Source organism: Ovis aries, chromosome X, assembly GCF_016772045.2.
Source record: "Ovis aries strain OAR_USU_Benz2616 breed Rambouillet chromosome X, ARS-UI_Ramb_v3.0, whole genome shotgun sequence".
Classification (NCBI taxonomy): domain Eukaryota; kingdom Metazoa; phylum Chordata; class Mammalia; order Artiodactyla; family Bovidae; genus Ovis; species Ovis aries.
Genome location: NC_056080.1, coordinates 123,465,034 through 123,537,122, shown reverse-complemented (window position 1 = coordinate 123,537,122; position 72,089 = coordinate 123,465,034). Strand labels below are relative to the sequence as shown.

At 39.3% G+C, this 72,089-nt stretch overlaps 1 protein-coding gene and 1 pseudogene across 1 annotated transcript; both read left to right on the top strand.

Moving 5' to 3' along the window:
- Positions 1-40,621: 40,621 nt before the first annotated feature.
- Positions 40,622-41,268, top strand: LOC105601962 (GTP-binding nuclear protein Ran-like; annotated as a pseudogene).
- Positions 41,269-53,600: 12,332 nt separating this feature from the next.
- On the top strand, positions 53,601-54,105 carry SERTM2 (serine rich and transmembrane domain containing 2). Its single transcript, XM_060408109.1, has one exon. It carries the CDS (start codon positions 53,719-53,721, stop codon positions 53,989-53,991), a length of 273 nt encoding a protein of 90 aa, XP_060264092.1. The 5' UTR covers positions 53,601-53,718; the 3' UTR covers positions 53,992-54,105.
- Positions 54,106-72,089: the final 17,984 nt, after the last annotated feature.

Genomic DNA, 72,089 nt, shown 5'->3' with positions numbered 1-72,089 from the left:
CTGAACCACCAGGGAAGCCCAAATAATGCCTTATCAATGTCCTTATACCTAAATTGCTGATCACGTTCCTGATCTTTTCAAAGAGCAGTATTATGTGTGTATGAAAATATATTTGATTTCCTGATACCTATAATCTATCATTCAGACTTTCAGATGAGCTCTCTGGATACTTTTCTATCAAATTCATAATGTAGGTTCTGAAAGATAAATGAATAAACCATGGCTTTCAATTCTTAAATAGCTCCCCTGTAAACTATAGAATAAAGCTTCAATTTTTTAGCAGACCTTCTAAGCCCCATCTTTTTGACATCATGCCTGGAACTGTATACTTTAGTAATTCAGACTGCTTCTAGTTACTTGCACACTTCATGGTGTGTAATACATTGTTCCCTCTGCCTAGAAGGCTTCTCTCATCTTTTCCCCTCCCTAATCCTACTCATGTCTTCAAGGTTCAGTTCATGTGTCATCTCCTTCAGGAGATCTTTCTTGAGTCCCCAAGGTGGGCTTAAGTGCACCTCCAACGGGAACCTGTGGCACCTAATGTGTATTTCTAATATATTAAAATCTGGTTTTGTTCCTACTTCTGCCAATAAACCTTTACCATCCTGAGGACAGGGATTATGTCTAACTCATCCCTCAATGGGTAGTAGAGCCACTAACTTATGGTAGGTGTACTGTTGAACAAAACTGAGTACCTCTTTGTGTTCATACCTGTAATTGATGCTGGTAATTTAGGAAAAATTGTTGAATGAAGTATCAAAATCATAATCTAGTAGAGGAGATTAGTTACAGAAATATGTAGTTACATAATAACTACAATTCAATTCTTCTAATTACTCTGGGTTGATGGAGGAAGGAGCAACTGATTCCGCCTGGAGTTGGACTATGGTCTGGTCCATATGTTTCTCGTTTACTGCCTGTTAAGCATAGGAATCTCAGAAAGTCCCAGTGACTCTTGATTAGTTGATATCTGTTTTCTTAAATACCACAACTTTTTAATTTTAGTGTGATTTCTACTGTTGCCCTTGAAGTTTTCCTACCTATAATCAACCCAATATGGCACTATTTTGCCTCCCTGGAAATGTCTTCTGGAATGTGGAACTAGCAGAAGAAAATGCAGACGAGACACAAGTATCTCTAGTTGGAATGAATCACTTTAATGTTTCTGAGAAATCCTCTACATCCTATATTTCTCCTCTGAGTCACCCGTGTCAGAAGAAGAATGGCTATAAAAGTAAAGCCCTGGTTCAGCCACATGGGGACCAGTGTTGCTTCCTTATTCAGCGTTAGTGTGATTCCCATTGCCACTTAATTTTCAATTAGCTCCTGTCAATTAATGGCACAAAATGCTAATGTTCAGGGGGAAGGGCATGGAGTTGGCACTCCATGGCAGAGGCACTTGCCAGGTAGCTAACTGACAAGGCAGGACTAGAGCAAACTGGGGGTTGCCAGTAATAGGACATTATGAAGACATTCCCTCCATCAGGGTACAGAGGAGTTCTGAATGGGTGCTAAATGCTCAGTATGTTCCCAGGCCTACAGAGTGGCAGCTAAGCCAAAGCAGCCCTCTACCAACTGACTTTTCTGGAGAGAAGGTGGTAGCTAGCGGCCTGAGGTAAGAGGCAATTACTGACCCACAGGCCTCCTTCTAGGTGGGAACCTAGGGGCTATGACTGAAGCAGTTAACACCTGTTTTAAGTGAATTGCCATGAGCCCTTCAAGAGCTGTGGATGACCAGAGCCCTTAATCAAGGGACTGGCAGATGGACTGTCAACCAGCTGATTAAACTGATACTGGAGCCTCCACGTGGAGAACAGTTTTTTCCTGGGTGCTTTAAGTACCGTCTAGCTTTTTAGAATGGTTGAATGCAGTGGAACAAGATTATAACCATGACTTTAATACAGGCAGTCCCCAGCATACAAATGAGATATATTCCAAAGGTTTAATGACTTGGAACTCAAAACACATTTTTCCTACAGAATTAATGTTGCACATTAATTCTCAGGTTCTCATCCATCCGAATTAAAAAACTTATTAATCCTCCAGTATACCTGAATTATAATATAGTGTTGTAGTCATGCCTTCCGGGAAACAAACTCACTCAGAAGGACAATGCAGATAGTGGAGTGCAGTTTATTACACTGGCGGGCCCAAGGCAGAGTCTCCTCTTAGCCAAAGACCCCGACCAGCATTTGTGAAAATCTTTTATACCCCATGTGTATGTGTCCGAACCCACCACCCCAAATTCCTTGAGATTTACATAAACCAAGAAAAATACAATCCCAATAACCCCATCATTCACGTGCTATGTGCTCATGTGCTCAAACAGTCAAACAATTAGCCAATAATCAATAAACCTGAGGTTACACTCCGATTGATACAGAAAAACTTATGGCCTGTCTGGAGGAAGGGGTGATTAGGGTATGTTTTCTCTTAGGCGATGAGTAACCTAGATATGATCTTCAAGGTTCCCCTGTCTGGAGGGGGTCTTATCCCTCTGTTGTTTTCATAGGCACTAAACACAGAGTTCAGAGTCCATTGGAAAGGTGGCCGAGCATGATCAGCATGAACAGGCCTAAGATGGAGTCCAGGCCCTATGAATTCCATCTTCAATAGTATTAGTTGGAATGCTATAGTCTTATTCTATGTTAGTTGCTGGGGGCCATGTAATATAGACGTAAAGAGGGCAAGAAAGAGGAACAGAATTCTACAACCCTTGCTTCTCTCTTGGAAATAGTCCTGTCCTGCTTGAGGCAAATTTTGAAATGTGCCAACTTGTTTCTGAAAAGCACTCACCTTCTTTTGGCACCTTTCCAAGGCAGGGTTCTAGTGCCTTACTCAGTTCAGTTCAGTCACTCAGTCGTGCCCAACTCTTTGCAACCCCATGGACTGCAGCACTCCAGGCTTCCCTGTCCATCACCAACTCCCAGAGCTAGCTCAAAGTCCTAGGCTTTGCTAAATTCTCAACTTGATAGCTCCCCAAACTGTCTTAGGATCTGCAGTCCCCTCCATGACCTCCAAATCTCTATTTTCCCTTACTCTCCACAAAATTACTATTTCCTCACAGAAGACCAAAATTTAGCTCATCCACTCCTGTGCCAAACCTATGCTGCTTCCTGACCTTCCAGACTCTGCCAATAGCTATAAAATTCCTCTTCAGTTAAGTTTAAAAGCCCAGAGTCCTCTTTCTCACCCTTTTTCCTCATCAGTTAAGCATCTTGTTGACTCCACTTTCAGAAGGTCTTTGGTTATCACCATTCTTATTTGAGATCTCATCTGTGTAAGGGATCCTTTGACAGCTGCAGTTTTGGAACCACCACACGTGATCTCTTGCTTGAATGACAGAAGCAGCCTCCTGACTGCTTTGATTACCTAGCTCTTCCCTCTTCCCTTTTGTGATAGATGAGCTTTTCTCAAGCATAGCTTTAATCACCTCCTCTATCCTTACCCCTAAATCTACAAATGGTTCTCCTAACATATAACATCTTACTATATTTGTTTTTGTACAACCAAGATGAGGTAGATCTCTTTATTCCTATTTTTAAAATTAGCAAAAATAATTTACTGAAAGTCACTGACCTGATCAGCGATGCAGCCAAGGTTTGAACTCAGGTTTGTATCCAAAGCCCATGGTCTTTTCATTTTCACACCACATCCTAGTGTAGTCCAAATACCTTTTGTTGGCAATCAATGTCTTCCATGATCTGGCTCCATTTTATTTCTCATCCTCTCTCATACCACTTCTGTTTCTATTCACTTTGTTCCCAGATAACCAGACTACTTGCTGCTTTCCAAGCTTGCCCTGGATTCTACTACTTTTGTCTATACTGGATGGTGAGTCTTTTCCTTGTAAAGGCCCAATTCAACTGCTACTTCTTCAACAAAGCCTTCCCTTTTACTGTCCGCTTCAGATGCAAATATACTCAAACACTAGCCAGAAGTTTTCTCCCTTTTCTGAGTTACCACAACACTAATTGTAGCCTGTATTATAGTTATTTGAGTGTGTATGGGGGCGGTTATCATCCCAACTACTTCTTTAAATCTTTGAGGACAGGTACCCAAATTTTCTATACTCAGTCCTAGTAAGTGGAGGTGTCCATAGTAAGGATTCACTTAATGTTTAAGGAAAAATTATTAGTGGAAATGAAAATTGCAAGGTAAAGCTAAGTTGAATGTTATAGCGAGGAGTTTCTATTTAATCAGGAAGCCCTCAGAGGATTTTGATCAGAGAAAGGCCATCACAAAAGTTGTGTATTTTGAGGAACTAATGAAGATTCCAAGTACAAGTTAGAGGAGAACTGTGCTGAATGAAAGTCTTAGCTCTGTTATGCATTAGCTCTGTGACTCTGGGTAAGTCACTTCCTTAATAACAGCTTTATTAAGGTATAATTTACAAACCACAAAAATCACCCTGTTAATGTGTAAAATTCAACATTTTAAAATATATTCACAGTGTCATGCAACCATCCCTACTATCTAATTCCAGAGTATTTTCATTACCCTGAAAATAAACTCCATATTCATTAGCACTCACTCCCTCTTTTCCCATAAACCTGCCAGCCCTTGGCAACCACAAATCTACTTTCCATCTCTGTGAATTTGCCTGTTTTGGACATTTCATATAAAAGATCATATAATACTCATTCCTTTGTGACTGGTTTCTTGCACTTAGCACAGTGTTTTCAAGGTTTGTCCATGTTATAGCATCTATGCGTATTTCATTTGTTTTATTCATTCCACTGAATGAAGTGGAAATACTTATCTTGTTTATCCATTCGTCAGTGGATGGACTTTTGGATTTTTTCCATTTTTTGACTAGTATGAATAATGCTGCTATGACCATGAATGTACAATTATTTTTGTGATCGTATGTTTTCAAGTCTCTTGAAGAGAAAGGAGTGGAATGGCTGGGTCATATGTTAACTTTTTGAGGAAATGATGAACTACTTTATAATTCCCACCAGCAATATGTGAGGTTTCAAATTTCTCTAAGTCCTCACCAATACTTGTTATTTTCTATTTTTGTTTTTTTAAATTATAACTACCCTAGTGTTAGTTACTCAGCCGTGTCGGCTCTTTGTGACCCTATGGACTATAGCCCACCAGGCTCCTCTGTTCATGGAATTCTACAGGCAAAAATACTGGAGTGCATAGCCATTCCCTCCTCCAGGATAACTACTCTAGTGAGTGTGAAATGGTATCTTGTGGCCTTCATTTGCATTTCCCTAATGACTAATATTGTTGAGCACGTTTTCATGTGCTATTTGTACAACTTCTTTGGTCAAATGTCTGTTCAGATTCTTTGCCCATTAAAAAATTAGATTATTTGTATTTTTATTGTTGAATTGTAATTGTTATTTATATATTCTGGATAAAAATTCCATATCAGATATATGATTTGCAAATATTTTCTCCCATCCTGTAGGTTGTCTTTCTTCATGGTGCCCTTTGAAGAACAATTTTTTTTTTTTTTAATTTTAGTGAAGTCCAATTTAGCTGTTTTTGAGTTTTTTGTGCTTTTGGTATCATATCTCAAAAAATTTCTAATCCAAGTTTACAAAGATTACCATCTCTGTTGTCTTCTAAGAGTTTTATAGTTTTAGCCCTTACATTTAGGTCTGTGAACCATTTTGATTTAATTTTTATATGATGACAGTTAAGGGTCCAAATTCATTCTTTTTCATGTCAATACCCAGTTGCAGGGGATGCAGTTTCGATCCTTGATCCAATAAGATTCCCTGGAGAAGGAAATGGCAACCCACTCCAGTATTCTTGCCTGGAGGATCCCATGGACCGAGTAGCCTGGTGAGCTGCAGTCCACAGGGTTGCAAAGAGTTGGACAGGACTGAAGTAACTGACCACAGACATCCAGTTGTCCTAGAACCTTCATTGAAAAGACTACTCTTTCCCCACTGAATTATTTTGGCACCCTTGACAAAAACCAATTAGCCATAAACATAAGGTTTTATTTCTAGATTCTAAATTCTGTTCCATTGATCTATGTGTCTATATCTATATTCTTTGCCAGACCACACTGTCTTGATTACTATTACTTTATAGTAGTTAATTTTTAAATAATAAAGAAGTATGAATCCTCTGACTTTATTCTTTTTCAAGACTATTTTGGTTTCCTTGAATTCCATTATGAATTCTATGATCAGCTTTTTAACTTCTACAAAAAAAAAAGCAGCTAGGATTTTGATAGGGCTTATATTAAATCTGTAGATCAATTTGGGGAGCATTGCCTTCTTAACCATATTAAGTTTTATAATCTTTGAAGGTTAGATGCTGAAGCAAGTGATTTAACCTCCTTGAGGGTCATCAGCCTATGTCTCAATTGGGAATAATAACAGCCATTCTATCTATCTCACCAGGTTATAGTGAAGATTGCCTAAGAAAATTCTTCTTAAAGGGATTAATTTTTATAGCGTTACAGGAATCAGTATAGCTTCTTGAGGTCATAACTCAGAAACACTAAAAACACCAGTTCATGTTCATCTTAAAACCAGCTGGAATTTTTTACAGCCACTTTTTTTTTTTTTTCTAAAATGCCTATTGTGTGGTTGGTAGTAGTCTCCATGGAGTAGTATTAAAAAATGCAGGCTCTAGAGCCAGACTGCCTGCTTTCAGTTCCCAGCTCTACAACCCCATTTGACCTTAGAAAAGTTACGTGCCTCAGTCATTCACTCTTCTCATTTGTAAAATGAGGACAATAATAGTACCTAGTTCATAGGGTTCTTCTAAAAGTTGAGTGATTAATTCATGCAAAGTGCTTGGAAACATGCCTGACACAGAGCATTCAATAAATGTAAGCCATCATTACAGCATCTCATAGAAGCACATTAGGGCCCCACAGCCAGTGGCATTTATAATCAAATGCATATGACATTGCCTTCAGACCCTAGGTTTGCATGATTTGAGTAAGTCAAGCATTTATTTGGAGCTGGAGTGAGTATCCTCCATAAACCAGAGTGAAATGGAAATTCTCACATAATAATCTGAAGTCTACAATTTCCCTGTGTGGATATATGAATAAATAATTGCTTTTAAAATGCGTTTTACATTGGGAAAATTAAAACCCTTCTTAGTTAAACAGAAAACATGTAGATTGCTTAGGATGATGTTTTGTGGGAAACCAGTGCAATGACATTGCATCATTTTTTTTTTTCTCCTTAGGAGTCTATTTTTCTCTGCTCCTAGGTTTAGTTTATTAGAAACAACTAGGGGACAGAGTCAGAGCTATATATGCACATCTATGCCATGCCTGTCTCCAGTCTCCCCAGATATAGTCTGATCCCTGATGGCATCTGGTTCTAGGGAGCTTGCTTTGGGTTGATTGCTAGTACAGCGCCCTTCCTGCTGCCAGTCTTCTAGGAGCTAGAGCTCAGAGAAATCATTACCGAAACTGCTGCAGGTAGGGGCAGATTGGGAATCAGGGCATCCAGTCTCATAAGGACAACCTGAAAAAGAAACAGAGCAATTTCTTTTGGAACCAAAGCATCAAGGAGCCTTGTAGGGACTCTCGACAGGCCATCCTAGTTCATTCCCTAGCCTCTAGGAAGACCTTTATGAAACCATTTAGGAAACACTGATGTATAGTCCCCACCCCTGCACATGCTGCTATTTAGTCCATTTCTTAATGGGGAGGTGGACCTTAGGACACTCGAGCATTTAAATGGAGTTTAAGGGATAAAGTCCTAAATGGGAAATCTTCCCTCCTCAAATCCCTCATTCCCCAGCAAGGAAAACCTAAGAAACAAAACAGCAGGGGAGAAAAAGCCAAACAGCAACAGATCCCTTGTGCCAGCGAAGTGTTGCTAAGCAGAGTAACCTGGGCATTGGATGTGGGCACAGCCACGAGGAAGCAGAAGTGTGAGTCAGCCAAAGGCAACGAAAAGTAGTAGGAGCCTTGTAGTCTCAACTTAGAGGAAGGCTCTGCTGCTCTTATGACTTTGAGACATTCTGATTAAAAAAAAAAAAATTTCCTCTGTTTCCCGCTGACAATAATTAAAAACTATTTATGGAGCCAAAGGCTGGTAAGTACTGGTGAAGAGTTCAGCGTGAACCTGAAAAGAAGTGTATTCATTTATTTTAAAACCTAGGATTGTGCACTCAACCCTCTTGTTTTCCTCTCCCCAGTTCTCTTCTCTAGTTGGCCACTATTTGATTTCTCTCCACCAAAGAGCTCTTCCATCACCCATGTTTACAAATTAGGCTCCCATTCTCCCTGCCTATTCCTGGTCTCTATAGTGAAGATCTGACACCGGTGGGAAGCCACCTGACTCAACTAATTCAGGCGAAGGCAGGGATGATTGAGAGCTTCTGAAGGATCTCAGGACTGCATTTTAAAAGAAGAACGGATTCACGGAAATTAACTTCTGATCCAGGAGAAATCTAAAACTAAATGACGTGACGAATTTTTGCGGAGGGAAGATTTTGGGAAAGAAAGGGCTTCTCGGTGCCCTTTGGATCACATACTCCTTTGCTTTTAGTGCTTTGCCTGTATTCTAAGTGTAAAGTCTTCATCACAGGGAATATCGTCACAACTTCAAAATGTCCACCTTCTCAGAAGCATAATGCCTTGAAACATTAGACTCTAAATGAAAGTAAGAATCAGATTTTGGAGGCTGTCTATTGCATCTCTGTAAAATTGCCCAGCTGGTATCTCCCTTGGGGAAGGAAGCCTTCTCTCAGCTAATGATTGCCTTGTCGTGGTAATTCTTTGCTGAGAGGACAGTAGATAAGAGATGAATAAAATAAGCAACAAGATGGAGTTTGAAATTTGGGATGCTCTAAGCTAATTAATGGAGAAAAAGAGCCCCTTGATATAGGTCAGCCTCAGTCAACTGAGTGTGTGTGTGTGTTTGTGCACGCCCATGCTCTGTCATATCCAACCCTTTGTGACCCTGTGGACTGTAGCCTGCCAAGCTTCTCTATCGTGGGATTTCCCAGGCAAGAATACTGGAGTGGGTTGCCATTTCCTTCGCCAGGGGATCTTCCCCACCCAGAGATGGAACCTGTCTTTCTTGCTCTTTAAATTTGAAAGTGGGTGAAATTCAGTCTTGGGTCAACACACACAGTTGTAAGATGGGCATGCATTGATCCACAAGCAAACCCACTGTAAACAAGTGACAGGTTCTGCAGTGAAATTCCACCTGGCTGGCCTGTAACTGATTTGCAGGTGCATGGCTCTGCTGGAGCTTTCAGAAACACACTCCTTATTCTAAGCTTTTTCCTTTAGTGTTTCCCTCCCATCATCAGCAGCACCACTCTCCTCCATCCTTCCCCACAAAGACACACTATACAGGTTGCAGCGGTGGTAACTATCCCTCCTGGTAAGTATCAGCATCACTCTGAATGATGGAACAGCCAAACATGACCCAAGAGAAAGGGAAAGTTAATGAGCTGAAAGACTGCAAAACTTCTAAAGCAGGCTGCCTGAAAACATCGAAAAGGTCTTTAATGCTGATGGATTTAGCTGTTTAATATCTTCAACAGAAGCAGTGATGTCTATTGTTTATTAATAATTGCTGTTTTTATCTCTTCATTGACATCTACCTTGCTCTTTAATCTGCCCTGAATACCTGCCTAAGTGGTTTTGAATTATGTTGTGAATCAGAATTACTAAAGGAATGTATTTTTTAATCTAAGAGGCCCAGCTTCACCCCCAGAGCTACTGAATAAGAATCTCTAGAAATGAGGCACACGTATTCACATAAAAAAAAAAAAGATTTCCATGTGATTTTTGAGGTATAGCCAAGGTTGCAGACCACTTCCTTAGTCTCCTCTGGACTAATTTTGTCTTTACAACAATTTTGTTGATGTATGTATTAGTATCCCCATTTTATAGATTAGGAAACTGAAGCTTATAAAAGTTTGATGACAGGTCAGGCTCACACAGCTAGAGATGTGTGGAGCTAAGATTCAAAGCCAAGCCCATGGCTCCAAATGACATGCTCTTTCACTTCATGACATTGAAGTGAAATTACACATAATGAGCAGCCATGTATAAATTTCTTCAGTACCCTGATGGAGATCTCATGTAAACTAGATATATTTACCTTATTTAGAGTAGCTAGTTCTTCCACAGAACTCTTTCTCTAAGCAAACTTTTGTTCAGAATTCCAATAAGTAAAACAAACATCAGGGACTTCCCTGGTGGGCCAGTAGACCAATAAAGAAGAACTACTTCCTCCATCTTTTTGGACTTCGAAGCAGCCAATTTGAAAAACACAATTCTAGTGAACTCCCTGATTCTACTGATGAGGAAATAAAGAAAAGGAGATCAACTTGCCCAAGGTCACACAGCATATAGGAAATCAAGATCTAAAATTCAAGTTTACTTTAAAGATTAATTACATTAATTACATTTAAAGATTAATGCTCTTTCTAACACACTTGATATGATAAAGATGGAAACCAGCAACGAATCCAGAAAGTTCTGGAGAAAATCTCATTTACAGGAAAAAGTAAAAATATTAACCATTAATATATCTTGAGCACTTACTATACAGCAAGAACTCTTATTTTTTACTTATGGGTATACTCTGTTTCCAAGTACCTTCACCTGAATTAAACCTGCTTCATTCACAGGTCGATGAGCTTCTTTTGAACACATTCACCATCTTTTTCTCTTTACTCCTACTACTAATACCTTAATTCTGGCTCACATTATCTCTCTTTTCAAACAACTAAAAGTTTTACTGAGATGAAATTCACCCATTTAAATAGTACACAATACAATGCTTTTTCATACATTCATAGAGTTCTACAGCCAGCCTCAAAATTTAATTTTAGAATGTTTTCATCACTCCTAAAAGAAACCCCATATCAGGGAAAATCATCCCGATTTGCCCCTTGCTGAAGACCTGGCTACCACTAATCTACTTTCTGTCTTTATGAATTTGCCTATTCTGGACATTTCATATAAATGGAATCGTATAATATGTTGTCTTTTATGACTGACTTCTTTCACTTAGCATAATTTTTTCAAGGCTAATCCATGTTGTAGCATAAATTAATGCTTCATTCTTCTCTATTGCTGCTGAATAGTATTCCAGTGCATGGATACACCACATTTCATTTACCCATTCATCAATTGATGGACTCTGTTCTTGTTTGAACCACTGAAATAGCATTCTGACTGATGTTCTGACCTCCATTTTCCTCTCCACTCTTCTCAGTGCGATTTGAAATGTATTTTTTAAAATTTTAAATTGAAGGATAATTGCTTTGCAGAATTTTGTGGTTTTCTGTCACACATCAACAAGAATCAGCCATAGGTACACCCATGTCCCCTCCCTCCCAGACTTCCCTCCCATCTCCCTCCCCATCCCACCCTTCAGCCTGTCACAGAGTCCCTGTTTGAATTCCCTGAGTCACACAGCAAATTCCCATTGGCTATCTATTTAACAAACGGTATTGTAAATTTCTATGTTACTCTTTCCATACATCTCCCTTTCTCCCTCCTCTCCTCCCATTGTGTCCATATGTCTGTTCTCTATGCCTGTTTATCCATTGCTTCCCTGAAAATAAATTCATCAGTGCCATTTCTTCAGATTCCATATATATGTGTGGGACCTAATTAAACTTAAAAGCTTTTGCACAGCAGAGGAAACTATAAACAAGGTGAAAAGACAACCCTCAGAATGAGAGAAAATAATAGCAAAGGAAACAAATAATAGCAAAGAATAAAGAATTACTTTCAAAAATATACAAGCAGCTCATACAACTCAATACTAGAAAAGCAAACAACCCAATCAAAAAGTAGGAAAGGGACACAAAGAGACATGTCTCCAAAGAAGACATACAGATGGCTAACAAGCACATAATAAGATGCTCAACATCACTCATTATTAGAGAAATGCAAATCAAAATTACAATGACATACCACCTCACACCAGTCGGAATGGCCATCATCAAAAAGTCTACAAAGAACAAATGCTGAAGAGGGTGTGGAGAAAAGCGAACACTCTTGCATTGCTGGTGGGAATGTAAACTGATACAGCCACTATGAAATATTTTTTAAAAGTATCCATTTGCCATCATGACCTCAGGGGTTCCCCATTCTAAGTAGGAAGTCACAAATTTAATGTCTGCTAGTGGCAAGACAGGCCATGCAAAAGTGTGAAACTGTGAAATGCAAGACAATTTTGAGTGGTCATTCAGTAGTTGGTAGAAGAGTGCAAGCCCTGCTTAAAGATATTCGAATTTGAATTTAAAGAAAAAACAACCATATACTCATTTAACAAATAATCAGACTGCTTTTCTCCATGCATGGTCTACAGGAGAAAAGCCAAATCACTTAGTGAAGGAAAGTTACATGGCTCAAAATAGCCTGGAGTTAAAACTCCCCTCCAGGTCCTCCTCACCATTCTATGCAAAACAAAAAACTCTCTCACTCGAAGGAAAAAAAATGGACATTAAGGTTGATTGTCCAGCTCCTAGCCTGTCCAGCCTCTGGCCGATCTTCAGAATTCCTTGCCCTAGCCGTTTAAGAGATAACTACTCCGAACAACCTTGGAGAAGAACAGGCCCCCTTAAGACAGTAGATTTCCACATATATGCCTATATATATTTAATCTTTTCTTGGGTTAGTGCAGCAGCTCACTAATCTGACTGCTGCCCCTTCTCGCCTCATTAAAGGTGATCTGTTCCTGTAAAGTGCCGGTCTCATTCTTTTTCCTAACCTCGCCTTCTCTAACTCCCTTACCCTACACTTAGCAAGGCTCGATATCATTCCTTGACCTTATCTCCTGGTTCCTTTTCCACTTCTTTTCTTCCTCTGACCTCCTTTTCCCTCCTACTCCACAAGCTCCCACCACAGAGCATTGGAAGGGCCCAAATGAACTTTCTGTACTCTGTGGCCTTGTGCATTTTTGTTCTATCTAGAATGCCCTCCTACCTCTCTTTCTAGAGAGTTAATTCTCCATCCTTCAAGATCCTGCTTGATTGTCACCTACTCGATCACCCTTTGAAGTATACCTCTATTCCCATGCCTACCAAATTGCAATGGAACATTCTGTGCACAGGTCAACCTCCCCTATCATGCTGAGAGCTCCTCCAAGGTAACAATGTTGTGATTGCTGTATTTTTAGAAACCTATCAAAATGCCAGTGAAACTCTTATGGTAGGTTGTTGGTTTTCTTGTCCCACAGAGCAAGTGTTTTTCAGCTAGCAGTGTTCTCCAGCTAATTACTATCTGGGCATAGCAACTCCTCTCTGTCCAATTGTCCAAAAAGATGCAGCTCCTACTACCATAGCTGGCCAAGAAGGAAGGAGGTACTACATTCCTTGCCTTCCCTTGGAGCAATTATTCACAGAACTCCAGGGGAAGTTCTCCAATTCTCGGTCCAAAATCATCTGAAGTTAGTATATTGAGATCTGAAATAAGACACGGTGATCCTGGCCTTGAAACTTCAGTGTTTCATACAATGTGCATGCCAAGTCGCTTCAGTCGTGTCCAAGTCTGTGCAACCCTATGGACTGTAGCCAGCCAGGCTCCTCTGTCCATGGGATTCTCCAGGCAAAATACTGGAGTCGGTTGCCATGACCTCCTCCAGGGGATCTTCCCAACCCAGGGATCGAACCCAAGTCTCTTAAGTCTCCTGCATTGGCAGGCAGGTTCTTTACCACTAGCGCAAACTGAGAAGCCCATTTTCTTACTACACAAGGGATAAATCTTATTATCTAGGTGGTCTCAACTGGATGATCCCTGGGACTTTGGAGAGTTTTCCATATGAATTTACCTCATTCTTCAATTCTCCCATTTCTCCTCCTCCCTTCCCACAGTCTTTAGCTCTTTCTCTCTCCCAGCTTCTTCCACCTCACTTACCTCTTCTCTGTTATCTCTCCCTAAAGCAATAATCAAACCTCAAGACCTATCAGCTTTCTCTCTGACTTGCAAAATTTGCATCTTCAGGGATCAACTGAATGTCAATATATTTTCTCCTTTTGTAAGTTGATCTGCAGAGGTCAGGGTAGGCTGTCTCAGAGGTGAGCATTAGTCACAAAAGAGATGAGGTACACTCATGATTTTCTACTCAAGTCTGTGGGCTTGTTCACCAACCCCCCAAAATGTCTGTGATTAAATAGACCCTTCTTTGATTCTGAGAAATTCATTTCTCCCCTTGACATAACTAGGACTCTATTTCTTGTTAACAAGTACCCCTGCCTTATCCTGCTTAAAAAATTAGCCATCTCATAGCCCAAAGCCTTTCATTCTTTTTCTTAAATTAGTTTTTATTGGAGTATAATTCCTTTACAATATTGTGTTAGTTTTTACTATACAGCAAAGTGAATCAGCTGTACATATACATATATCTCCTCTTTTTTACAAATTTCCTTCCCATTTAAGTTACCCCAGAGCACTGAGTAGGGTTCCCTGGCCCTTATAGTGGGTTCTCATTAGGTATCTATTTGGTATGTAGTATCAGTAATGTATATGTGTCAATCCCAATCTCCTAATTCATTCCACCCTGCCTTTCCCCCCTTGGTGGCCATCCATTTGTTCTCTTCATCTGTATCAGTCTTTCATTCTTTTCCATCTCTCCTTCCTTCCTTCTTTCCTCCCTCTCTCCCTCCTTCTCTCTTTTTCTTTCTTTTCAGAAGCAGTGAGAAGGGGAGGATAGGAAGATAATTAAACTGAGGTTGTTATACATTTTATTATCTCAACAAGGATAGTCTCCATTACTGAAATACAATGCCACGTATTTATTGAATGATTTTTACGTGTCAGCAGTAAGTATCTTGGTAGTGATTTGTTTCAATGGGCTAGTAGTATGAAATTTCTCCAGAACTGGCCAGATCAAGGAACTCAAACTTTAATGCCAGAAGCCAGGATTTGCTACAGTGAATAAGTTTTTATACAAGGTGAATGGCATTTGACACAGCCAAAAAATTGGTTATTTTGGTAGCCAGCTAGAAAATTCTGCTCCCAGTGCTTTCTGCAACAGTCTTTAATCCAATCAACCAGTTTGAATTGATCACCTACTATGTTCCAGGCACTATATTAATCATTGTGGCTACTATAATAAAAAGATGTTCATGTCTCATGGAGGAGGCAAATATATATACTACTAAATGCATTACAGTGTGTGGAGTGATGTAATCAAAGTATGAACAAGGTGATTTTGTGCAGAGGTTTGCAAACTGCTCACCACCAGTTTTTGTGAATGAAGTTATACTGACATATAGACACACCCTTTCATTCACATTGTTTATAAATAATTTTGTGCTATACTGGCAGATGTGTTGCAATAGAGACCATGGTCTGCAAAGTCAAAAATATTTCCTACCTGGCCTTTAACAGAAAAAGTTTATCAACTCCTGCCTTAGAGAAGCTAAATCTTTTTGGGGTAACCTGAAAAAGTATCAAAGAGATGTCATTTAAGCTGGAAGTTTTAGAATTAGTCTTACAAATGGACAAGAAAGGAAAGGAGATTATAGGCAGAAAGACCATAGGCAGAAGTTGAGCAGAGACATGGAGGTGCAAAAAGAGCAAGGCCCTTACTAAAATCCAATGAATGTATGAATGTATGAATGAATGAATGTATGAATGAATGAATGTATGAATGTATCCATATAATGTATGAATTATATACATAGTATATGAATATATACATATAATAAATTTTTTTTTAATGGTACCTTCTTGGGAACTGGTTCAGTGTGCTAATGGAACACTCCTTTGAGTAGGACAATTCTATGCTGTACATTACAAGTTGTTTAACCCCTCAAGTTCCCATCCGTAAATGCTAGTAGTCTTCCAGGCTCTATGACAACCACAATCACAAACATATTCCCAAACATCCCAATGTGGCTTGTGTACATGGTACATGGAAGAAGCAGTAGGAAATGGCAGGCTAGGAATTTTACATGTTATCCAGCAGTCAGGCCGCCCCTGCATCTATAGTTTATGGCCTTTCTGCAATATGCCAAGGTCAGTCTAGGGCAGGAGGCCCAGAAAAGTAGATAGCTTTCAAAATTCCATCCCTTGCCATTCCCCATCCAGCCGAACACTGACCATCTCACCAAGACAGTTAATTGAAGTGAACAAATCTGCTACAGCAATACAGACAGCTGAAGTATGCAGCTCCATATTGAACAAACTGGGCCATTAAGCACACATTACCAGTGGGGAATCTGCCCTTTAAAATTGCTATTAGAATGCTGATAAAACATTTTAAATAACCCAATAAATAAAAGGCACCTTAAGAATAATGTGAATGTATTTCTATGTTTCAAAGCCCCACAAATTGAGAGAGATTTATTTTCATCATTGCTGTCAATCCTTGCAACTCCTTGCTTTTCCATATTTATTCAGCATGCATTTGAGGGAAGGCAGGAAGAGGCATTCTCAGGAGGGAGTGGGTTAAGAGTGTTCAAATAATAGCATTTCAACATGCTAAGGGGATTGGGAGGTAGAAATAAAGATCTTTCTCTCCCCAGCTCTCAAGGTCAGCCAACCCTAAGCAGCAGTAATATTCCCTGGGCCTTGATGAGAAAGAAATATGGTGATTTTGAACAAAATGACAGGCACACTGTTATACTAGTTAGGTTGTGTGTCCATGTCCGAGAGCACTTAAGGACAAAGTTCATTTCCCCAGCATATTGAAGAGGGAGGATTAGTGAGGGTTTTAGCTGTTTCAGTTCTTAAGACCCTTTCCTGAATATGTTGCAGATTAGATTCCAATCAGCCTACCTTCTCTTTGTGCCTCCATCTCATTCACAAATTAAAACAACATTTTATGGGGTCCAGTTTACTTAAAATTGTTGTAATTATTGCTTCATTGATTGCAAACCAGGAACCACCCACTTCTCTTAAATACAGACAGCTGGGCCATCTGTTCCCTATGAATCATGTAAACAGAGAAGACTTGAGAGAAGGATTTAAACACTTTCCAACCTGGTTCTGCCTTATTTCAAAAATGCAATCAACTGTCCAGAGACTTAACAGATGCAGTGCTTAATATCTGACCTGCCAACTTGATCATCTTGTATAACATAGGAAGTTCTGATTAGAAAGTGAGGTCAAAGCCTCCAACCTAGTCACATTTGTTTGTCCTGTTCATTGAATTAAAGTATTTCTTTTATTATATGATAAACATATAAACATAAAATAAAAATTCAAGCAGTTCAGAGTAGTACAAAGTCAAAAGTAAAATGCCCCCTCCTCCTTGCTCCCAGACACATTCCTTCAGACCTTTGACTTTTCTGTGTTTGGGACTTTTGAGGTTAATTAAATACTCTAGTTCTTGGTTTATTAACTGTAATCTGTATCTATTGAGGCTACCCACAAGGAAAGATGATGAATTTGGCTCCTTGGTCTTCTCTCTGAATGTAGCCAAGATCTGAGTCCATTAATTCTACCTCCCTTTCTCTTTCCCTTAAAATTGTTGTTATAGTCTTTAACTTCAGCTTTTTAATAAATGAACTTTAATATTCAAATAATACACTTAAGCCTTGATTTCTTACTCCATCCACTTTGTTTTTATTTTATATTTTAGTGCAATCAAACTTAATATTTTCCTTTTCATGGTGTACACCTTTTGTCCTGTTGAAGAAATCTTTCTCTGCCACAAGGTCACAAAAATATTCTCCTATATTTTTTCTAAACTTTTGTCTTTTTTGCATCAGCCCCTAAACCTTCTGAAATTGACTGCTGTATAGAGATAGTTTGAAGTAAGGTTACAATTTCTTTTTTTTCATATAGGTAATTATTTGTTGCAGCGCTGTTTATTAAACCTTGCATTATCATAGCCTAAAATTTTTCCCAGGTTTTTGTTATATACCAGGTGTTCTGTTATATACCAGGTGTTCTAAAACACTTTCAATAATAGTGTTGGTCTGAGTCTGAGATCTCTAGTTTATCCCACTGGCCAATTTGCTTAAATTGAATTGCATACCTTGGAGTTACATGCCTTCATTGCCTCACCTTTAAACTGAGTATAGCAATATTTTGCCTTAACTCCCTCAGAAAGTTGCTGAGAAATCAGGTGGAATAATGCAAGTAAAGATGCTTTGACAGAAGGTAGTTGCAGAATCAAAACATACTAGCATCACTTAGTTAAACCCTTTATATTTATTGAAGTGGTAACTGGAATTAAGAACAGACAAATGATCTGCCCATAAGGAAAGTATGATTATTATGCTCCTAGACTGTGCTTCCTAATGCTTCAGCACAAAGCAGAGAGCATTGTATCTGATCCTACTGAAAAAATCAAGTCCAACACTTAATCTACTAGGAGTGTCTGTTGAACCCTGTTCATGTTTTCCCAAAAATGTGATATAATCTCTGAAGTTTGACATATTGCTTCCATAGAAGTCTGCGCCTTACAGCCAATTTCAAGGTTGAATGGTGCAAGTGCAGTTTTGCATAGGCCACCTCTGATTTAGCAGCGGAGATTGATAGAGATCAGTCACTTAACAAGTGGCCTCTATCTAGTTGGTATCTGTCACACAGCTATTATGTGCTAAAATATAAGGCACAGTTAGGTGATTTATATCTATGCTTTATAAAACAAGAACATCTATTTATAGAAACTGGCTCATCTGCAAATTGGCAGACACACCTGAACAAGAAAACAAAAGTTTGATTTCAACATTAAATGGCAATTAATATAATTAAAAACTTTCATTTTCATTGAATTAGAAAAAATATGTCAGTCAAAGATTGAACTGGGCAGATAGGCTAAAAACAGGGAAAAATTTTAGAATATGATAATGCAAGGTTATAATGTGTTATTTTTCATTTGTATTGTGAGACATATTATTCACACAAAAGAGATGAAACATACCTACAGTTTAAGGATTAATAATTTAAAAAAGCAACCACTCATGTATCTACCATGCAGGTTAAAATATAGTACATCACCAATACCTTAGAAACCGTTAGTATATCTTCTATAGCACTTCCTCACCCCTAGGGGTGACCATAATCCTGGATCTTATGTTACTTATTTCCTTGCTATTGTTTATAATTTTGACACCTATGTATGTATCTCTTACAAATGCATTGGTTAATTTTGCCTTGTTTTGAAATTTACATTATTCTTGTAATTTTCCTCTTCATTAGCACAAGAACCAAACTGACTAAACCTTAGATATATCTTCAGTTCAGTTCAGTTGCTCAGTTGTGTCTGACTCTATGCGACCCCATGGACTGCAGCACGCCAGGCTTCCCTGTCCATCACCAACTCCCAGAGCTTGCATAAACTCATGTCCATCAAGTTGGTGATGCCATCCAACCATCTCAACCTCTGTCGTCCTCTCCTCCCGCCTTCAATCTTTCCCAACATCAGGGTCTTTTCCAATGAGACAGTTCTTCACATCAGGTGGCCAAAGTATTGGAGTTTCAGCTTCAACATCAGTCCTTCCAATGAATATTCAGGACTGATTTCCTTTAGAATGGAATGGTTGGATCTCCTTGCAGTCCAAGGGACTCTCAAGAGTCTTCTCCAACACCACAGTCCAAAAGCATCAATTCTTCAGCGCTCAGCTTTCTTTATAGTCCAACTCTCACATCCATACATGACTATTAGAAAAACCATAGCTTTGACTAGGCAGACCTTTGTTGGCAAAGTAATGTCTCTGCTTTTTAATATGCTGTCTAGGTTGGTCATAGCTTTTCTTCCAAGGAGCAAGCATCTTTTAACTTCATGGCTGCAGTCGCCACTTGCAGTGTTTTTGTAGCCTAAAAATGTAAAGTCTCTCACTGTTTCCATTGTTTCTCCATCTATTTGCCATGAAGTAATGGGACTGGATGCCATGATCTTAGTTTTCTGAATGTTGAGCTTTAAGCCAACTTTTTCACTATCCTCTTTCACTTTCATCAAGAAGCTCTTTAGTTCCTCTTTGCTTTCTGCCATAAGGATGGTTTCATCTGCATGTCTGAGGTTATTGATATTTCTCTTGGCAATCTTGATTTCAGCTGGTGCTTCATGCTTCATCCAGCCTGGCATTTCTCATGATGTATTCTGCATATAAGTTAAATAAGCAGGGTGACAATATACAGCCTTGATGTACTCCTTTCCCGATTTGGAACCAGTCTGTTGTTCCATGTCCAGTTCTAACTGTTGCTTCCTGACCTGCATACAGATCTCTCAAGAGGCAGGTCAGGTGGTCTGTATTTCCATCTCTTTAAGAATTTTCCACAGGCTGTTGTGATCCATGCAGTCAAAGGCTTTGGCATAGTCAGTAAAACAAAAGTAGATGTTTTTCTGGAACTCTCTTACTTTTTCGATGATCCAACAGATGTTTGCAATTTAATCTCTGGTTCCTCTGCCTTTTCTAAATCCAGCTTGAACATCTAGAAGTTCACGGTTCACATACGGTTGAAGCCTAGCTTAGAGAATTTTGAGCATTACTTTGCTAGTGTGTGAGATGAGTACAATTGTCTGGTAGTTTGAAGATACATCTTAAACTTAAATAAATTCAACTGTATGATAGGAAAAGAAAAGAAGGAAAAAGAAAGAACTAGCAGAAATAGAAAAAGAAGAATGATCATTTAAATAGTATTAGTTATTCTGTTTTCCATCTAGAGTTGTCAAATAAAATACAGGACACCAAATGAAATTTGAATTTCAAACAAAAACCTAAATCTGTAATATAATTATTACATAGAAAATACTTACACTATTGGTTGTTTATCTAATATTCAAATTTAATGTGGCTTCTATTTGTTTTATTTGCTAATTCTGGCAACCTGTTCCACATCTTTCAATGAGCCTGCATCCAGAGGAAATGGGATATGGAAAATGTGACTCTCTCATTTCTTTTCAAATATCATTTGACTTCTATAGTATGATAATTTCACAGCATTATGTGTAAATCCAGTGTTCAACTATAGGAATAGTAATGTGTTCCAGTGCTGGAGGCAAGACTGGCTTGTTGGAAGATATGTTGGTCTCTAACATGGTACTTTCCCAGGGTATTTTTGAAGGTAACTTTGATTATAGAAAATTGTATCAAGAAGTGCATTCAGCTACTAATAACAGAGACTTAACTTCAGCATTTTAAAACAATAAATTACCATTCATATGAATATAGTCTAGAGATAGGACATACGAGGATGGCATAATGGCCTTAAGTGTCATCAGGGACTCAGGCTCCTGTCTATCTGCTCTACCATCCTTAGTGCTGACTTGCATCTTTAAGGTTACTTCAAGGTCCAAAATGACTACTAGAGTTCCAGCTATTCCAGGCAGGAAATATGAGAGGCAGAGGACTATATGGGACTCACCAGCAGTCTGCCCAATCTTAAATAGCTTTCCTGAAAGTCCTTTCTAATAAGGTCCACTTTAAGTCTCACTAATAGTTCCTAGTTGAAATGGAAGCTGAGAAATGTAATTTCTGATGAGCATATTACTATCCAGAAAAAAATCTCTCACTAAGGACGAAGGGGAAAGTGGATGTTGAATAGGCAATTATTAGTGTCAGTGATTTATTCCCTTATCTACTGAATTAAGAATCCAACTCCTGACTGGCTTCACTGGTGGCTCAGTCAGTAAAGAATCTGCCTGCAATGCTGGAGACGTGGGTTCGATTCCTGGGTCAGGAAGATTCCCTGAAGAAGAGAGTAGTTACTCACTCCAGTATTCTTGCCTGGAGAATTACATGGACAGATGAGCTTGGTGGGCTACAATCCATGGGGGTCGCAAAGAGGCAGACACGACTGGGCAACTAACAAATATAAAACATAAACCACTGTGATTATTTTCATGGGAAACTGTCTAAAATCTCATCCATTACATTTTTGATCATAAAGAATCAGTCAAATTATATTACCTTGTTCAAAAAACAATTTATAAATCTGTCTATAAATTTAACATACATTTTAATCCAAAATACTACTACACTGCTATAAATAAGTAGCCTCTTCATTCAAATACTTTACAAGTAATACTCTATGATACTTATGTATTAATGGTCGGCACTAATGAATGCAGTCAGTCTTCCTAAAGAACACTTTAGCTTTATTGACAAATCTAACATTGATTTTTATACTGTTTAAAGGATCTTTCAAATAACCCAAGTGCAGGGAACATCATAACGTTTCCTAAACTCTTTGGAAGGTGATCAGAGATACACTATTGGACCATGCTTCTGGCCTGACACAGGTGTGTGTTGGATGCTACATTTATTCCCTTTGATGCAGCAGCAACCTACCATGTACATTTTGTGATTTTCCAGAATCCTTGTTTCTCCCTTGGGTCACCATTTGATCCTTTTACCTTCTCTTGAAAGGTGAAGGAGGATGCAGTATAAACAAAAGACAAACACATTTTTCTTTTAAGAAGTTACAGAAAGAGTCAAGTAAGGAATTTTACATAATGAAATCAAATTTAATTTTAGAGCTATTTCAATATTCAACTTACTAGTGATTTCCTACATAATCTAGAGTTTGCCTGCATCCTAAGATGCTTAAGTCATGTCCAAGTCTGTGCGACCTTATGGACTGGAGCCTGCCAGGCTCCTCTGTCCATGGGATTCTCCAGGCAAGAATACTGGAGTGGGTTACCATGCCCTCCTCTAGGGGATCTTCCTGACACAGATATCAAACCTATGACTCATGTCTTCTGCATTGGCAGGCGGCTTCTTTACACTAGCACCACCTGGGAAGCCTACTGGCAGTATACTTCAGTATTCTTGCCTGGGAAATCCCATGGACCAAAGAGCCTGGTGGGCTACAGTTAGTGGGTCTCAGAGAGTCAGACGTGACTAAGTGACTGAGCATGAGCCTGGTGAAGTTAGGTAAGTAGCTACATATTTCCAGTACACAGATGTTGGGAGGAGCACTATGCTGATCTGGCTGTTATTCTGGTCTCGTAGAATACAAGGGAGGAACGATCTACTCAGTTATCAGTTGGGTTTCTTTCTTTCATTATTGCAGATACACCTGTGCAAATAGCAAACCTCTAAAATCAGCACTTTGGATCACAGTTTAGTCTACTTTCTGGGCCCAGCTGGGACTCCAGGAACATACATTTCAAAATGAATATCAGAGTATTTGCCCCTGCAGTCCTTTTGGCTGGATGGGGCAAGAGATTGGCCAAGGAAGTGCAATAATAAGAAAAATGCTCAGTAGTCTCTCTGCTTCTTCAGTCAGGCTCCCAGACAGACTTCTGAATCCCCAGAGTGATTCATACTCAATGGCACTGTGTCCTGAGAACTTCAACGTGGTAGGGTAGAAAGGGCTTCCCAGATGGCACTAGCGGTAAAGAACTCACCTGCCAATGCTGGAGACATAAGAGACATGGGTTCAATCCCTGGGTTGGGAAGATCCCCTGGAGGAGGGCATGGTAACTCACTCGAGTATTCTTGCCTGGAGAATCCCCATGGACAGAGGAGCCTGGTGGGCTACGGTCCATGGGATCACAAAGAGTCAGACACAACTGAAGTGAGTTCGCATGAAGGCAGAGTAGAAAGATCAGGGGATTTGAAATTTGCTAAATTTGAGCCTAAATCCTGAACTTGAGATACATCAATTAAATTTCATGAAATATATACCATTTTTAAAAAATGTAAAATGGAGTTAATGCCTACCACATAGGATTGGGTAATGTATAACTGAAATGATGTAGGGCTGAACACACAGGAAACATTCATTTAATAGTAGGTTTAACCTATGAGTTGTCAAAAAAAAAAAAAGCTGCAGGGTAACAGACAGTCCCTTCTATTGGGCATTTGGTATGTGCACAATATTTTTGGATTTTTGCATGTACTAACAGCTCACATTTTTTCATAGTAACTATGGAATTCTAAATAGGATATATCAGGTTGACTTCCTCCCAAAAAGTCCCACAGTATTTGCTCATCCTCAGTCTGAAATCTGAAATTCCCTTTAGTTTCACTTATAATTCATCTAAATTGCAAAGCCTCAAGGACAGCTCGATGTTTATGCAGTATTGTAAAAGGTCCCAAAAGCCGGTTTTGATAAAGAAAAGAAAAATTGATGAAGATACTAGGCCTTAGCAGATGGGTAACACCAAAGGGTAGGGATGGGTAAAGCCAGAGAAAGGTACACTCTTAATATAATAAGCTTGGTATATACATCAAGACTCTTGGAGAAAAATACTAATACTTAACTACTGAATACTATGTACCAGGCATTGTTCTAAGCCCTTTACATGGAATGTTTTATGTAATACTTGCAATAACCCTCTGAGGCTGTTACCTTATTCTTCCCATTTTGCAGATGAAAATACTGAGGGTCTAAGAAATTAAGTGGGCTTCCCAGGTGGTTCAGTGGTAAAGAATCTACCTGCCAATGCAGAAGTGAGAATGATCCCTGGGTTGTGAAGATCTCCTGGAGAAGGGATGGCAACCCACTCCAGGATTCTTGCTTGGGAAAATCCCATGGACAGAGGAGCCTGGTGGGCTACATACAGTCTATGGGGTCACAAAGAGTCAGACATGAGTGAACACTGAGTGCACAAGAAGCTGAGTAATTTTACAAGGTTACTTACTTGCAGAGCCAGGATTTGGATGCAGTCTGGCTAGATCTTGAGTTGACCTATTATCTATGATTTCAAGCATCATATATGACAGCAGCTGACATTCGGTAAATGTTGATGGTAAAATCTATGAGATGTAGCTCTAAGCACTTCACATGAATTATCTCATAATAATCCTCCAACAGCCCTTGGGAGTGTCATTGTTAACTCCATTTGACAGAATAAGAGTCTGTGATTCAGAGAGTTAAATTACTCGCCCAAGGTCATGTAGCATATAAATGACAAATAAGCCAAGATTCCAACCAAGCACTTTGGTTCAGTGGCCTGCATTCTTTTTTTTTTTTAATTCAAGTATAGCTGCTTTACAATATTAGCTTCAAGTGTACAACAGAGTGATTCAATATTTTTATAGATTATAATCCATTTAAAGTTATTATAAAATATTGGCTGTATTCCCTGAGCTGTACATTGTATCCTTGTATCTTATTTTATACCTAGTAGCTTGTACCTCTTAACCTTCTATATCTTGCCACTCCTCCCATTGTTGTCCTCACTGGTAACCACTTGTTTGTTCTCTATATCTGTCAGTCTGTTTCTGTTTTGTTATATTTATTCGTTTCTTTTATTGGAGAAGGCGACGGCACCCCACTCTAGTACTCTTGCCTGGAAAATCCCATGGATGGAGGAGCCTGGTAGGGTGCAGTCTGTGGGGTTGCGAAGAATCAGACATGGCTGAGAGACTTCACTTTCACTTTTCACTTTCATGCATTGGAAAAGGAAATGGCAACCCACTCCAGTGTTCTTGCCTGGAGAATCCCAGGGACAGGGGAGCCTGGTGGGCTGCCGTCTATGGGGTCGCACAGAGTCGGACATGACTGAAGTGACTTAGCAGCAGCAGCAGCAGCAACCCCATCTAACAGATGAGAAACAGGTGTCCTGTGTCTGAGGTCACATAGCCCCTAAGCAGAAACAGATCCTAAAGCCAGGGTCTCAGAATCTTTGCTTTAACCAGGACATCTGACCACTTCCTGTAGAGACTATTCTACAGCTTGGGATTTACAGTTTGCAAGGCCTTTCACAGTTTTGCCTCTGCTAAATAGGCAGCTCAAAGGCAGTTTCTCAGGCTCTGGTTATTCCACAACAGCTTGGTGGATTAGTTGCTGTTCTTTTTTGGTGTTCTAAAACTGAGAATTCCTAAAGGGTTGATCTAAGAAGATTATAAAGAATAGCCCTAGAATGTTCTTTCCTAACACTCTGCCTCTCAATCTTCAGGCCTTACAGGAAATACATTGGCAATTATCACAGGAAAACCAATCATTCGGCCAGCACTACCTAACAAATTGCTTTGAAACTATTTTAGAAGTGACAGATGAGTGCCAGGTCCTGGAAGGCACATGTTCTTGCTTCCTTAATTGCTGCCTGACCAAAAAGCATAAGGCAAATAATATTGAGAATCTTATCTCCAAACTGTACTACTTCTGATGGCAGAAGAAGCTGTACATGCACCTATTGAACAGGCCTATTGAAACCTTGTTTGCTCAATATTAATTAAGAGATGCTAATATAATCCAGCATCTGTGAAAGAGGCAAGAAGACATCTGTTGATTATCAGGACAAGTATTTCATATTTTTATAAACTTTTAATAGCTTAAGTAGCTAAAAGTACTTTTATAAACATGGAAATTCAACCATTTAATGCCTCTAGGATATGAGAAAAAGGTTAATGTTTAGGTCTTCCTATTTGGAATAAAAATATTGAGATGAAAAGCTATTAAACAAGACAGGTTTCCAGATTCTTAATTTGCTGCTACATCCTTAAGCTAATGGCTCTACATAGCAGTACTCATTCTAGGCAAAAACATAAGTATGAGATTGGGTTTTGGGTCTTTCTATATTTTCCTTTATCCACTCAGCAATCTTCATGTCCTTTCTGTGCTTCTCTCTTCCCTCACTCAAATGGCTTAATGCTAAAAGATTTTATTATGGTTTCTAAAACTGTGGTGTTGGAGAAGACTCTTGAGAGTCCCTTGGACTGCAAGGAGATCCAACCAGTCCATTCTGAAGGAGATCAGCCCTGGGATTTCTTTGGAAGGAATGATGCAAAAGCTGAAACTCCAGGAATTTGGCCACCTCATGCAGAGAGTTGATACATTGGAAACGACTTTGATGCTGGGAGGGATTGGGGGCAGGAAGAGAAGGGGATGACAGAGGATGAGATGGCTGGATGGCGTCACGGACTTGATGGACATGAGTCTGAGTGAACTCCGGGATTTGGTGATGGACAGGGAGGCCTGGCGTGCTGCGATCCATGGGGTCGTAAAGAGTCGGACACGACTGGTGACTGAACTGAACTGAACTGAATGTGGACCAGAGCCATACTCTATGACTTGCTCTCCACATTCCCCACTTGAAAAATTACCCAAGTCCCCTTCCAATAGGACTTTCTACAAAGTGTAATTTATAAAAGCAACCAGATGACTTCAAAATCCCAGTTCTGGGAAAGTATGTGGCACAAACAAAAGTGCTAGTAGGTAAGACTAGATGTAGGAAGATGAAAGAGTGAGGTAAACGACTGTCCAAGTTTGCCCATTGCTGAGGCAAATTTCCTAGGACATGGGATTTCAGTTATAAGCCCAGAAAATTTCCAGGTGAACTGAAACAAGTCGTTTCAGTTCAGTTTAGTTCAGTCACTCTGGACTCTTTGCGACCCCATGAATCACAGCACACCAGGCCTCCCTGTCCATCACCAATTCCAGAAGTTTACTCAAACTCATGTCCATCGAGTTGGTGATGCAATCCAGCCATCTCATCCTCTCTCGTTCGCTTCTCCTCCTGGACACAATCCCTCCCAGCATCAGGGTCTTTTCCAACGAGTCAACACTTCGCATGAGGTGGCCAAAGTATTGGAGTTTCAGCTTCAGCATCAGTCCTTCCAATGAACACCCAGGACTGATCTCCTTCAGAATGGACTGGTTGGATCTCCTTGCAGTTCAAGGGACTCTCAAGAGTCTTCTCCAACACCACAGTTCAAAAACATCAATTCTTCAGCACTCAGCTTCCTTCACAGTCCAACTCTCACATCCATACATGACCAGTGGAAAAACCATAGGCAGGACTAGACAGACTTTTGTTGGCAAAGTAATATCTCTGCTTTTCAACATGCTATCTAGGTTGGTCATAACTTTTCTTCCAAGGAGTAAGCATCTTTAAACTTCATGGCTGCAGTCACCATCTGCAGTGATTTTGGAGCTCCAAAAAATAAAGTCTGACACTGTTTCTACTGTTTCCCCATCTATTTCCCATGAAGTGATGGGACCAGATGCCATGATCTTCGTTTTCTGAATGTTGAGCTTTAAGCCAACTTTTTCACTCTCCTCTTTCACTTGCATCAAGAGGCTTTTTAGTTCCTTTTCACTTTCTGCCATAAGGGTGGTGTCATCTGCATATCTGAGGTTATTGATATTTCTCCAGGCAATCTTGATTTCAGCTTGTGCTTCATCCAGTCCAGCGTTTCTCATGATGTACTCTGCATAGAAGTTAAATAAGCAGGGTGACAATATACAGCCTTGACGTACTCCTTTTCCTATTTGGAACCAGTCTGTTGTTCCATGTCCAGTTATAACTGTTACTTCCTGACCTGCATATAGGTTTCTCAAGAGGCAGGTCATGTGGTCTGGTATTCCCATCTCTTTCAGAATTTTCCACAGATTATTGTGATCCACACAGTCAAAGGCTTTGGCATAGTCAATAAAACAGAAATAGATGTTTTTCTGGAACTCTCTTGCTTTTTCCATGATCCAGCGGATGTTGGCAATTTGATCTCTGGTTCCTCTGCCTTTTCTAAAACCAGCTTGAACATCAGGGAGTTCGCAGTTCACCTGTTGCTAAAGCCTGGCTTGGAGAATTTTGAGCATTACTTTACTAGCATGTGAGATGAGTGCAATTGTGCAGTAGTTTGAATATTCTTTGGCATTGCCTTTCTTTGGCATTGGAATGAAAACTGACCTTTTCCAGTCCTGTGGCCACTGCTGAGTTTTCCAAATTTGCTGGCATATTGAGTGCAGCACTTTCAAAGCATCAGCTTTCAGGATTTGAAATAGCTCAACTGGAATGCCATCACCTCCACTAGTTTTGTTCGTAGTGATGTTTTCTAAGGCCCACTTGACTTCACATTCCAGGATGTCTGGCTCTAGATGAGTGATCACACCATCGTGATTATATTGGTCGTGAAGCTCTTTTTTGTACAGTTTCTGTGTATTCTTGCCACCTCTTCTTAATATCTTCTGCTTCTGTTAGGTCTATATCATTTCTGTCCTTTATCGAGCCCATCTTTGCATGAAATGTACCCTTGGTATCTCTAATTTTCTTGAAGAGATCTCTAGTCTTTCCCATTCTGTTCTTTTCCTCTATTTCTTTGCATTGATGGCTGAAGAAGGCTTTCTTATCTCTCCTTGCTATTCTTTGGAACTCTGCATTCAGATGCTTATATCTTTCCTTTTGTCCTTTGCTTTTTGCTTCTCCTCTTTTCACAGCTATTTGTAAGGCCTCCTCAGACAGCCATTTTTCTTTTTTGCATTTTTTTTCCATGGGGATGGTCTTGATCCCTGTCTCCTGTACAATGTCACCAACCTCCGTCCATAGTTCATCAGGCACTCTGTCTATCAGATCTAGTCCCTTAAATCTATTTCTCACTTCCACTGTATAATCATAAGGGATTTGATTTAGGTCATACCTGAATGGTCTAGTGGTAAACCCCCACTTTCTTCAACTTAAGTCTGGATTTGGCAATAAGGAGTTCATGATCTGAGCCACAGTCAGCTCCTGGTCTTGTTTTTGTTGACTGTATAGAGCTTCTCCATCTTTGGCTGCAAAGAATATAATCAATCTGATTTCAGTGTTGGCCATCTGGTGATGTCCATGTGTAGAGTCTTCTCTTGTGTTGTTGGAAGAGGATCTTTGCTATGACGAGTGGATTCTCTTTGCAAAACTCTATTAGCTTTTGCCCTGCTTCATTCTGTACTCCAAGGCCAAATTTGCCTGTACTCCAGGTGTTTCTTGACTTCCTACTTTTGCATTCCAGTCCCCTATAATAAAAAGGACATCTTTTTTGGGTGTTAGTTCTAAAAGGTCTTGTAGGTCTTCATAGAACCGTTCAACTTCAGCTTCGTCAGAGTTACTGGTTGGGGCATAGGCTTGGAATACTGTAATACTGAATGGTTTGCATTGGAAGCAAACAGAGATCATTCTGTCATTTTTGAGATTGCATCCAAGTACTGCATTTTGGACTCTTTTGTTGACCATGATGGCTACTCCATTTCTTCTAAGGGATTCCTGCCCACAGTAGTAGATATAATGGTTGTCTGAGTTAAATTCACCCATTCCAGTCCATTTTAGTTCACTGATTCCTAGAATGTCGACGTTCACTCTTGCCATCTCCTGTTTGACCACTTCCAATTTGCCTTGATTCATGGACCTGACATTCCAGGTTCCTATGAAATATTGCTCTTTACAGCATCAGACCTTGCTTCCATCACCAGTCACATCCACAGCTGGGTATTGTTTTTGCTTTGGCTCCATCCCTTCATTCTTTCTGGAGTTATTTCTCCATTGATCTCCAGTAGCATATTGGGCACCTACCGACCCGGGGAGTTCCCCTTTCAGTATCCTATCATTTTGCCTTTTCATACTGTTCATGGGGTTCTCAAGGCAAGAATAATGAAGTGGTTTGCCGTTCTCTTCTCCAGTGGACCACATTCTGTTAGACCTCTCCACCATGACCCGTCTGTCTTGGGTGGCCCCACACAGCATGGCTTAGTTTCACTGAGTTAGACAAGGCTGTGGTACATGTGATTAGAGTGGCTAGTTTTCTGTGATTATGGTTTCAGTGTGTCTGCCTTCTGATGCCCTCTCGCAACTCCTACCGTCTTACTTGGGTTTTTCTTACTTTGGACATGGGGTATCTCTTCAAGGCTGCTCCAGCCAAGCGCAGCTGCTGCTCCTTACCTTGGACAACGGGTAAGGAGCAGCCACGGCTACCCCTCCTGACCTTGAATGTGAAGTAGCTCCTCTTGGCCCTCTGGAGCCCGCGTAGCCACCACTTCTTGGACGTGGGGTTGCTCCTCTCGGCCGCCTCCCCTGACCTCGAGCCTGTGGTAGCTCTTCTCGTTCACTGCCCTGAGCTCGGGCATGCAGTAGCTTGTCTCTGCTGCCACCCCTGACCTCCTGGATCGGGTAGCTTGTCTCGGCCGCTGCCACTTACCTCGGACACGTGGTAGCTCTCTCGGCTGCTCCTGTGCCGACACAGCCTGGCACTCTCGGTCGCCGCCCTGACCTTGGGCGAGCAGTAGCTTCTCTTGGCCGTGCTTCTGCACTGTCCATCACAGCTGGCGCACTTCTGCACAGTCCGTTGTAGCAGGTTTACCCAAGGCATATTGTTTATAGTAAGCAAACAATTTTAAAAAAAGAACAAATGTTCATCAGTAGAGTAATGGTTGAGTAGATTAAGGGATGTCATTTTGTAGAGTACTACCTAGTTATTGAAAAGAATGAGGCAAATCTCATGTATTGAATAGAAAATATTACTGCAAAGAATTGTTAAATCCAAAATCAAAGTATACAATAAAATGTCCAGTATAATACCATTTTTGTTAAAGTTTCTTTTTTAAAAAAGGCAATAAAAGTAGAAAAGTGACATGATTAGATTTGCCTATTAGATCTAATCCTAAATGTGAAAATAATGTGGCATTTAAAAATCCAGTTTTGTACTGGATAACACAGGGGTGATCCACACATTTGGAAAGATCATTAGAGAAATTATTAATAGTTATTATTCCTCAGGCCTATGAATTTTGAAAAATGTATCCTAAATACATGAAAAAAAATGGAGCAATTAGAATAACTTTGGATTCCCTCGTGGATCCCAAATATTCTTGCCTGAGAAATTCCATGGACAGAGGAACCTGGTGGGCTACAGTCCATGAGGGTCACAAGACTTGGACACAATTGAGTGACTAAACCACCACCAGAGTAACTTAGAATTACAGTCATACCAGAAAAGATGAATGTTCAAAAAAATGAATAGAAAAACAAAAGAATAATAGAATGAAAGCAAACAGGCATATTCTCAATTTTTAAGTTAAGTGGCCTAAAAAAAAAAGCCAAATGCAATTGCTAATGATGGAAGTAGAGAGAAGGAGTAAAAACTTGTAAGATAATGCTTAGCTAGGAAATAAAAATGTTTAATAAATAAAGTTTAGAGCTGTTTGAGTTTCATGATAGTGCAGATCTTTGATATGAACAGATTCACTATATGACATATGTGAAAATAAATAAGTGGTTAGAAAACTGTTTTAGTGAGTAGATACAGTCACTGCAAAAATGGTGTTTTGTGAGTGAAATATGTTATAGAGGTATGCAATACTTTGGGGAGTTGTCAGTGTCTCAGGACTTCTTTCTTTTATATGTCAAAGGTCATCTATATACAGAAAGAAATAAAAATAAATATTAACTATAGTACACCAAATGGGTAATGATGATTTTTATTGATTAATATGAATACAAAATATTTAAACTTTTTCTTAACACTCTTCTGTTTTCCAACTGTATCTACAAATGAAATGTAGTCCTTTTATAATCAGAAACAAAACAAAACAAAAAACATGAATTATTAGCTTCTATGCATCACTGGGGAGCTTTCCTCATAGCTCAATCGGTAAAGAGTCTGTCTGCAATGCAGGAGACTGGGGTTCGATTCCTGGGTAGGGAAGATCCCCTGGAGAGGAAATGGCAACCCACTCCAGTATTCTTGCCTGGAGAATCCCATTGACAGAGGAGCGTGGCAGGTTATAGTCCATGGGGTTGCAAGAATCAGACACGACCTAGCGACTAAATCACCACCCATCACTGGAAAAGGATTTCCATTGTGTGGAAAAGGATTGTGTCAATGCAATGCTGGTGAGAGTGTAATGTAGAGGAACAAAACTTGCCACCCTAAGATGCTCTTCAGGCTGTAGATTATTTCAAGCTGAAAACGAGCAGGGCCCAAAAGACTCAGGAAGAACCTTAGACCTTCCTCCTAACTGCATAGAGAATGTAGAGAAAGCCAATTCCAAGAAGTGAGATATTATTAATACCATAGATAACTACAATAAAACTACGTGGGCTAGACAGGGAGGAACCTAGAAAAGTCTGTTAAAATTCCCCTCTGGGTCTCATCATTCTTGTTGATGTGTTGTTCAGTCGACTCTTTGTGACCATTGTTTCTGTGATGGAGTAGCCATCATAGTCAACAAAAGAGTCTGAAATGCAAAACTTGGATGCAGTCTCAAAAAGGACAGAATAATCTCTGCTCATTTTCAAGGCAAACCGCTCAATATCACTATAATCCAAATCTATGCCCTGACCAGTAATGCTGAAGAAGTTGAAGTTGAACGGTTCTATGAAGACCTACAAGACATTCTAGAACTAACAGCCAAAAAAGATGTCCTTTTCATTATAGGGGACTGGAATGCAAAAGTAGGAAGTCAAGAAATACCTGAAGTAGCAGGCAAATTTGGCCTTGGAGTACAGAATGAAGTAGGGCGAAGGCTAATAGAGTTTTGCCAAGAGAACACAATGGTCATTGTTTCTGTAAGGCCCAGCAAACATTTGTTTACCAATCATTTGCTTTTTAATTTCCATGTCAATTGCCTTACTCCCCCTTGAAGTCTTAAACCACTACCCCCAACATCCTCTTTTGTTTTTAGCTGAAAATGGTATAAAGGTGAGGTTTTCAGCCTTGTTGGCAAGTTACTCAGTTTTCCTGGGTCTCTTCCATATATACATGTTATTAAACTTTTGTTCAATTTTCTCCTGTTGATCTCTCTCATGTCAATTTCATTTCTAGACCAGCCAGAAGAACCTTGAAATGCAGAGGAATTTTTTTTTTTCCTTCTTGACAGTAAATAGGTGACCCCTTTTTAGAAGGCAATTAGCTGTATCAATAAAAAGTTTTAGCTTGAAAATCTTCAATCCAGCAATTTCACTTTTCTGTGTGGATATCAGTATACATAAGGACAATTATTGCAGTGTTATAATAGCAGAACTTTGAACAAACCATATTCATCAATGGGTTGTTGGTTAAATAATGTAAGCTATGTATCATTGGAAGGACTGATGCTGAAACTGAAACTCTACTTTGGACACCTGATGCAGAGAGCCAACTCATTAGAAAAGACCCTGATGCTGGTAAGACTGAGGGCAAAAGACGGGGGCGACAGAGAATGAGACAGTTGGAGTCCATCACCACTGATCACCAACTCAATGGACTTGAGTTTGAGCAAACTCTGGAAGATAGTGAAGGACAGAGAAGCCTGGTGTGCTTCAGTCCATGGGGTCACAAAGAGCCAGACACAACTTAGCGACTGAACAACAACAACAACATACTAAGGAATAAAGGGAAGACAATTAAAAGAACAAGTAAACAATGACATGGAAGGCTGTCCGTAGTATGTGGTTGAATGAAAACAAATTGCAGAATAATGTATTTGTAACCTTATTCGCTATATGTGTACATGTACACAAACATACAAAGACATATTTGCATGAGCATAGAAAAAGTCTTGCCTGGAGAATCCCAGGATTCTCGGGGGAGAATCCCCCGACGGGGGAGACTGGTAGGCTGCCGTCAATGGGGTTGCACAGTCGGACATGACTGAAGTAATTTAGCAGCAGCAGCAGCAGCAGAAAAATCTAGAGATATAGAAATTAAACTGTTCTGTTAAAACAGTGGTTACTTCTGTAAAGGTTAGGGGAAGGGTGGAGAGTGAATATATATTCACTTTATATATTTATATATTGCTTAAGATTTTCTTCTTTAGTCATAAACATGTAAAATCTTGTTAAAAAAAGAAGAGTTTTATCCTGAAAAGGAAATCACTACACATGCACACACACACACAACACACACACACACAAAATCAGATAAACTCTTTCCCATCAAAGTGTTAGAAGTTGATTGGAACCATAAAATCTGACCTGAGGAATCAGATGCAATTTAGCTGAGGGTCTCCAGAGATGCAAAATCCTACCATCAAGGAATGAATGAGTGAGTGAATGGCATTTTAGATTTGGCACAGTAGAAAAAAGAGGTGAATAGTTTTGGGTGAACTGAGGCAGAGGGTGTTCCTAGTGTTTCCACATTACATCACAACACATGAAAGACAACTAACATATTCTCTCAGAGGGTTCAGGGAATCATAGGCTATATTATATAATTTATCTTCAGGTTTAGTTCCAGGAAACCACTCTAAAGTCTTATGTACTGATTCCAACCAGGTCTATGAAGGACTTCCAGGATGACCAGTAAAGTCTAATAACACGGCTAAATTTTCCATTGAATTGAACCTAAATATTTGAATAGATAGCCCTATAACAATATGGTTTTCAATATGTACATTCTTCATGGAACATTATGCTGTGAGTTCCTATTAATTAAATTTAACCTAGACAATATTTATCAGCCCACCACCTTCACTCTCCACTACCAAAAAAGAGAAAATAGAAAAGAAAAAAAGATGGCTGTAATTTGCTTAGACATCCTGGTTTTGTTGAAATGATTTTAAATCCTTTGTTTCTTAATCGATACTTTCCCCTTAGTAATTAAAGCATGGCAATAAATAAGGATGAAGCCTTTTATATTACTTGACAATGACAGGGTCAGGCTCTCAGTCTCAAATTCATCAGCTTGAGATGAGAAGCAGCAGCACAACGGGGGAAACCCATCTGTCTTTATTAAGACTTGGCACCAATAGAGAAAAGCTCATTTAGTAAATGGCAGTTCCCATTCTGCAAAGCGACAGAAAATTTACTGCACTGTCAGCAGGAAAAAAATAATCCACTCAGAGAAAGTTGTTATATTCAGTTCATTCGCTCAGTTGTGTCTGACTCTTTGCGACCCCATGGACTGCAGCATGCCAGGCTTCCATGTCCATCACCAACTCTTGGAGTTTACTCAAACTCATGTCCATTGAGTTGGTGATACCATCCAACCATCTCATCCTCTGTCATCCCCTTTTCCTCCCACCTTCAATCTTTCCCAGCATCAGGGTCTTTTCCACTGAGACAGTTCTTCACATCAGGTGGCCAAAGTATTGGAGTTTCAGCCTCAGCATCAGTCCTTCCAATGAATATTCAGGACTGATTTCCTTTAGGATGGACTGGTTGGATCCCCTTGCAGTCCAAGGGACTCTCAAGAGTCTTCTCCAACACCACAGTTCAAAAGCATCAATTTCTTCGGCCCTCAGCTTTCTTTATAGTCCAACTCTCACATCCATACATGACTACTAGAAAAACCATAGCTTTGACTAGGCAGACCTTTGTTGGCAAAGTAATGTCTCTGCTTTTGAATATGCTGTCTAGGTTGGTCATAACGTTTCTTCCAAGGAGCTAGCGTCTTTTAACTTCATGGCTGCAGTCACCATCTGCAGTGATTTTGGAGCCCAAGAAATAAAGTCTCTCACTATTCTCATTGTTTTCCCATCTATTTGCCATGAAGTGATGGGACCAGATGCCATGATCTCAGTTTTCTGAATGTTGAGTTTTAAGCCAACTTTTTCACTCTCCTCTTTCACTTTCATCAAGAGGCTCTTTAGTTCTTCACTTTCTGCCATAAGGGTGGTGTCATCTGCATATTTGAGGTTACTGATATTTCTCCTGGCAATCTTGATTTCAGCTTGTGCTTCCTCCAGCCCAGCATTTCCCATGATGTACTCTGCATATAAGTTAAATAAGCAGGGTGACAATATACAGCCTTGACATATTCTTTTCCTGATTTGGAACAAGTCCTTTGTTATATTAGGGAGATTTAAAGAGAAAGCATTTTAGTGATATTACAGAGGATAAAAATTTCTACCTCATAATACATAGCAAAGTAGAAAAAAATGAGTAAATAAAAAGTTAGGTCATTGTTCATTGTGCTTTTCCCTTCCCTAACACACTTACCTTCTAGACCTATTCCTATCTTTTCCATCATTTATGGCCAGAAATAAACCCCAGATCTACCCAAAGCCCTCCCTAATTTCAATCCAAACTGATTTCATCTTCCTGCCACCAGATTCTTCGAATGGGCATAATTTAGCACACTAAATTTACTATGTATTTTCATCCTCTAGTTATTCAAGTACTGGTTTGCTCTGCCCAACTAGGTTTCAAGTTCCTTGTGGAACGTTTAAGATACCTTAGCACTTGGCAGGGTGCTAGGCAAATAATAAGTGTTCAACAAATGCTTGATAATGAAATTTTTTCTGCTCTAAATCTCATTTTCCATGATGACCATCTTCACTGGACAAGAAACTGAAAAAAAAAAAAAACCCAATAGCTCAATTTCTTAAATAATTCACAAGTATTTACCAAAGTAATACACACCCAAGGTTAAAACATAATAGAATACAGGAGGGCTTAGTGCAAAGCAACAGATATCTGTTCCACCACATCACATCTCACATTTATGTACACACACCCCCCCAGGACAGCCCCCTCTATTTGTTTGGCTGTTTCTTCTTGTAGTTGCCTCCTATAATTCTAAAAGATACATGCACCCCAATGTTCACTGTAGCACTGTTCACAACTAAGTCATGGAAGCAATCTAAATGTCCATTGACAGAGGAATGAATAAAGAAGAAGTATACATTTACAATGGAATATTACTCAGCCATAAAGAGAATGAATTAATGCCATTTTCGGGAACATAGATGGACCTAGAGATTATCATACTAAGTGAAGTAAGCAAGACAGAGGAAAACAAGTATCATATAATGTTGCTTATATATGAAATCTAAAAAAAAAAAAAAGATACAAATGAATGTGTATACAAAACAGAAATAGACTCAAAGACATAGAAAACAGACTTATGGTTATCAAAGGGGAAAGGGGTGGGGGCAGGGTAATATTAGGAGGCTAACATATACACACTACTATATATAAAGTAGATAACCAATAAGGACCTACTGTATAGCACAGGGAACTAAACGCAGTATTTTATAATAACCTATATGGGAAAAGAGGCTTCCCACATAGCTCTGTCAGTAAAGAATCTGCCTGCAATGCAGGAGACCCTGGTTTGATTCCTGGGTCAGGAAGATCCCCTGGAGAAGGAAATGGCAACCAGTATTCTTGCCTGGAGAATCCCATGGACAGAGGGGCCTGGCAGGCTACAGTCCATGGAGTCGCAAGTGTTGGACACGACTTAGTGACTAAACAACCAACCATATGGGAAAAGAATCTGAAAAAGAATATGTATACATAACTAAATCACTGTGTTATACACCTGAAAGTAACATGCCATTGTAAATCAACTATACTTTAATTCAAATAAAGAACACCAAGGTCAATATCATTCTCAAACTTTGTGGGTTACTATTTTCTCTCTGGAAGCTTTGAGGATATCTTTATACTTTTTACTCTGATACTTCATAATAATATACTCTAAAAATTTCTTTGATAATTCTCTCTACTTTGTTCTCTCTTGAATTACTATTAGTCAAATGTTGAATCTCCCTAATTTTCCTTCTGTATATCATGTTATTTTCTATCTCATTTTTCTTCTTTTAGTCTTTCTGTGCTTTCTTTTATATTTCCTCAACTCTCCCAACTTCCCTTGGATTACATCTCAATAATCATATTGTTTTAATTTAATTTTTTTATTTGACCTCTTATTATTTATTTTCAGTTATCCTATTCCTGTTATATAAATGCAATGTTTCCTTGAATCTCTCTGAGTATACTAATTAGGGTGTTTTGCCTCTCTTCTTTGTCTCTCAAGAGCCCTTAATTTTTTTTTTCTATCTGTACATCATTCTTATGTTGAAAGTTTTCCTTAAATATTTGGTGATCATTGATTCTTTTGTTCACATGGAAGAATGAGACAGTAAAAAAAAAAGTGTTTGGGAACTTCATATACATGAATAGGGAGCTAGTCATTTTGTTGTTGGATTTTCTAAATGCAAAAAAAAAATGTGGAGGCCTTTTCTCTTGGACCTCTCAATCTCTTTAAAGAATAATGTATCAATTTTTGGAGCTCATGGAGGATATTTCTGACTACAAGGTATTCTGTTTACCAGACTAGGTAGGGGGGGTGGGTAATGGAGAAATCTATAAAAATGACTTATTTAAAAAATCTATAATAATTTATCCCTTCCCCCACCCTTATGCCTTACATCTCACTCATTCTTTTTTTCAAATGTAGCATTTATGCAGAGAAGGGTGACTTTCTCTTTCACTGTATTACCCCTCTGCAAGTATTGTAAACTGTAGCTTCTTCTATACGACTTTGTCAGTTCCTACACCTCCATCTGCTTTCCAGCTTTTATCCAAGTTTCATCCACTAATGGCTCCTTTTCCATTCTCTTCATCATCATGAATTTATATCTTTTGCATTCTTTTGCTGTCTTGAGATGAAGAGGTAATATATGTATGTAATCAATCTGCTGTCTTTAACTTATTGAATTGCATAAAACTGTTTTTTCTTTTGTTTCTGTTTGGCCATGCTGTACAGCTTGCAGGATCTTAGGTCCCCATCCAGGGACTGAACCTGGACCCTTGTCAGTGAAAGTGCCAAGTTTTGACCACTGGACCACTGGGGAACTCCCTATAAACTCCCTAAAAACTCCCTGTTTTGATTTAAGTTTGAGCTCTTACTTTGTTATTTACTTTATTTCTTCTGGAAGTATCATATATATTGCTGTGATGACATTCAGTTGATTTAGTAATAAAAGCCCATTTTATAGGATACTGAAACATTAGAACAGGGAACTTCAATATAGTTCCTTCTTAAGCAGAATTTTATTTTTCAGCTTTGTTAAGATGTAAATAACATATATCTTTCATGTATCACAGGCTTGGCATGGTGAAGGGGCTTGAGTAACTCAAAGAAGCTATGCCATGCAGGGTCACCCACGATGTGCCAATGGGTCATAATGAAGACTTCTGAGGAGGCTTTAAAATGAAAGGCAAGGGAGAAAAGTAAAGATATACCCAACTGAATGCAGAGTTCCAAAGAATAGCAATGAGATATAAGAAGGCCTTCTTAAGTGAACAATGCAAAGACATAGAGGAAATTGATAAAATCAGAAAGACTAGAGATCTCTTCAAGAAAACCAGAGATATCAAGGGAATATTTCATGTAAGGATGGGTACAATAAAGGACAGAAATGGTAAGGACCAAACAGAAACAGAAGAGATTAAGAAGTTTCAAGAATACACAGAAGAACTATACAAAAAAGGTCTTAATGACTTGGATAACCACGATGGTGTGGTCACTCACATAGAGCCAGATATTCTGGAAAGTGAGGTCAAATGGGTCTTAGGAAGCATTAATAAGGACACAGCTAGTGGAGGTGATGTAATTCCAGTTGAGCAATTTCAAATCCTAAAAGATGATGCTGTTAAAGTGCTGCACTCAATATGTCAGCAAATTTGGAAACTCAGCAGTGGCCACAGGACTGGAAAAAGTCAGTCTTCATTCCAATCCCAAAGAAAGGCAATACCAAAGAATGCTCAAATGCTCAAAGTACAATTGTGCTTATTTCACATGATAGCAAAGTAATGCTCAAAATCCTTCAAGCTAGTCTTCAACAGTTATGTGAACCAAGAACTTCCAGATGTACAAGCTGGATTTTGAAGAGGCAGAGGAACCAGAGACCAAATTGCCAACATCTGTTGGATCTTGAGAAAGTAAGGGAATTCCAGAAAAACATCTACTTCTGCTTCATTGACAATGCTAAAGCCTTTATATGAATCACAACAAACTGGAAAGTTCTTAAAGAGATGGGAGACCCCTTACCTGTCTCCTGAGAAAATTGTATGTGGGTCAAGAAATAACAATTAGAACTGGACATGGGACCACTGGTTCAAAATTAGGAAAGGAGTATGACAAGGTTATATATTGCTACCCTGCTTATTTAACTTATATGCAGAGTACATCATGGGAAAAGCTGGACTGGATGAATCACAAGCAGAAATCAAGATTCCTGGGAGAAGTATCGACAAGCTCGAATATGCAGATGATACCACTCTCATGGCAGGAAGTGAACAGGAACTAAACAGCGTCTTAATGAAAGTGAAAAAGGAAAGTAAAAAAGCTGGCTTAGCAGTCAGACAAGCACAGAGACATTTCTGGAAATAACATTGTGATGGCTGGCCAAGGAGAACTCCAAGTTCAGTTCAAACTTGTTTTGGTTGGTGATGGTATTACTCGAAAAACTACATTTGTGAAACATCATCTGACTGGTGAATTAGAGAAGTATGTAGCTACCTTGGGTGTTGAGGTCCATCCTCTTGTGTTCCATACCAACAGAGGACTGATTAAGTTCAATGTATGGGATACAACTGGTCAGGAGAAATTTGGTGGACTGAGAGATGGCTATTATATACAAGCTCGGTGTGCCATTATGATGTTTGCTGTAACATCGGGGGTTACATACAAGAATGTGCCTAACTGGTATAGAGATCTAGTATGAGTGTGTGAGAACATCCTGATTGTGTTGTGTGGCAACAAAGTGGATATTATGGACAGAAAGGTTCAGGCAAAGTCAATTGTCTTCCACTGAAAGAAGAATCTTCAGTACTATGACATTTCTGCCAAAAGAAACTACAACTTCAAAAAGCCCTTCCTCTGACTTGCTAGAAAACTGATCGGAGACCATTACCTGGAGTTTGTCACCATGCCTGCTCTTGCCCTGCCAAAGTGGTCATGGACCCAGCCTTGGCAGCACAGTACAAGCATCATTTAGAGGTTGCTCAGACAACTGCTCTCCTGGATGAAGATGATGGCTTGTGAGAAAGTGAAGCTGGGGCCCAGCATCAGAAGTCTAGTTTTATATGCAACTGTTCTGTGATGTCAGTGGTGCAGCGTGTTTGCTACTTTATTACATAGCTAAATAGAACATGTGCTTAATCTTTGGACGCTGAAGGAGATGGATGGGCTTTGGAGTCAATGTGGCAGTTTAAAAAAAAAAACCTTCATTTTTTGGGACCTGCATATTAAGGTGTCTTGGAACACAGTTGTTTCCTCCTTGAGTTTCAAATATATGACTGCTATAGTCACATGACAATATTGAGAGATGGAATCTTGTTTGTTACTGTCATTCCCATTCTTTTTTGTTTAGAATCAGAATAAAGTTGTATTTCAAATATCTAAAAAAAAAAAAAGCTGGCTTAAAACTCAACATTCAAAAAATTAAGACCATAACATTCAGTCCCATCTCATCATAGCAAATAGACGGGGAAAAAGTGGATACAGGGACAGATTTGCTTTTCTTGGGCTTTTCTTGGACTGCATGAAGATCAAAACACTCAATCCTAAAGGAAATCAGCCCTTAATGTTCATTGGAAGAACTGATGCTGATGCTCCAGTACTTTGGCCACAATGCAAAGAGCCTAGTCATTGGAAAAAACCCTGATGCTGGGAAAGACTGAGGGCAGGAGAAGGGGAGCAACAGAGGATGAGATAGTTAGATAGCAGCACCACTTGAACAAACTCCAGGAGATAATAGGGAAGCCCAGTGGGGAAGCCTGGTGTGCTACAGTCCATGAGGTTGCAAAGAGTTAGACATGATTTAGCGACTGAACAACAACAAACAGATATATAACACGTGAAGTTTAAGGTGTACAATGTGAAATACATGTCTGCATGTGAGTTAGTCTCTCAGTTGTGTCTGACTCTTTGTGACTCCATGGACTGTAGCCTGCCAGGCTCTTCTGTCCATGGAATTCTCCAGGCAAGAATACAGGAGCAGGTAGCGATTTTCTTCTCCAGGGGATGTTCTAGGGATAGAACCCAGGTCTCCTGCATTGTAGGCAGATTCTTTGCCATCTGAGCCACCAGGGAAGCCCCAATGTGTGTGTGTGTGTGTATATATATATATATATATATATATATATATATATATGTATAAGCACAAATATATCATTCAAAAAACAAAGATCATGACATCTGCTCCTATCACTTCATGGCAAATAGATGGGGGAAAACTGAAAACAGTCTCAGATTTCATTTTCTTGGGCTCAAAAAATCAATGCAGATGGTGACTGCTGCCATGAAATTAAAAGACACTTGCTCCTTGGAAGCAAAGCTATGACAAACCTAGACAGTGTGTTAAAGAGCAGAGACATTACTTTGTTGACAAAGGCCTGTATAGTCAAAGCTTTGGTTTTTCCAGCAGTCATGTATGGCTGTGGGAGCTGGACCCTAAAGAAGGCTGAGCACTGAAGAATTGTTGCTTTCAAACTATGGTTTTGGAAAGGACTCTTGAGAGTCCCTTGGACTGCAAGGAGATCAAACCAGTCAATCCTAAAGGAAATCAACCCTGAATATTCATTGGAAGGACTGGTGCTGAAGCTGAAGCTCCAACACTTTGGCCATAATGCAAGGAGCCAATTCATTGGAAAAGACCCTGATACTGGGAAAGATTGAGGGCAAGAGGAGGAGTCAACAGAGGATGAGATGGTTGGATGGCATCACTGACTCCAAGGACATGAGTTTGAGCAAACTCAGGGAGATAGTGAATACAGGAAAGCCTGGCATGCTGTAGTTCATGGGGTCACAAAGAGTTGGACATGACTTAGCGACTGAAAAACAACAGCCATATAGATTTATAAATAAATATACATATATTTCATATATATATATTTAAGGTATACCATGAGAGTATGATTTGAAATATACATGCATGGCAGACTTTAAGGTGAGCATTTCCAAGGGGTAGCTGCTACATGACTAACCTAGCTTTCCAAACCATGGGGAAAATAAAAATCCAGCACATGATCAATTGAAAACATTGACAGATTTAATCTATACTTAGTAAACTCATTTGGCCAAGGTCATCAATGTGAGTGGTGAAAATAGGAGCAGTACTTGGACCAATCACCACATGTAGTCCAAGTCAGAGAGTGCTATTATCTCATTATAAACATATAACAAGAAGGTAAGAAATTACATTATCACAGTGCTAGAGCTTAGCTACCGAGGCTGCTGAGGCTGGGGGTGGGGGGACCCTTCTTTTAAAAAAGGAAATAAGCAAGCTCTGAATTTGAATAGCGTGAGCTAGGTTTTACTGGGTTAAAGGGTTATTTTTAAAAGGGAGAATTAGAATTCTAATCATGACAATCCAACATTATGGATTCACTTTCTTATTTTTAAGGTCTTGCAAGCCCTTCTAGAACTTTGACATTTTTACCCCCAGGGGAATCAGAAGTGAGCCAGAAAGAGCTGCTGATTTGCAGAAAGTAAGAAGTGGATCTTAGATAGAAAGAGCTTTAGTACCAGGGCAGAAGTATGATACAGTGGTTAGGAGCATAGGTTTAGACTCAGGCACACCTGGGTTAAGATTTTAAGCTCCATCACTTACTAGTTGTGTGCTCTTGAACAAATAATTTAACCTCTGTAAAATTCAGTTTTCCCTTCTGTAGTTTGTAAAGTGAACTAAGCTCTGTCAAGCTGTGGTGCCTCTGGACAGGCAACTCCCTCTGCCTTCAATACCACTCACCTCCTCTGCTGCTGCTGCTAAGTCGCTTCAGTCGTGTCCGACTCTGTGTGACCCCAGAGACGGCAGTCCACCAGGCTCCTCCGTCCCTGGGATTCTCCAGGCAAGAGTACTGGAGTGGGGTGCCATCGCCTTCTCTGACTCACCTCCTCTAACCCTGACCAATTCTTACTCATCCTTCAGATCTCTAACCATATTGCCACTTCCAGGAAGTCACAATTCCCTAGAGTTACGTAATGCTCTCCTGTATCTCCTCCCCAAGGATCCTAAATACAACTTCAAATATAAGAAATGTATGATAATTGGTGGTTTTTAAAAATTTGTTTCTTCCACACATTAGGAGCCAGCAAACAAGGGCCTGTGGGCTAAATCTGACCCGTGACCTCTTTTTAGCTTCCAAGAATGGTTCTGCATTTTTATAGAATTGATTTTATAAAAAGAAGAATATGCAACAGAGATCTTAAGTGTCCCTCAAAGCCTAAAATATTTACTATCTGGCCCTTTATGGAAAAAGGTCAGCATTTGCTGACCCCTGCCATAGATCATAAAATCTGAGGGTAAGGACTATTTTTCATTTCATAGTATGTCCTATTCTTAGCACATAGGCACTCAGATATTCACTGAGGGAAGGAATGAATTAACGTTTATAACCAGCATTTTTTAAAAATATAATTAATGATAGAATCAAAACACAACTTTATTTTGTCTCCCAATGTCCAATAAAATATACTCCTTTGGTATAAAATTTCTCTGACCTTGGATGGAAACTTGGACAAGGCCTATGACTTTTCTGTTCATTCCTTCAAGAATAAACAGTCCTAAAATCACTCAAAATCACAAAACACAGTCTTGATTCAGTAATCAGGATATATTCAGTCTAAGATATTAATCAAATTCTTCAAGTTTTACTAAGAAATAAGGTGTGCCCTCCCACCCCACACTGAGGCCTATAGGTGCTGGCCATCTGTCTTTGGAGAAGAGGGGGATGATAGCTTTTCTTCCTTCTCTCCCCACTTGCCAGTTCTGATTTGGACCCTCACCAATGTGGGAGCAGGAAGAAGGACAAGAGGTAAAGGGATTGGTCATTTCTTCCTCGGTAGAAGAAATGGCTTCCCACTCTCTAGGTCTCTGGATCTTCTTTGGGTTCTTTAAATGTCCTCATGACTGAGGATCCCTCAGCGATACTATTTGGGAGACCTGGGTTTATAATTTATATCCAGGTTGGTAGTTTACAGCTCTTTCCTCCACCCCTAGGAATCCAATAGTTATCTCCAGCCTTTTTTTTTTTTTTCTCTTGCTGGGGTCTCTACATCTAGGTGGTTCTATTAGACTGTGTCCAGTGTGACCCCACATTTGTTCTCCTTATCTCTAGCATGGCAGACTTTTGATTGATTCCCAGGAAATCATCAAACATCCCTTGCCTGATAAATTCTTATTTGTAAAATGAGAATAATAATATCCAAACTACAGAGTTGTTGCAAGGATTAAATGAAATTCTCTACATTAAATGCTTGACATGGAGTAAGCACTCAAGAAATGTTAATCTGCTTCCTCTTGCCACAATATATAAAACATGTGCATGCGTGCTAAGTGGCTTCAGTCGTGTCTGACTCTGTGCAACCCTATCAACTGAAGCCTGCTAGGCTTCTCTGTCCATGGGATTCTTGAGGCAAGATTACTGGAGTAGGTTGCCATGCCCTCCTCCAAGGGAGGAGGAACATGGAGGAACATGGGAATCTCCAAGGGAACTTCCCAACCCAGGGATTGAACCCATATCTCTTATGTCTTCTGCATTGGCAGGCTGTTTCTTTATCACTAGTGCCACCTGGGAAGTCCCATATAAAACACAATAATGGCACTTAAACTACAGTTGGATGAATTACTTATAATGGTACATATACCCGGGACAAATATGTCTTATTTAAATATATTCTACTTAAAGCTTAGACCCCCTCCCCCATTAGAAACTCAGACCTAGATTCCAAGACTGATGTTAAATCTCCACAAAAACTTCAAAATAAAAGAATTCAGTTGGTGCCTTAAAAAAAAAAAAACAAAACACATTTCCCAAACCTGGGGAAATACATGTACACATACTGTTTATAAAATGGAATTATTTAAATATCACTACATCCTGTCATGTTTGGCTTCAATTCTACACATATATTAATTACTATAAAACCTAAGATGAAAAAAGTCTTGAATTGAGCAGGAGATCTGATTTCCTTAAATGTCCTATGAAGAGGCTTTTACTAAAAAACAGGGAGTCTTCGCTAATCCTACAGATTCATGAAGAAACCTCGAAGGGGTTAAAGTGGAAGCTAAGACCAACTTTGCTTCTGAGCTTCTCTCTTATCTCCTCCCTCTGAGGCTCCCAGCCGCTAAAGCAAAGCAGAGCTGATTCACTACCTTTCCCGCACTCTCTAAACTGTTGCCTGCGAAAGAGGAACTGGGGACTTAACTATTCAGGCTGCTTCCAGTCAAGTGTTCCGGATGGTATATACACATCCAAAGGGACAATTCTTTAGGCAGTTCGGGGTTTACAAGGAGCAGGCATCTGAAACTGCGCTCTGAAGCTGTAAGTGGCAACCGGCGTTTTAAGTCACTAATAGAGGGTGCTTTTCTCTTTTGCGCTGGGAAGATCTGACTCTTCAGGAGGATGAAGGAGAAAGCGTATTTTGCATGAACATAGTCCTGTTTCTCTGGCAAAACAAGGCTTTCTTTCTATTTTCCAGATATTCCAAAGATGTTCCTGAACAACTTGCCCGTCGGTGTAAGCTTCAAAAGGGATCCTTAAAAGGCAGCCCCATTCATCCCATGAGCCACGAGAAAGGTAAGAGAGACTTGGAAATATGATGATGTTATTTATGGTGAAAATGCGGTTACTTATCCTCAGGTGTGACAAACCGGCACTGTATGCCACGGAAGATAACAGCAGCTCTCACTTAAAATGCTTATTACTTAATGGCTTCAGCGATTGAAGAAGCGCTTGCGGCTGGAATTGTTTTTTCACAGGCTCCTGTGGAACTAGATTCTCTAACAGTTCCCACCCTGACCCCCTTAGTTTTTCTCCCCTACACCGGGCAGGTAATACGAACAGAATGCGTTAATTCCTTAAAGCTATTGCAAGAGCCAAAACTCTCTTCTGAGTTGTTTCACTGATCATTTTCCTTAGCTATGTGGTGAGATTTCAGCTCTGAAATTCTATAAGCAGGTGTCATTTGGAAAAATATAGAATTGCCAATTATTTCAGAACTTTATCACATTAAAGACAAGCAAAAGGAACTATGGGGAGCTCCTTGAGGACCAAAACGGATCAGGTTACACATCTCTATATCCCCAGTACTTCGTAGGGGGCCTGGTAATTGGTTTGCACTCAAAGGTTTGCTGAATGTGTCAGTCTGAATATATACAGAACTTTGTTTCTCTTATTAGAAATGTTTCACCCTAGGAATTCCTCTTCACGTTCTGTTTTCGTTTTAAGGAGCAAAATTCATGGTCTGGGTATGTATGTTATTTTGCTTTTGTGAGGTTATATATACTGTGCTGATGCTGACCATAATTGGAGACTTGGCCGATTCAATGTTCATACCAAAATCATGATTTTTGTATTTTTTTTTTTTTTGGCCAAGAGTTTTATGTACCAAGTTAATGACAAAACATACAATCAGAAAATCAGAGGTGCATTCACATTGCTTGTAGGTGTTTTGATTTACATTAGAAGTAAACCAGATGTCCAGGCTAATGTTGGACATTGGCCAGTTATTAAGTTAATCTCTTTCCATTTTCCCTTCCCCCAATCTCCCCTCCCATTTTCCTTTCTTCCTCTCTTTTCCAATGTTTTCCTCCTACCCTATCTTCATCTGTGCCTCTTAACCACTCATTTCCTCCTGCCTCTTATCAGCACTTCTCACACCTTCTCACATTTTTCCTTCCTTCTCCCCCCCTTTCCTCCATCTCCCTTCTTTTCCTAATGCCTTTCCTATTTTCTTATTCCTCACTCTCCTTATCTCTTATCAGCTTTCCATTACTTTTACAAAGACTAGAGACTGATTTTCATTTTATTAGCTTTCCAGAAAAAAAAAAGTAGGATACTATAATCTTACAAACGTCTTTCCACAATAACTAGATTTTTAAGAATTAATAGAATTTTGGCTTCTTTTGAAATTGCATGGTTGTTTTTCTTTTCAAATAGTCCAGACCTTTTAATAGAGCAATCACATTGTCTGTGCAACTCATCAATTAGTTAGCTAAGAGAGCTATGGTGATCCTGTTTGGAAAGCTTTTATGAGAAGTTGTCACAGATATAGGAACAGATTAAGAAAGAGGACCCCCTTCACCCATATCTAGCTTTTCATCTACTCATTTCAAAATCCTTCAGATTTAAGGAATTGAACTGATAGACCTCTCTGAATTGAACAGGATGTTTGGTGTTCGGCAGACACAGAGGTTTTAAGAAATATATGGTTAGTTTTCGAAACCCTCAAATGAAATGTTTAAAGAAGTTGACAAACTGTTTATGAGAGTATTATTATTTACAGATTCTTCAAGCTTCATAGAATTCTAATAAATATTTAATAAATCGTTAGATCTTAAGGAAAATTCAGGGTTGATTGTGTTAGAGGTAGTATTATTAATTGTTAATGAAAAGCATCTATAGACACAACTGAACTGTCTAAAACTTCAGGCCATAAACCCACTCCATGTATAGTTTTCCTTTAAAATCATGGAACTGAAATAATTCAAGAGCAAAGTTTCTAACAAAGTGATTATTCCTTTTTTTTTTTTTTTTGGCTGTGGCACACAGCTTGCAGGATCTTAGTTCCCTGTCCAGGTGTTGAACCCAGCTCCACAGCAGTGAAAGTGCCAAGTCCAGACCACTAGACTGCCAGGGAACTCCCCAAAAGTGATTATTCCTTAATTCTAGGTTATACTCAGAAATTTAAGTCTTCTTTGCACAGTAAGAGATAGAAGAGTTGGGGAGGGAAATAAAAAGGGAGTTTCAGGCACTTCCCCAACCTTTATTATCTATTGAAACAGAGATAACACTGTGCTTCTCTCCAGATTGTCAGTGTTAAGTGCGTTTCTTCAGTCATATCCATGCATTTATTCAGTAATTATTGAGCAGCTATTGTAAGCATGGTTATATAAGGGATCACGTGCATACATGTATGCTCAGTCAAGGCTGACTCTTTATGATCCCATGCACTGCAGCCTGCCAGGCTCCTCTGTCCATGGAATTTTCCAGGCAAGAATAGTGGAGTGGGTTTCTATTTTCTCCTCCAGGGGACCTTCCTGACCCAGAGATTGAACCTGTGTCTCCTGCATTGGCAGGCGGATTCTTTTGCCACTGAGCCACATGGGAAGCGAATGGAAGGTTGAAAAAGATCCTCAAGGAGTGTATAAATTACAACTTGGGAAAAAAACACAGAAAATAGATACTTACAATATTAGGTGAATGTAACTTCTCTAGGAGGGTTAGAGAGCCTGTGGAAATTAGGATTTGATAAGAAATCAAGGTCAGTTTCATGAGCTGAACTATGAAGAATGGTAGCATTTCCCCAAGCAGATATATACAAAGATAGAAGGAACAGATCAAACAAAAAACATGAAGGCAGGGAAATAGGTGTCAATGAGCATTACAGCTTGATTGGAAAGTAAGGTAGTGGAAGGAATTAAAGTCAGCCAGGACCAGGGCATGGACAGCCTTGAATGCCAAGCTAAGGAGAATGGAATAAAGTTAAAAGGTAATATGTGGGCTACCAAATATTTATTCCTTTTTCATCCTATAAGAATAGTTATAAATAAATCATATAGTGATGCAATGTAGAGTAAAATGCACAAAACAAAGAAGACATATAGCTTGATACTTTTTTTTTTTATAAAGTTCAAAACAAAAATAAAAAACATAGTGTTTAGGCATGGGGTGTGTGTGTAAATAAAAGCAAGGTAATGATTAACAAAATTCAGAATATTGAATTTGATAGGGAGGAGCATAGGTAGGCATCATGTAAATTATTATTCTCAGTCTTACAGTCAGTAGGTTCTTGTTCACAGGTGTTTGTTCATGGGTGTTACTAAGTAAACAAATAAAAGAGAACTTGGAGGCACCCATGATGACAGTGTGCCTAACCAGGGAGTCTGACTTATCCAAATATGTGTACTTGGAGGTCCATGGGAGACTAAAAAGACAGTAACCTACTATTGGGACTTTTCCCACTTGGACAGCACTAACAGTGAGTGTTGATTTTCCTACTGCTTGTGTTCTGGAGGCCAGGTAAAACAAGTGTGCCTCCATGTAGGCTGCTGGGGACTGTCACAGTCCTGACTCTCAGGCGCTCCATTCTATTTGTAGAGTGGTGCTTCTCAGCCCTGGCTGCATATCAAAACCACGTGGACCTTTACGTACTACAGCTGTTTGGGCCTCCCCCTACACAAACCTACTGCATCAGAACCTCTGAGGAAAGGCCCCAGATAGACATATTTTCAAAAAGTTTAGTAAGTGATCCTAAGGGCAGCAGGGACTGGAAACCATTCCTTGCAGAGTGTACTTAGAAACTCTGAATGGGTAGCTTGTCACAAATATAGATTTCAGGGTCCTATCCAGAGAGACTCTGATCTAGAGAGCAAGGGGAAAGGCCTAGAAATCTGCATTTGTAAGACAAATCTTCCACGTGATTCTGATGAAGGAACTTCCTTCAGAAACACTGCCCCAAAGGTTCCAAAATCCTAGGGCCTCAGGGAGATCACTCTGTGTATTCGTTCATTTCCTAGGGCTGCCATAAACAAAGTACTACAAACTAGGTGGCTTAAAACAGAAATTTATTCTCTTAGGTCTGAAGGCTAGAAGTCTGAAATCAAGGCATCAACAGGGCCATGCTCTCTCTGCACTCTGTAGAGTAAAATTCTTCCCTGACTCTTCTGGCTTCTGGGGTTTACTGGCAATCCTTGGTCCCCCCTGGTTTGTAGGTGCATCATTCCAGTCTCTGCCTCTGCGTTCCCCCTGTATACCTTTGCTTTCTCTTCTTATGAGGACACCAGTCATACTGGATTTAGGGCCAACCTAATGACCTCGTTTGAACTTGACTACATGTGCAAAGACCCCCCCCTTTTTTTTTTACAAAGAAGGTCACATTTGCAGGTACTGGGTGTTAGGACTTCAGCATGACTTTTTTGGGGACACAATTCCATCTGTGGCACTCTTTTAAATAGTTTTTAAAAGTAGGGTCCCCAAACAACCAACTGAACAGTTTAGCTTTGTTCTTTAGCTGGGATATCTAGATAGAAAAACTGATAGTTAACTCTCAAAGCCCGATATGCAAAGGGTCACCTGAAAATCTTGTGCTTAGAATACGTATTCCTGGGCCTTGATCCAAAATATTTGAACTCAGTAGGCCTGGTGAAGGGCCTAGGAGTCTACATTTTAAGTAACGTAGGAGGTTCATGCATCACATTCTTGAGAAAAACTGGATTTAGGAGAATAAGAAAGGTCGAGAATCCAGTGGTCTGGGGAGAAAGAGCTCCCAAGAACAGACCTTGAAATCTGCATTTGTAACAAGCTACTCAGTTGAACCACTGCCTTTGGGGCTGGTGTTTTTAGGGAACAAAAGGATACCTATGTAATTACCTTTTCCACTTGTTAGTGAATCAGAAATCAAAATAGATGTACATTTAAGTATTGCAAAAAATGTTTCCTAGCCTATAGTTCCAAAGACAGTAGAAAGATACCCTGTCCCTTTGCTCTTGTTTCTGTGAACCAGGTGGTTCTGCACAGGCGATAGAGGCCATAGGTAGGTAGGCTAAGAATCATGCAGATTACAGAAATTACAGTACCATGAGCTAGTAAATATAAACTTTAAGCTGAAGTGCTCCCAGGCTGGGGGAAAATTCAAGATTATAGGAAGAGTAATGTGATTGTTGGAGCTATTTCTATTAACGCTCCTTGGGCATGTTAACAAGTGACAGAATTGGGCTACCTTGTCAGCTCTTTGCCACTGTTGCACATGGAAGCTTAACAGGTGATGGTAGTTTATGTTTTGTTTTGTTTTTTTAGTCACCTATATTCAAAATTCATGTTGGGAAAAACAAGCTAAATTATTTTGGAAGCCTTCAACAGCAAATAGTTGACCCTATTTACACACTGGAATGTTTTTGCCAATAAAGACAACAGTCCATCTTTACCATTAATGAAAGATGAAGTTACTTGCTCAGAACAAACACACCCTTTCAATTACTTCTGATCTACAAATACTGGGGAGTAGGGGTGTATTCTTACCCCACAGTCCTAAATGAGAGACAGAGAACACAAAAACAAAATTGGGGGAAGCCTAAATTCCTGAAAATTTCATAATTTGTTAAAGTGACCCATGGCACTGGGACCTGGGGTTTGAAAAAACAAATCCTTAGATTTAGATCTTCATTTAAGTGCTAGGTTTTCTCGGTTAAACTAAAGCAGTGGTTTTCAGTCCTGGCTGTACTTTATTTAGAGTCATTTGGGGAACTTTTTAACAATACCAGTGCTTGGACCCCACCTAAGACCAGTAAAATCTCAATCTCTAGAGTGGTGAGCAGGCCCAACTGTGGAGATTATGATTCAGAAAGTCTAGATTGGGGCCCAGGGTCTATATTTTAATAAGTACTTCAGAATTTTATGACCAGTTAGTTTAGAAAACACTGTCCTACTCTAGCCAAGTTATTAGCTGCTGTCCTCTGACTGGAATTTTTATTTAACCTTGTAACAGGTATACTACTTAGAAAAAAAAAAGCATTCAAAATGATAAAAACTCAGGATACCATTTTAAAACTATATTTCCCATCTAAAACCATTTTGCAATATATCAGTTAATTTTTATTTCAAAAGAAATCACCATCTCTGTTTCTTAGATACCCGAATCTTTTATTTTTGTTTTTGATTTTCAGGAAAATAAATCTGTTGAGGAATTTGAAGAGTCAAATCTTCTGAGCCTAGACCTACTGCTGTCAGCATCTCTGAGATCTCCTCCATCTGAGAATTACCAGGTCTGACAACACTTTTCCTCCAGCCTACATTGAGGGAGGTCAACAAAACTGCAGAAAAGTTGCATTCTCTAGACTTCCAACCCTCAAGCTGTGGCAGTTGGGAAGATACCTTACAAGCTCTGTGGCAGTTGGGAAGATACCTTACAAGCTCCATCCTTATGGGGGATTCAGAAAGACAAGAAGGGCAAAAACTCAGATATGCTGAGCTGGAAATATACAAAAGCTTTTAGAAAATCTCCCCACAGAAGAATCCAATTAAATTCACATAATTAATGCACACATTAGATAAGCTGTAGATAAAATAGAATGCTTTCTCCCCCCACCAAAACATAGAAAAAGTCTGATTTAATACTCAGATATGCTTGTCCTCATACCAGTATTATAAAGCAGTTTTGCCATATTTATTTTAATCAGTATAGGAGTAGGACTGTGGAAAATAAAATATTTTATTTATATTTTAAGAAAGTGGTTAAGAAGTTCTGATAAAAAAAAAAAAACTTTGGGAGAGGGGTGCTGTGCTGGAAAATAGAGACGGTGTGGCAACTGCCAAATTAGAATATCATTTTCTTGCTTATGCAATACTGACTTGGCTCTGGTTGTGATTGTTTGATTGCGTATGAGATTGTTAGAACACCTCCAGCATATTCAGAGACAGTCTAAGTGACTGTGGAATGCCTCAAGGGCAATAGAAATCAACTAGAAATAGGTACTAATTCAAGTCTTGAGTGATGACGGAGGTGCATTTCAAGTACCATGGAAATCTCACTGGACGGGCCCATTTCCCCACCCTGGCAACAGAGGTTGACACTACTTCAGATAAGTATTCCAACCTGTATATGTATGTGGGCTTATTCCTGAGCCTCTTGGCCATTCTCCTCATCCTGCTCTTCACGATGCTCCTTCGACTCAAACATGTCATCTCACCCATCACCTCTGAGAGCACAGAAAGTGTTCCTCAATTCACAGACGTAGAGATGCAGAGTCGGATTCCTACTCCTTAAAGCCAGGATGAAGGTGAGCTTTACTGGATCTCAGTGGACCCTTATATGTTGATGTCCAGGAAAGCTGACTTCATTATCTGTAGCTTCCTGTGTAAGGAATCAACAAGCTGTTCACTTAACAAGTTGTTCCTCCTTTCCTTGTGTTATTCTTTATCTTGACTCTGCTTGTGGGATATCTAAGAGGTTTGACTCCTTCCTTGCAAGGAATATAGGAAATGGCAGCTGCTTGGGAAGGTAGGTTTCCATGGTAACCAAAGAGAGGCTGGGCCTTGAGCAACCCTCAGATCACAGAAATTCATATGCAGCTGTTGTTTAAAAAAAACAAACAAACACGACCCTGGAAACTCCAAGAACAAGGAAAATTTGCCTTTGAAAGGATTGATTGTTCAAAGAGGTTACCCCAAGAAAGGAACAAGTTTTAATTTAGCAGTTAGACCCAAAAGAATCACCCCTGGTTACATGAACTTAGCTCATGTTGGAGGTTAATGGAAGGGACCACAAAGTCAAAAGAGCAGTGATTTTATCAACTATGGCCATCAGGTTTGTCCCAAATGAAAGCAGAGTCTTTAAAGACACTGTTTCAATTTTAAAAGCAATTTTGCAAAAGTAAGTTTCTAGTGAACAAACTCACCTAGAGAGGGAAAATGTGCATTTTATATCTGTGTTATTACCATTACTGGACTTTTAAACATTCAAAAAATGGTAGATATATTACAAAAATCTGGAACAATGAGCTTCCCTCAAACCAAGGGAAAATTAAGTCAAAATATGCTTATGCTAATGAACATTATATGATACATGCACCTTCTTTGCCCTTTTCTCCTTCCCCATCATGCTCCAGGATTGAGTTGCACTCAAATTTAAGCTTTGTTTAAAGATGGCCTTGGCAAAGAAGACTCAAGTGTACTTTAAAGCAGAAATGAAATAGTCTTGGTATTCTGTTGTTGAATGATTGTGGCTTTGGACAAAATACTCAAGCCTGGGGTACCGGGTTTTTCTTTCTGAAAAATGATCTGAGAGCTATTCAGTCATCACTAGACTCCTCTTAGATCTGAGTGTAAGAAAAACAGAGACAAAAGAGGAAAGGACTAAATAATACCCTCCAACTAATCTTTATTGAGATCCGTGTCCTCAAATGTCACATTTGTCTTTCCCAGAAAATGTTCCTCCTTTCCTGATCCCTGCCCAAAGATGAAGTGTTTCACTTATTACCTATAAAATAAATATATTTTGAAAACTTGCATTCTCATAATCAGCCCTAGTGTGCCAGTAGTGGGAGACAATTTGATTTTTTAATAATTTACTTATTACAAATTAGAAGGCTGGTCATACTCTTGCCGCCAAAGAACTAAAATACCCATGTTAATTTCTACCTGCTTTTAAAAAAATCAGTTCTCGCTTACACCTAAAATATGGTCATCAAATTTCCACCAGGTGCTCCCTTGGGAATTGTGACAGTGAGAGAGAAGTGGAATGGATGGTAGGTTAATGGCACCTCTACCAGACATGCTCTCGAGTTTGTTACCAATTTAGATTGGCTCCTTTACTTTGATCTAAATCTAGCATGATGGTGAAATTCCCAAGTGCTTTCTACTTTTATACACAGTCATTTGCCAATACTCCCCTCTCCAAGGGGCTACAAAGTGTGAAATCCCCACATGCAGAGCTAAACTTAGCAGCAAGCCTGCCTCTGGCACACCTGTTACAATAGCACACCATAAGAGATGGCAGCTGCATTCTGTACCATTTAGAAGAGATGAGAAGGTAGGCTAAGAATCGGACAGGGCATGCACTTCCCCTTTTGGCATTGTCATTTCCAAAATGCAAAGTGATTCATATTATTTCCTTTGGGGGTTTAAATTGTCTTTAGTCACACCCAGACCCTATGTACCCTTTAAAATGATAGTTTTTGGCAGCCATACATGGGCTTCATCAAAGGATGCCAATATACCCCAGAACTTTTTAAGGACACACATCTCTCCTCATTCCAGGCTCTGCCTTTTGTGCTCACAGTATTTGAATGCACTTTACAGTTAAGAAGTCAGTGACTGGATAAATGAAGGAACTGATTACATTTTCAACAGCGGTGAATAGCAAGATACCCAATGACTTGTTGCTGAATCTGATGAAGAGACAAACTGCAAATCTAGTCCCTGCCCATCTGATCTCCCCAACCCAGATTTCAGGACTTTAAAACTGCTCCTTAATCACTGACTTGGATGAAGATTCCTAGTTTATGATTAGGTTACTCACCTGGAAAACAACCACCCTCTTTCATCACAACCACCCCATGGGATCCAGATCTTCACTGAGCATTAACCAAAGTACATGGCATGGATTGCACTAAAATAGCAGCATAACCTCTCACAATTTCCAGTGATAACATAAATGGAGATGTATGTATGCAGATGTGTCATTATGGTGACATACATGGTATTTAGTCTTTGGAAAAACAAACTGAATGTTTTCATCATAGCAAACCGTCCGTGAAGAAAACAACTTTTCCATTTATATTCATTTTTATTATATCCCCCAATGTATTAATTAACATATATTACTGCTCAAAGAGGCAGCTAGAGCAATCAATGGGCATAATTTGAATTTATCCATCTATGCAAAGTGCCGACTAGGCAATTCCCTCCCTCACCCCTACTCTCCAAAAAATTGCATGTTAGCCTAAATGTACATAAACAGATAGGTTATTTATATATAGATATAGTTTGTTTTAAGGTAAAAGAATGAGTATTCACTTTTTATTACACTGAATCACATGAAATTGGCATTTATGTAAATAAACAATGCTGAAATATCAGCAATTTCATATAATTCAACAAAACAAAAGGACTCATTACTTGAAATCTTGAAATAGTAAACTCTCCTAATATGTTTAACATAACTCAATTTCAAAAGTGTACTTTGCATACATTTCAGAATCATGTGTTGTATAAAACAAGGTTTATCGTAAAAGGTTTGTGTATTATGTATTATGTACTAGGCAGGAAATATTAAGATAAATCAAATAAAGACAGGTTCATTCAGCCTAACATTTCCATCTATGCCAAATCTGAAGCTTTGGACTCATAAATGAGTTTGACCGCTGCAGACCCCATCATGCTTACTAAGTAGGTAAAACAGGTTCATTTAATGCAATGATGTAGTTATATTTAATAATACATCTTATTCACCTGCATTTGTATAAAAGAAGTACTTTTTAAACAAAATGAGTTGTGTGGAAGAAAAATTGGATGTATTTAGTTTAAAACCATTAATATTTGAAATAGGCTTATATTGTATATATGAAATATAATATTTGCATGTCATTTTTAGTCCCTGCAAAATAAGTTCTGTTTGGCTTACTGATAACAAATATCTATTGTCTGAACAATATAAAGAGTATTAGTCTCCTAATATAAACTGTAACAATTACAAATTTATGGTATTTATAATTTTGAAGTGTCATTATTTTTTCTTATTCGCCAACCTTCCAATTTTTGTCTTCTCCCTACTTGCAACCTCACTGGTGTGTTCATTTCTTTAGTAGTGAGATGTGAAAAATAGGTAATGACTACCAGGTGCCAGTGAAAGTGACCTGAGGGGAGAGTGAAATAAGGTATCTCAAGCAGCAATATCATACAACATTCCCCACATTATGGGATATTTTTATTGATGTATCTTCCATTTCCTACTTTGTTTGTTTCTCAGAGCAACCCTGTGAATAATGAGTGGAGGTATTATGAAGTCTGTTTTACACAAGAGGACATTCTCACAGAGAGATTGGTGGTGAGACATTTTTGGTTACGCAGAGGCCAAGTCAAGAGTACACTGCCGGGAAAAAAAAAAAAAAAGTATACTGCTAATCTTTGGACTCCTAGTTAGTTTAATACTCACCTCAAAAAAGTGTCTTACTTTCTAGGCACTGAATAGATATTCCAAAGCTATTCATTCTATTACACTCCAAGTTCTACAGAAAATTATAGAGCTCTATAAGTGATTATCTACTCCCCATGTCCAAATTCAGAACAAAGAAACAGAATTTTGCCATCTCATAAATCATTTTATAGCTGCAGCAACATGTATTTAACAGGCAGTAGAGAAGTTTATACAAAGTCAAACCCTGCAGTTCTACTTTACAGAGAAGAAGTAGAAATATAGATGGGTTATCTACCCACAATGCAAATCTTATTCCTCTGATCATTTGACTTAATGTTCACAGTCAATGCAGGCTCTTTATATACATGACTATGATCTTTCCCTTCCTGGAAATGAGAACATCTTCTCTTAGGAAAAATAATGTTCTTATAAAATTGTATAGTGTTTTAAGTGTATGCAGCTATTTCATTTGTGCTCTTTAATAAATGTGGTGGCATTAAAAGGGAGAGAATTACTGTGGAAGTTCCTCTAGCCATAAAGAATGAATTGTACTTATAGAAAAAAAAGAGACCAAAATGTGGAACATATGTAGAGTGGGAAAAGAAAATGCACATAATAAATATAGGCGAGGAGGTTTTGAAGAATAATTTGAGTAGTTCCAGGAATTTCAATTCATTTTTCACATCAAGTATCTATTGATTAAATCATACACACACCCGGTGGAGAATGAGAGAGACAGATTATACAGCATTCTAAGCTAGGGGATCTGAAGTTTGTAATCATAAAGTTTACAATCTGACAAAGATGACAAATACCTAAATTCATTCATCCATTCAACATTTATTCAGCACCTACTGTATGTGCTAGCAGTGAAAACAGGACACACTAGGTAGGCCCTGGTGCAAGTTGCAGCCTACTGGGATGGATATCTTGGATCAGATAATTACGACACTGCTGTGTTATAACAGAGAAGTATAGTGTGCTTGGATACATACAAAGTGAAGGGCATGCTGCCTAGCCTGGCCTAGAGTGTCAAGGAAACTTTACTGAGATGATATCTAAGCTAAAATCTAATGAGTAATAGAGCAAACATTCCATAGAGAGAACAGCCTGTGCAAAGATTCTGAGGTCAAATAAACTTGGCATGCTTGAAGAAGAACAGTGAGTGAAGAGAAGTCTCCAGAAGGCTGGAAAGGTTGATAAGGACAAGAACATGCAAGGCCTTGTGAGCAATGTTGTGGATTTTTAACTTTATTTTAAGCACAGAGAAGATGAGAATTCTGATAGCAGTGTGGAGGATGGATTGAAGAGGGGCAAGAGTGGACACAGGGAGACCAGTTAAAAGGTCATGGCAGTAGTTCAGGAGAAAGATGATAACATTTTAGACCTACCACCATCCAATCAAGTGGTAGTGGGAAAGGAAATGAAGGAAAGCAAGTAACTTTAGATAAATATAGGCAATAAAGGGCTTCCCAGGTAATGCTAGTGGTAAAGAACCTGCTTGCTAATGTAGGAGACATAAGAAACACGAGCTCCATCCCTGGATCAGGAAGATCCTTGGGAGGAGGGAATGGCAACTCACTCCAGTATTTTTGCCTGGAGAATCCCATGGACAGAGGAGCCTGGCGGGCTATGGTCCATAGAGTTGCAGAGTCAGACACCACTGAAGCAACTTAGCTTGCAGGTACACATAGGAGATAAAGTTAGCATTACTGGATGACTTGGATCAGTGGAATAAGTAAGAAGGGAGAATCTAATACGATTTACTGGATTCTAGTTTGAACAAAGGTCTAGTGGCTCTATTCATGGAGACAAAGAACACTGGAGGAAAATCAGATTGAGGGGGAGATGGATTTTGTTTCGAATATGTTTAGATTAATTTGTCTTTGAGACATCCAAGTGCAGATGTTGAATAGGCAATTGAATATACAGGTCTGGGGCTCACAAGAGAGGTCAGGGTTGGAGACATAAATTTAAGAGGTGTTAATGGATGAGATTGCCCAGGGAGGGGTTGTAGAGTAGACTGAATAAAGAATGATTGCAATGTATTATAGAATACACCCATGTATTTCTCCCTGTTTTGGGAGGGTCAGTCACTTGTCAATCAGGTTGGGAATGATTAGGTTTAATGGTCCTCAAACTGAGGCAGATTGCCTGGAAATACTTGGTAGCAGGAGAAGAGTGAGTCAGAGACAAAGTCCTCTCGAGAGAGGGAAGACTCCAACCTGAGGAGACCAAATACAAACATTAAGTAAAAAGGTTAGGAGTAGTACCATAAATAAGAGGAAATTAGGGCTAATAATTTGCAGCTAGAAGCCAATGAAGCAGTGTTGGTACAGGACAAATAGGGTTCTAAGAGTTTGCAAGGAACAAGGATGGATTGTCAAACATAGGTATGTGATTGTATTCATTATGCTCCTGGCAGGAAACAGATGGCATTCTCATAAAGGATGAGTAAAGAAATTCTAAAGAAGGGACTATCTACTAAGTGGTGGGTAGGATTCAAAGAGACAGCAAAGCACCCATGGACTAGCAGCTTCAGGAAGCTACAGCCAGTCTTAGGCTGGAAGCAGTAAGGGGAGGGAACTGTTTTCAGAATCCGGCATGTCCTGTAGTCATGAGAAAGAAATGAACAATCTATGACCTTAGCTAAATAAGCAAAACTGTAGGGGGGTAGAGGATTAAATACTCCAAACACTTTCTCCTTCACCTTCATCTGCTAGTGCAGACTGAACACTTTCTCCTTCACCTTCATCTGCTAGTGCAGACTGAATTCACCTGGAAACGAGAGGACAAGCAAGCCAGGGGATGCAGTTTGTAGAGGCCAGCTTCTAGAGCAAAGAGCAGGGTGGAGAAAATGTGTGAGAATGGATCTGGAGAAGGCTATATAGCACAGAAGTAAGTAGGCAAGATGGGATGGCTTAAAGATCCAACTTGAGGTTTACTGAATACTATTTACCATAGAAAAGATAGAACATACTACAGATTTTCAAAGGAGGTATATCATTCAGAGACCAATCAGAAAAAAAAAAAAAAGAACCACTCTAGCTATTTCAAATAGAGCACATTTATTGCAAGGACTTGATAATGCATGTGATAGAAGACAAATGGGGATAGTGAGACAACCTCAAGATCAGCAGAAGCAGAAAGCTATCACCAAACCTAGGGAAATGATGGGAGAAGGTAACGTTACCAGAAACCAGAAGTAGGACCCTCCTATGAAGGGGCCTGCCAGCAGGAGATGAGACCACAGTCAGGGTGGAATCTGGGACCTAAACAGAAAGGGTTCTTTGGCAGGAGCTACAACCACAGAGAAGAAAGATGTAGAGCATGCTGTGATTGAGTAATAATATCTTTTGTGGTGAAGAGAGTAATGGAGGCATACATGCCACGTATCTTTCATTATGGACCTAGATATATTTCCTTATATCATGACTGTGTAGCATGAAGATGTAAAGTGTTAATGTAAGATTTAGCTGGGGGAAGAATTTCTCTCAGAAAGAAAACTGTCTTTATCTGACAAAATACTCTAAGAGTGCACCTTAATTGTGGAAATATAATCCTCGGGGCATAGCTGATTTGGGCTGGAAGCAAGCTGTAACATAAGAAAAGAACATATATTTGAAGGGCTGTTGGGTATGAACTACAGATGAGAAGTAAAGAATACAAAGTACACAGAGGACAACAACATGGCAGGAGGTAACAACAAGCAGAAGAGATAACCAGTCAAGATTCTTCCCTCAGAAGAACTTTGAAGAACAGCAATAGTTAATGTTCTAGACAATCCATGTAGTCTGAACATATTGATACTTTGGTAAGGGAAGAGGTTGTGATGGTATCTTGCATGGTGTTATGGTACAGAAAAGGGACTATATACACAGAAGGAACTTGGATCTAAAGGTAAGTAGAAACATATGGCTTTCCTTTACCCCAAACTTTAAATACTACAACTCATTAGATGCCTGGAGACTCACTAATTACATGTCTAAATCAAACCCTTCAAAATTTAACACTTCAAGCTAACAGAATATCCAATACTTATTCACCAGTCTAATATATTTGTAGGTGATGCTGAAATCTATCTTATTCTAACACTATTTATTCTCCAGAGTTCTGACTTGTGGATATAGAATGGTCTAGAGAATAAGAGATACTGATTTCTAACTTTTGAAGAATTTCCACATTGGAGGGATGGGAAAAATTTGCTTAGTTTGAAGACAGAACTCAGACCAACAAATAGAATTTAAAATGAGTAAGGTTTATAGGAAAATAACTTTGGCTCACTGTGTTTCTAGTAACAGAGTCTCCAAAATAGAACAGCTTTTCTTGTAGAATATGGTTGAACCACTTCAAGCAGAGGCTGATGACCATATCAGAGATAATGATAATATTAATAATAACAGCATATTTTGAAGACATTATGCTATGTGTTAAACTCTCTAATTTTTAAAATGCATTTTATTTAAGCTTAAAATTCTACAAAAAGTATTATTACTATCCTCACTTTGCCTACAAGAATATTAAAAGGTTAAATAACTTGCCCCAGGTCACACAGCTAATAAATGACACAGAAATGAGATTCTAAACCACAGCCACTGACTCCAGAACTGATATGCTACCATTATGCTATGCTGCTGTGCTGTGCTCAATTGTGTCCAGCTCTACAACTCCATGGACTGTAGCCCACCAGGCTTCTCTGTCCATGGAATTTTTCAAGCAAGAATACTAGAATGGGTTGCCATTTCCTCCCCTAGGGGCTCTTCCTGACCGAGGAATTAAACCCTCATCTCTTGCATCTCTTGCATCTCCTGCATTGGCAAACAGATTTTTAACCACTGCACCACCTGGGAAGCCCCGCATTATGCTATACTGCCTACGTAATGCTATAGAAGTGTCTATATGGTGCCTAGGAAGATGACCTGGGGAACTTCTAATTTTAAGATTGTATATGTGTAAGTGAATAAACATGTATATACAATATATGATCTGTGTCTATATATGCATCTTCATACATATTAAAAAAGAGAAAGAAACTCTTTAATCCATGGAAAAAATGAGTAAAAGATGGCCCCCTCAATAGAAAAAATCAACATAAATTGAAATTGATACAAACTGAGAGGTGGTTTATAAAATTTTGGTTGCCAAGACATGGGAAGTGAACAAGTCCTATGAAGTTGACCAGGTTGATAACTTGTTATAACTGGAATGTAATGAAACATCAACCACCTCAATCACAGTGTAACTGGACCATCTGTGATGTTGAATTAGAAAAAAAGAGGCCTACCTGGCATCTAAAAAAATGGAGACAAAGAGTTGGTCTTTGTTTATGAAGCAACAGTGCTATTTTTAGGCATTATTAACTATTTTAAGCCTACAGAAAAATGCAAGGAAATGTTAGGAAAGATAAATTATTTTACCTGTAAACCTATTATCAAGTTTGGTGAGTCTTAACATATTGCTTCAGATTTTTTAAGATAAATAAAATATTACAGGCAGAGTTGAAGCCCCTGTGTACTTCTCCTTGATGCTATTCCTCTTGTTCAGTAACTAAGTCATGTCTGACACTTTGTGACTCCATGAACTGCAGCAAAACAGGCTTCCCTGTCCTTCACTATCCCTTGGAGTATGCTTAAATTCATGTCCATTGAGTCAGTGATGCCATCCAACCATCTCATCCTCTGTCGTCCCCTTCTCCTCCTGCCTTCAATCTTTCCCAGCATCAGGGTCTTTTCTAAAGAGTTGGCTCTTCACATCAGGTGGCCAAAGTATTGGAGCTTCAGTTTCAACATCAGTCCTTCTGATGAATATTCAGGGTTGATTTCCTTTAGGATTTATTGGTTTACTCTCCTTGCTGTCCAAGGGACTCTCAAGAGTCTTCCCAAACACCACAGTGCAAAAGTATCAATTCTTCAATGCAATGCCTTCTTTATGGCCCAACACTCACATCTGTACATGACTACTGGAAAAACCATAACTGTGACTCTGTGAACCTTTGTCTGCAAAGTAATGTCTCTGTTTTATAATACACTGTCTAGTTTTGTCACAGCTTTTCTTCCAAGGAGCAAGCGTCTTTTAGTTTCATGGCTGCAGTCACCATCCACATTGATTGTGGAGCCAAAGAAAAGAAAATCTGCCCCTACTTCCACTTTCCCCCTCATCTATTTGCCATGAAGAGATGGGGCTGGATGTTGTGATCTTAATTTTTTGAATTTTGAGTTTTAAGCCAGCTTTTTCACTCTCCTCTTTCACCTTCATCAAGAGACTCTTTAGTTCATCTTCACTTACTGCCATTAGAGTGGTATCATCTGTATATCTGAGGTTGTTGATATTTCTCCCAGCAATCTTTACTCCAGCTTGTGATTCATCCAGCACAGCATTTCTCATGATGTGCTCTATGTATAAGTTAAATAAACGAGGTGACAATATGCAGCCTTGACATACTCCTTTCCCAATTTTGAACCAGTCCATCGTTCTATGTCAGTTTCTAACTGTTGCTTCTTGATCTGCATAAAGATTTCTCAGGAGGCAGGTAGGGTGTTCTGGTATTCCTATCTCTTTAAGAATTTTCCACAGTTTATTGTGATCCATATACTCAAAGGCTTTGGCATAGTCAATAAAGCAGAAGTAGATGATTTTCTGGAATTATCTTGCTTTTTTGATGATCCAACAGATGTTGGCAATTTGATCTCTGGTTCCTCTGTCTTTTCTAAATCCAGCTTGAACATCTGGAAGTTCTCGGTATATGTACTGTTGAAGCCTAGCTTGCAGTGCTTAAAAGGCTGAAAATAATGAAATGACGAGGGACCATATTTGAAATATTCAAATGTTACAAACTATACAATACAAGCTTGAGACTTTTCTATGCTGGTTGGCAGGCAACATTTCCTGTCTTCTGATGGTGTGATTTTCTTTTATTAGTTCAGAGGCCAAAAAGCACAAGCCTCTGAAATCAGTAAGAAGCCTTTTTAAAGGTACATGCAAACTTCAGACTAATTGACAGTTAACGTCTAGTAGAAGATGTGGCGACCAAGCTATAGACAGTTACTTTAAAATTATAGAATAATGACCTATAGATTACAATCAAGTTTTAAATGGATTATCTAGTAATATCTAATGTTATTCAGAACGGTTCTGCTCTGTGGTCAGAGTCGACATTTCCTGGGAACTTACTAGAAGAAATGTAGAATCTCAGACTCCAACCCAGACCTACTCTAGCAACCTGCACTTTAAACAATATCCCCAAGTGATTCACTTGCACATTCAGTTTGAAAAACATTCATATATTACAATATTCTAGAATGAAAAAGACTAAAATAATATAATATTATTATAATATAATAATAATATTAGGCCATGGTCAGATTAACTACAACTTTGACTATCATTGGCACTGATCATCTGTCTCTAAAAGGAGAAAAAAGAGCTAAACTGAGATGTAAAATAGAATACCATCTTCTACTATCACTTGTAATCAATGATAGGATGCACCACCATTTCCTTAAGTAGACCTATACTTGTGAAACATTAACAACCCCATGGTAGGACTTCCACTGTGGTCTAGTGGTTAAGACTCTGTGTTTCCACTGCAGGGGGGTATAAGTTTGATCCCTGGTTAGGGAACTAAAATCCTGCATGCCACATGATGTAGTCAAGTAATAATTACAATATTTAAAGTTAGAAAATGAAAAGCAGACTACAAAATTAAAAAAAAACAAACATATTATCAACGAGCCCATGACTTGATACAATATGTTTGGCACATTACTCTCAACTCAGAGCTTTCTAAAGTTGTTCTTAGTGTATTGAGGGATTTGGGGGAGGAAGGAGAAATGCAGAGGGGAGAGATCAAGGCTAGACAGGGAAATGGTAGGCAACCCCATCCTTGAAGGCTGAGTGGGTCGTGGGGACCTAGTATTTCCATTCCCTGGTTCAGGGCATGCATTACAAGCTCTTCTAATCAAAGACTTATAGATTTACATCATAGTTTCTTTCAGATTTGGGGAGTATCATTTATTTTAGACCCTTTCAGCTAACAGAACAAAGAGATATATGTATGTATACTCATGTACTATCTATTTACTTGTTTAAGTATACATGTGTAAAAGTATTAGGATTGTTAACCTATACCCCTATGAAAAAGAACACTATCAACTAGATTACAGTGCCTTTTTCTTTTGCTTCAGTCTTACAAATTCCATTCATTTCCAAAGTTACTTAAGTTGGGGATCTTAGTGAGGTGGTTTCATACATTTGTAATAAAATTAGATTGTTTAGTCAAATTCTCCATTCCATTTTTGATGTCAAAATGTTTTTTTTTAATATGCATACGATTCACTTTTTGTACTTTTGACAAATACGTAGTGTCATGTATTTACCATAACATCATACACAATAACATCACTGCCCTAAATAACCCTCTATGCCTGGAGAAAGAAATGGCAACCCATTCCAGTACTCTTGCCTGGGAAATCCCAGGGACAGAGGAGCCTGGTAGGCTACAGTCCATGGGGTCTCAAAGAGTCAGACGTGACTTAGTGACTGAGCACAGTCATTTTTTTCTAATATCTAATGAAGTTTTAAAAATTTATTTATTTTAATTGGAGGATAATTTCTTCACAATATTGTGGTTGTTTTCGCTATACATCGACATGAATCACCCATGGGTGCACCTGTGTCTCCCCATACTGATCCTCTCCCACCTACCTCCCTGTGGGTTGTCTCAGAGCACCAACTTTGAGTGCCCTGCCTCATGCATCAGACTTGCACTGGACATCTGTTTTACACGTGGCAATATACATGTTTCAATGCTATTCTCTCAAATCATCCCATCCTCGTCTTCTCCCACATAGCCCAAAAGTCTGCTCTTTACATCTGTGTCTCTTTTGCTGCCATGCATGTAGGATCATCATTACCGTCTTTCTAAATTCCATATATATGTGTGTGTTAATATACCGTAGTGGTGTTTCTCTTTCTGACTTACTTCACTCCGTATAATAGGCTCCAGTTTCATCCACCTCTTTAGAAATGACTCAAATGTGTTCTTTTTTTTTTTTTTAATAGCTGAGCAATATTCCATGTACCACACTCTCTTATCCATTCCTTTGAGCACAGTCATTTTTAGGAACAGTGTAGGCCACACACAACACATCAGTGGCTCTTAGTTTGTGGCCTCTGGTTTAATATCTTTCTTTTCCACTTGGCTCTCTGCTCCACAGGGGCACAAGCCCACGGGTCTGCTGTGCTCACTTAGTGTCTGTATTCAACAAATGGAAAAATAAAAATAGAAGATGGACCCACCCTCCCAGCAGAGCACCAGGTTCAGAAAGAATACACTGGCAAGGAGATGGCATTCTGTCACTCCAGGACTGTTTTTCGATTGCCCGCTATAAATGTCGCCATGTCCCGTTAAGCCCTACTCCTGGTTGACCCCTGCAGGCCTCCTTATCCTCTGCTCTGAAGTCATCACAATGGCCACATGGTTTCTTGTGGGGCGGGGCCCTCTGCGACATCACCAAGGGCCCAGCCTTGCCTGGTCCTCAGTCTCCAGATGCCCAGAGCAAACCAGCGCACCAGGAGCCATTTCCTCTTGGCTCACCATATGGTCCCACAAATGGTTCCTGTGCTTTTCCATGGGTGTTACCTGTGTCTACGCCTTAATGTTTACTTCTCTTGAGAGAAAGCTGAAGAACTCCAGGGGAAGGTGCTCTGCAGAGAGCACTTTCTAATTTGGCAGAATCTACCAGATCATGCCCAAGACTGTCTTGAGATCACGTTGCTCTGGCTTTTCTTCATTGTGCTGATGTACGTAACAGTGAAGTTGGCAGGAGAGTGTGGCGAGAATAATGTTAAGACTCCTTCTGCCCATCCAGGTGGTTCATTAGGGTCTCCAGGAAAGAGAAAGGAAAAGGCTTCCTCCAACAAAGACTGTATGTTCAATACCTTAACCCTGCTCAAGATGGACCTTGTGAAATTTGTGTCCAGTGTGCAGAATCTGAAACTCGCCATGGCAACTGACAGTAACTTCAACCTTCCCAATGTTGAGGTTGAGGTTCCTATGGATGCACACAATAACATTACAGTATATGAGCTCTCGGGCAACAAAGACTCTGATTGAGTGGATTTGTGCGTCCAAGTAGAGGAGAAATAGTTGAGTGTTGACAACCTCTATCCAGACTAATAAAACTGTTCTGAAGCAAAAGAACTTTTTTTTGTACAGTTCTTCCTTGTATTCTTGTCACCTTTTCTTAATATCTTCTGCTTCTGTTAGGTCCAGACCATTTCTGTCCTTTATTGAGCCCATCTTTGCATGAAATGTACCCTTGGTATCTCTAATTTTCTTGAAGAGATCTCTAGTCTTTCCCATTCTGTTGTTTTCCTCTATTTCTTTGCATTGATCGCTGAAGAAGGCTTTCTTATCTCTTCTTGCTATTCTTTGGAACTCTGCATTCAGATGCTTATATCTTTCCTTTTCTCCTTTGCTTTTCACCTCTCTTCTTTTCACAGTTATTTGTAAGGCCTCCCCAGACGGCCATTTTGCTTTTTTGCATTTCTTTTCCATGGGGATGGTCTTGATCCCTGTCTCCTGTGCAATTTCACGAACCTCATTCCATAGTTCATCAGGCACTCTATCTATCAGATCTCGACCCTTATATCTATTTCTCACTTCCACTGTATAATCATAAGGGATTTGATTTAGGTCATACCTGAATGGTCTAGCGGTTTTCCCTACTTTCTTCAATTTAAGTCTGAATTTGGCAATAAGGAGTTCATGATCTGAGCCACAGTCAGCTCCTGGTCTTGTTTTTGCTGACTGTATAGAGCTTCTCCATTTTTGGCTGCAAAGAATATAATCCATCTGATTTCAGTGTTGACCATCTGGTGATGTGCATGTGTAGAGTCTTCTCTTGTGTTGTTGGAAGAGGGTGTTTGCTATGACCAGTGCATTTTCTTGGCAAAACTCTATTAGTCTTGGCCCTGCTTCATTCCACATTCCAAGGCCAAATTTGCCTGTTACTCCAGGTGTTTCTTGACTTCCTACTTTTGCATTCCAGTCCCCTATAATGAAAAGGACATCTTTTTTGGGTGTTAGTTCTAAAAGATCTTGTAGGTCTTCATAAAACCGTTCAACTTCAGTTTCTTCAGCATTACTGGTCGGGGCATAGACTTGGATAACTGTGATATTGAATGGTTTGCCTTGGAGACGAACAGAGATCATTCTGTCGTTTTGAGATTGCATCCAAGTACTGCATTTCGGACTCTTTTGTTGACCATGATGGCTACTCCATATCTTCTGAGGGATTCCTGCCTGCAGTAGTAGATGTAATGGTCATCTGAGTTAAATTCACCCATTCCAGTCCATTTTAGTTAGCTGATTCCTAGAATGTCGATGTTCATACTTGTCATCTCTTGTTTGACCACTCCCAATGTGCCTTGATTCATGGACCTGACATTCCAGGTTCCTATGCAATATTGCTCTTTACAGCATCGGATCTTGCTTCTATCACCAGTCACATCGACAAGTGGGTATTTTTTTTTTTTTTGCTTTGGCACCATCCCTTCATTCTTTCTGGAGTTATTTCTCCACTAATCTCCAGTAGCATACTGGGCACGTAATGACCTGGGGAGTTCCTCTTTTGGTATCCTATCATTTTGCCTTTTCCTACTGTTCATGGGGTTCTCAAGGCAAGAATACTGAAGTGGCTTGCCATTCCCTTCTCCAGTGGACCACATTCTGTCAGACATCTTGGAATGTGAAGTCAAGTAGGCCTTAGAAAGCATCACTATGAACAAAGCTAGTGGAGGTGATGGAATTCCAGTGGAGCTATTTCAAATCCTGAAAGATGATGCTGTGAAAGTGCTGCACACAATATGCCAGCAAGTTTGGAAAACTCAGCAGTGGGCACAGGACTGGAAAAGGTCAGTTTTCATTCCAATTCCAAAGAAAGGCAATGCAAAAGAATGCTCAAACTACCACACAATTGCACTCATCTCACATGCTAGTAAAGTAATGCTCAAAATTCGCCAAGCCAGACTTCAGCAACACGTGAACCATGTTGAACACTTGAACCCTGATGTTCAAGCTGGTTTTAGAAAAGGCAGAGGAACCAGAGATCAAATTGCCAACATCTGCTGGATCATGGAAAAAGCAAGAGAGTTCCAGAAAAACATCTATTTCTGCTTTATTGACTATGCCAAAGCCTTTGACTGTGTGGATCATAATAAACTGTGGACAATTCTGAAAGAGATGGGAATATCAGACCACCTAACCTGCCCCTTGAGAAATCTGTATGCAGGTCAGGAAGCAACAGTTAGAACTGGACATGGAACAACAGACTGTTTCCAAATAGGAAAAGGAGTATGTCAAGGCTGTATATTGTCACCCTGCTTATTTAACTTCTATGCAGAGTACATCATGAGAAACGCTGGACTGGAAAAAACACAAGCTGGAATCAAGATTGCTGGGAGAAATATCAATAACCTCAGATATGCAGATGACACCACCCTTATGGCAGAAAGTGAAGAGGAGCTAAAAAGCCTCTTGATGAAAGTGAAAGAGGAGAGTGAAAAAGTTGGCTTAAAGCTCAACATTCAGAAAACGAAGATCCTGGCATCCGGTCCCATCACTTCATGGGAAATAGATGGGGAAACTGTAGAAACCAGTGTCAGACTTTATTTTTTTGGGCTCCAAAGTCACTGCAGATGGTGACTGCAGCCATGAAATTAAAAGATACTTACTACTTGGAAGAAAAGTTATGACCAACCTAGATAGTATATTCAAAAGCAGAGACATTACTTTGCCTTCTAAGGTCCGTCTAGTTAAGGCTATGGTTTTTCCTGTGGTCATGTATGGATGTGATAGTTGGACTGTGAAGAAGGCTGAGCGCCGAAGAATTGATGTGTTTGAACTGTGGTGTTGGAGAAGACTCTTGAGGGTCCCTTGGACTGCAAGGAGATCCAACCAGTCCATTCTGAAGGAGATCAGCCCTGGGATTTTTTTGGAAGTAATGATGCTAAAGCTGAAGCTCCAGTACTTTGGACACCTCATGCGAAGTGTTGACTCATTGGAAAAGACTCTGATGCTGGGAGGGATTGGGGGCAGGAGGAGAAGGGGACGACAGAGGATGAGATGGCTGGATGGCACATGGACTCGATGGACGTGAGTCTGAGTGAACTCCGGGAGATGGTGATGGACAGGGAGGCCTGGCGTGCTGCGATTCATGGGGTCGCAAAGAGTTGGACACGACTGAGCAACTGAACTGAACTGAACTGAAGCAAAAGAAAAAGCCTCTGATATTTTTTATTAGCTCTAAATTTTACCTTTTCCAAAATGTAGTATAACTGGCATCATGTAGCATATAACCTTTTCCAAACTAGCTTATTTTACTTAGTAACATTCATTCAGGTTTCATCCATTTCTTTTTGTGATTTGATAGCTCATTTCTTTTTATTCTTGAATAATATCCATTCGTCTATTAAAGGACACTTTGGTTGCTTCCAATTTGTGTGTGTGTGTGTGTGTGTGTGTGTGTGTGTGTGTGTGAGAGAGAGAGAGAGAGAGAGAATGAATTAAGCTATTATAAAATTCATGTGCATGTTTTTGCGTGGGCATTAGCTATCAAATAATTTGGTTAACTATCTAGGAGCATAATCGCTAGCTCATATGGTATGACAATGTTTAGCTATGTTAAGAGATTGCTTCCAAAGTGAGTACCATTTCGCATTCCCACTAACAATGAATGAGAGTTTCTGTTGTTCCTCATCTTTACCAGTAATTGATTTTTCAGATTTTTGTATTTAACCATTCCTATGAGTGTGTAGTGGTATCTCATTGTTTTAACTTCACAGGTCTACTCTAAAAAGTTGTCTTATTTCCATATTTCCATTGTGTTTTATTATCATAAATTCTTCAGGCATTTTATCTTTAATCTGAGGTTTAAATCTTCTGCTCAGGAAAACTTCTGCTGCTGTTTATATCATCAGTTATTATATCGGTTAATTAGTCCTCTAATAATTTTTTCTTGAAAGACTGATAACTTGAAATCATATATATTGGAAAAAATTCATTTTTAATTGAACAACACTGACCACATTTTCTTTTCTTGAGTATTGCTTTGTCCATAAATGTTTAGTGCCTCCACACAAAAGTTTCAGTTCAGCATGAACCTCTCCCCTTTGTTCTGGTTTGTTTTGATTTTCTTATATACTTACTAGATTTTAACCTAATCTGT

Coding starts and splice junctions, on each gene's coding strand:
- SERTM2 (XM_060408109.1), top strand. CDS start 53,719: ATGACGGAGGTGCATTTCAAGTACCATGGAAATCTCACTGGACGGGCC.